We start from the raw sequence: 72,089 nt of genomic DNA on the forward strand, positions 1-72,089 counted from the left end.
CCAAGACAATAGAGGGGCAAATTAAAGGGATTATACGTCAGTTATATGCCCGGTTTTATTTCAGGATGCAGTGATAACTTGTTGTCTGTGAATTCAATTCAGACATGTAAGCCAGATGTTGAATGAAGACATGTAGTTGTTTAGTGACCTACCTTTACCTTAAAAACATTTAATACAGTTAAGGGAAACCCAAGGTGGTGGCCCACAGGGGATTGGCTTAGGACATATGGCCTGTATTGATCAGCTAGAATCAATAGTATTGTTTCTATATTCTATAGAATCAATTGATCAATAGTATAACAAGACAAGATACTCAGACACACAATTCTATGCATTCACATGGACCTATATCACTCCAGAGAGGAGTACTGGAGACTTAGGATGCCATGGAATGACCACTGAGGACACAGATTAGCACTTTTGCATATATCTGTCACCTCTCAGAAATTCTTTCTCCCTGGGCAACAATCTAACTCTGCCTTTTGTTATTAAATCTAATAGTTGTGTTCAAGCTATTAGTTCTGCACATTTTTGCAGAATGAAAGTTTGAGAAGGCTTGTCTATATTATTGGGGGAAATGACCTTCATTGTTTATTGAAAATAAAAATGATGTAAATGAAAAGTTGTAGAAATGAACATCCCTGAGGAAAAGGAGAAGAAGGTCAAATGAGGATGAACTGGCCTTACCTGTGTATACAGTGGAAGGGCCTTCATGGATGACCTCTAGGAAATAAGAACAGATTAAGTGAAAAGTTAGTCACCAATCTCAGGAGTCACCCATGTCCTCCTGGGAAAGGTGACTTCCAACCACAACCTGGACATGCTCTAAGAGAATTCAGCCACACTCTGTGATGCTGATGAAAAAGAGGAAGATGTGAGAGAAAGGCCTGATGGTGCTGGTGAGTAGTCTCACTATTTTGTGAATATATGAAAATCATTTCAGTCTTAACTAGCATTAATAAAGTGTTATGACAGTCTTAACTAGCATTAATAAAATGTTATGATTAATATTTGATAAGTGTTCTGGGTATTTCAATATCGCACTTGAGTATTTACTTTTTTTTTTACCCTCTCTCTTTCTTAAAACCTTTGCCCCTACTCACATTTTTTTGAAAGCATGGGAACCAGAACATTTAGATTTATTGATACAACTAGTTCACACAGCTCATTGAAGTACTGCTGTAGGTCAGAGATAAATGAGAAATTGGGCCCTGATATTTTTATCTCACATAGCAGAGAACGTGCAGTTTAGTCTCTAGATCTTTGTCTCTGACATAGCTCTGGTGTGTGGATTTCCCCTTCCTATGTGCTGCATCTGCTGTACAACCATGAACCTTGCAGCCTGTTTGCTTCAAATACAATAGTGTCTCCATAGAATGTTTCCCTATGTCAGTCTCCCACCTTCCTTGCATCTGTGACAATGTGGAGAGATCTTTCCTCAAATGTGAAATTTACCTTGTCATGTTTCTGGTTGAAATTTTTTAGAAGATGTTTCAATTATCCTGAAATTCTAATGCCCTGAAAAGAAACAGTGCCATAAGTAGTCTTGCAGTTTTTATAAAGTTCTGCTGCCCTGTATTAATATTCTTCCCTCCCTCCTCTTACCTCTCTGCAGTATGGATAGTGTTCTATACCACAGGAGTGACTACAATCCCCATTTGCTTTTACCTTCATTTGCACTCTTTCCTGGGTTTATGGTCAGCAATGCCACTGTGAGCAGTATCACCAGGGAGGAGGTCGGTAATTCCTCCCCAGTCTGTGCTGGGGGATATAGGGATACTTCCTTTTTAAGGAGGAGCAAAACAGTGGTGCCTTTGGGCTCCATGCTGGGTGACCTCACAGCTGATGCACTAGGATGTCTTGAACCCCTGCTTTCTCTTTGGGACCTCAGCCTAGCAGAATGTGGTGTGAAGGCGGTTGTCAGTGTGTCTTTTCTAGGGGGTTCATCAAGTGAGTTGGGCAACAGTGTTGAAACAAACTGTGCTTGCAGTCAGCAGAGATATTAGAACTGAAGTTTCATAATTATGTGAATTTGTCTGTTAATTGAGTCTATGAATCTGGTCTTCTATTGTGACTGTGTTTGTAGGCAGTAGTAGTGCACACATATGTTATTTGTAGCAGCAATGACCTTAACTACAAAAAATGAGATGGCCATGAGGTTGTTATCACAGCCTAAATTCAGTCAATAAAGATATATGTGTCCCCATGTATATTTGATGTGGTGAAGTTGTGTTGAGGTAGTGCTTTTTCTCCTCAGACCTCTGATAGCTTAGAGAAGACGCATGGATAAGGGTAACTAAACATTGACCTTTAGCCTGCTAGACCTGAAAAGATTGCCCGGAAATTACTGGAAGTAGCTGTAATCACAGAAGCGTTGGTATTTTTGTAAGAAACAAGCTTAAATAATTCTGTGTTCATTAATATACTTGCATATTTTAAAAGCAAAATTGGCAGAAGACATCCTGTGAAATTTACATAGCACAGCAAGAGAGAGACACAGTTTCTAGATAAGTAGTGCTATTCTACCTTTCCCCAGCATGTTCTATACATTTGATTGTGGGCCTCATATCTTCTATGGAATATTATTTATCACTTCCAGTGAAAATTGGTTGATCATAACTATGCATTTTATTAGTGCAGACTAATGGCCCGCTTAAAGTCTTAATTTCACCGCATTCCCATTCTGTGCTACAGTCAGATTCTATCCTGTTGTCTGAGATTGGTCATCAGAGCAGACAATATTCCCTGAAGAAACCTGAGAGGCAATCTTCTCTACTCTCCTTTGACTCTGACAGTTGATTTATTGTGTTCTGAAATAATCCTCCCAGTGTTTATCATTTATATCTGTTTTCTCCTTATATTTTAAGAGAGTTCCTTTATTTAAACATAGAAATTAACTTCTATCCTATTTTTCACTAGCTTTGCATCATTTTTTATTCCAGAATTCTGGAGCAAGGTATCACGTTTCTGACAGGGCTTCCGTGGTTCCCTGCATGGCTTGCTGTACCATCTGCTATTCATTGAGCTGTCTAGTAGTTACCTGCTCACCCTTATCGGGGACAACCTAAAATCTTCTGTATTACCAGCTGCATCTCATCATCTCAGACCTTCTCCAGGTGTGTGCAAGTGTTCAGTCAGGCAGGTCTGGTGGTAAGTTGAGGGGCTTGGTTGGAGGTATGGCAGTGAGAGCCATGTGACTTGAAATGGTAAAGATAGGTCTCTTGTCAAGTGAGGAAACTGGGTCCTTTGCTGTGTATGAGAGTGTCCTTTTTGCCCTTTGTTCCAGAGCATACTAAAGGAGGGATTCCTAATTAAGGGGGTGTTTGTAGATATTATTGGCTCTTGCAAGGTGACCAGGCTGATGGAATTCCCTGGTATAATCATGGCTAGATTCCAAATGGAGGATATATTACCAGTGGGCAATCATTTGCACGCTATGTTAAATATAGAGAAATTGTCTCTGGATGATAGGGTTTATTAGGAGATAGAGCAGAGCTGCTTTGGCCTGGCACATTCCTGTATTTACTGCCATGGCAGTCTGATTTCTGCAGACAGGACATGAGAAGGGAAGCAGGTGATGAGTGGTCCTCACCAAATGGCACATGATTGACCTTCCTGTAGGAAAGGAACTACAGAGAGAAAGAGCAGAGCCACAGCCAGGCAGAGGTGCTTGCCTGTGTGGGCAACTGTGGAAGCTGCAGTCCTAATGACAGTCATCCTTGTCCTTTGCCTGGTGGGTTGTGGCAGATAGCAGGTGATTCTTCCAAATAGCACTCACCCTGGGCCCTTTTCCTGACCTTTGCTTATATCAGCAATGAGATAAAGAGACTAGTGTATCCTGAAAGAAGACTGTGACTTGTGAACTCACCAGACACTACCACACTGAGGCAACAGCAGCACTGATTGAAGATCTATCAGTCAAGAAGTGTGTGTTTAAAACTCTAAGCAAGAGCTGGAAAAGTGTAGGTGAGTGAATGCCTCAACCCAAGTTCTTGTCTGAAATACGTACCCTGTCTTGAGGTAGAATAAACCCACTTAATCTGGGTGCTGCAGAGAAGGATCACAGGTTAGAGGCCACAGTGGGCACCTTAGCAAGTCTCTTACTCAAAATAAAATAAAAAGAGCTGGGGATGTAACTCAGCAATAGAGTGCACCTGTGTGTGGGAGGCCATTCTCACACGTGATTTGAGTTATCTCCCTGGCTGGATGAGAGGCGCCTAAACATAGCTGTGTTAAAAGCCTTCCCCACCCTTTTCCAGGTCTAAGGGTTTGTCTGTGCAGAGACATACCTGGCCACTGGGCTGAAGACCCAATCGTCGCCCCTGACCTTGGGATGCTGCCCCCATTAACCTTCATTGGATGCGATTTTCCCCGGAAGTTTTTGTTCCCCAATAAAAGCTCACTGCCTGGCGTGCTCTCCCTCTGTCGCTAGTCTCTTCTGACAACTCTGCCACTGCATTAGGTGGCTGGAGGCGGGAGCTAGGAGAAGCAATCCCGGAGCTGGTATTAAAGGTAATGAGAGTCTTGTCTCTTTAATTTAAAACTCCCTAGCAATTACTTATGAATCGAACCTTCTTTCACCAAGCCAGCACTGGTGGCGTGGCAGACCTGTTTTCAGTGCCCAGTACACAAAGAATAAAATGAAAAATAACAATAAATGAAATATGTAGGTACACTTACCATGACAGAAAGAATTCTCATTTTTCATGTCTGAATTCCCCTCCTTTGCCATTTTACTTTGTGATGTCTGCTAAGAATAAGCATGCACTCTATCAAATTAATAAGAGGATTTGTTTTTTCACTCATATTTCAATGTTTAGGTCAAGAAAAGCTGGTACCAGTTCCTGTTATTAATTTTTTTTTTAAATATTGACACTGGAACCCAGGTGTTTTAGTCAGCTTTTTACTGCTATGACCCAAAGACCTGAGATGAACAATTTTAAGAGGAATAGTTTCTTTTGGCACTCACAGTTTCAGAGGACTCAATCTATACATGGCAAACTCCATTCCTTGGGGCCTGAGGTGAGATAGAACATCACCTTGAAAAAGTATGGTAGAGGAAATTAGCTTAGTATATAACAATATCTGAAAGAGGAGTGGGGAGAGAAAGAGGGAGGGAGGAGAGAGAGAGAGAGAGAGAGAGAGAGAGAGAGAGAGAGAGAGAGAGAGACTCCTGTCACCACAGAGAAAATATATGCCCCAAAGGCAAGCCCAAAGGGTTGACCTCTTTCTGCACACATTACCTAGCTATTATTACCACGTAGTTATTCCCATCATAGGATTGATGCAGTGTTTGGGTTAAGGTTCTCATAACCCAATCATTTCACTTCCAATCTTTCTTGCCCTGCCTTACATACACAGTTTTGGGAAACAGCTAATATCTAAACCATAGCAAAGGAGTGCTTTGCCACTGAGTTACCTTTATTATTATTTTGAGACTGAGTGTTACTAGGTAGCTAACGGTCTCACGAAGATGCTGAAGGTGGTATCAAACTTGCAATCTTCCTGCCTGTGCTTCCCAAGTCACTGGATTGCAGGTGTGCTCCACCATGTCTGATTTGAGGCTAGATGTCTTCAGTAGCTTCTTCTGGTCTCCCAGAGGGACACTTCCATGCTGTATCTCAGGGGGGCTTTGTATGTGCACATGCAATGCTGCTGTCTCTATGTGTCTGAAGGTCTTTTTCATAAAGGATACAATGATTCCTAGGCAGTTTTGATTGTGTGCCATCCTAACAACTTCATTATAACTTAACTCCTGTTTTAAAGTTCATTCTTCAAATACAATCTGAGGTATTAGGGGAGGATTTAACACGGAACCTTTCGAAAATCAGCCCTCAATGACTATTAATCAGTTCCCAGAAATAAGGGTTGTCTTATTTCATTATTCAAAACATGAGTTACTATTGTGCTTTCATTCCCCCAAGCAGTGTCTAGTAACAAATTTATTTTCATATGTTTTCTAAATTTATCCCAACTATGACTACTTGCTTAATCTCTACCTCAAATCCCTGGAGTTAAGTCACACATGGCCTTCTCCCCTTGCTTTTTTAATATTGTGCCAACAGAGCCCAGTATCTACATAACAGGTCACATTTGTTACTCACTGGCTACATGCCATTTCTTTTCAGAAACATCTTACTCTGTAGTATAATAATGATCATTATCAGTATTGTAGATGAGATGACGTGGAATTAAAAGAATAATAGGAAATATTAGTACCAGAGTAGGTCATACAAAAGAGAGAATAAGGATCTTCAATGGGGCCTTTGAAATTGCAAAGTTAGTGGAGAGAGAAGGAAGAGTAATAAAGCAGAAGGAAGAAATGTTGTGGGAATTGTGGAACAGAATTAAAAGCAAATATTATAGCTATTGAGGTTCGAGAGGGACTTGAAATACTCAAGTTGTGAAACATGCATCAAAAGAGATCATAGCAGAGTTGGTCTCCTGGTAGGGAGGGTGAGTCACAGATACCCGAGTCTCTCTCGCTTTGTCGTCGAGTCAGAGGGGAGGAGAGGGGCCGCCGCCTGCGCCCGCAAGGTAGGCAGACCTGCGACCAACCTGCATATCAGGCCCAGAGGTCTGCGGGCGTGGTAGGAGGGGCAGGGTAGAGCCGCCGCCCACGCCAGCAAGGTAAGCAGACCTGCAACAGACCGGCAGATCAGGCCCAGCGGCCTGCCAGCGTGGTACACACTTCACCCCAACTGGAGTAGGGGCAGAAAAGAGCCTTCGCCCGCGCCCAGATCAGGCCCAGTGGCCCGCCTGTGTGGTGGTCAAGTGACCCCAATTGGAGTGGGGGCGGAGCGGAACTGCCACCCGTGCCCGCAAGGTGGGCAGACCGGTGACCAACCTGCAGATCAGGCCTAGCGGTCCCCGGGCGTGGTAGGAGGGGCAGGGCAGAGCCTTCGCCCCCACCTGCAAGGTAGGCAGACCTGCGACAGAACGGCGGATCAGGCCCAGGGGTCCGCGGGCGAGGTAGACACCTCACACCAATTGGAGGAGGGGCAGAGCAGAGCCCCCGCCCGCACCTGCAAGGGAGACTTTTCAACTATACAAGAGCAATATAAATATATAGGGGGGGAAAAATTTTCAAAAACACAACAGTTTCACCAAGAAGAAAGAAACGCAAGCAGTATGAAAAGACAAGGAAAGAAAGGACTACAAGCAATGCAGGTCAGCTCAACTTTAGAAGAGGTAACAGCTGCAGCAGATGGAATGTCAGATAAAGAATTCAGGATATATATGCTTCAGATGATCTGGAGTATCAAGGAAGACATTAGACAGCAAAATCAGACAATGAAAGATCACTTCGACAATGAATTACACAAACAAATCCAGGAAGCAAAGGATCAACTATACAGGGAGATAGAGGTTATAAAAAACAAACAATCAGAAATCCTAGAAATGCAGGAAGCAATAAACCAACTTAAAAACTCAATGGAGAATACTACCAGCAGAGTAGAACACTTAGAAGATAGAACATCAGACAATGAAGACAAAGTATTTCAACTGGAAAAGAACATAGACAGCTCAGCAAGACTGTTAAGAAACCATGAGCAGAACATCCAAGAAATATGGGATAACATTAAGAGACCAAACTTAAGAGTCATTGGGATACAGGAAGGTACAGAGCTCCAAACCAAAGGAATGAGCAGTCTATTCAATGAAATAATACGAGAAAACTTCCCAGACTTGAAGAATGAGACAGAATCCCAAATCCTAGAAGCCTACAGGACGCCGAATGTGCAAAATCATAAGAGATCCACACCTAGACACATTATAATGAAGATGCCCAACATACAGAATAAGGAGAGAATTTTAAAAGCTACAAGAGAAAGGAAGCAGATTACATTTAGGGGTAAGCCAATCAGGATAACAGCTGATCTTTCAACACAGACTCTGAAAGCTAGAAGATCCTGGAATAACATATTTCAAACACTGAAAGAAAATGGGTTCCAACCAAGAATTGTGTATCCAGCGAAATTAAGCTTCAGGATGGAAGATGAAATTAAAACCTTCCACGATAAACAAAAGTTTAAAGAATTCGCAGCTAGAAAACCATCTCTTCAAAACATCCTCGCCAAAGCATTACAGGAAGAGGAAATGGAAAATAACAATGAAAACCAACAGTGGGAGGTAGGACAGTAAAGGGGGGGGAAATAATCAAAGAGGAAAACAAACCATGTTTAGTAACAGAAATAAACAAATATGGCTGGAAGAACAACCCATATCTCAATAATAACCCTAAATGTTAATGGCTTAAACTCACCAATTAAGAGACACAGGCTAGTAGAATGGATCACAAAACAAGACCCAACAATATGCTGCCTACAGGAGACGCATTTGATAGGAAAAGACATACATAGGCTGAAGGTGAAAGGTTGGGAAAAATCATATCACTCATATGGACTTCGGAAACAAGCAGGAGTGTCCATACTCATATCAAATAAAATAGATTTCAAGCCAAAGTTAATCAAAAGGGATAAAGAGGGACACTACATACTGCTTAAGGGAACCATACACCAACAAGACATAACAATCATAAATATTTATGCCCCAAACAATGGTGCAGCTATGTTCGTCAAACAAACTCTTCTCAAGTTCAAGAGTCTAATAGACCACCATACCATAATCATGGGAGACTTCAACACACCTCTCTCGCCACTGGACAGATCTTCCAAACAAAAGTTGAATAAGGAAACTATAGAACTCAATAACACTATTAATAACCTAGACCTAATTGACATATATAGAGTATACCACCCAACATCAAGCAGTTACACTTTTTTCTCAGCAGCACATGGATCCTTCTCAAAAATAGATCATATATTATGTCACAGGGCAACTCTTAGACAATATAAAGGAGTAGAGATAATACCATGCATCTTATCTGATCATAATGGAATGAAACTGAAAATCAACGATAAAAGAAGGAAGGAAAAAGCATACATCACTTGGAGAATGAACAATAGGTTACTGAATGATCAATGGGTTATAGAAGACATCAAGGAGGAAATTAAAAAATTCTTAGAGATAAATGAAAACACAGACACAACATATCGGAATCTATGGGACACATTGAAAGCAGTTCTAAGAGGAAAATTCATTGCTTGGAGTTCATTCCTTAAAAAAAGAAAAAACCAACAAATAAATGATCTCATACTTCATCTCAAAATCCTTGAAAAAGAAGAGCAAAACAACAGCAAAAGAAGTAGAAGGCAAGAAATAATTAAAATCAGAGCTGAAATTAATGAAATCGAAACAAAAGAAACAATTGAAAAAATTGACAAAACTAAAAGTTGGTTCTTTGAAAAAATAAACAAAATCGACAGACCCTTAGCGATGCTAGCGAAGAGAAGAAGAGAGAGAACTCAAATTACTAGCATACGGGATGAAAAAGGCAATATCACAACAGACACTTCAGAAATACAGAAGATAATCAAAAACTATTTTGAATCCTTATACTCCAATAAATTAGAAGATAGTGAAGGCATAGATAAATTTCTTAAGTCATATGATCTGCCCAGATTGAGTCAGGAGGATATAGACAACCTAAACAGACCAATATCAATTGAGGAAATAGAAGAAACCATCAAAAGACTACCAACTAAGAAAAGCCCAGGACCGGATGGGTATACAGCAGAGTTTTACAAAACCTTTAAAGAGGAACTAATACCAATACTTTTCAAGCTACTTCAGGAAATAGAAAAAGAGGGAGAACTTCCAAATTCATTCTACGAGGCCAACATCACCCTGATACCTAAACCAGACAAAGACACTTCAAAGAAAGAAAACTACAGACCAATATCTCTAATGAACCTAGATGCAAAAATCCTCAATAAAATTCTGGCGAATCGGATACAAAAACATATCAAAAAAATTGTACACCATGATCAAGTAGGATTCATCCCTGGGATGCAAGGCTGGTTCAATATACGGAAATCAATAAATGTTATTCACCACATCAATAGACTTAAAAATAAGAACCATATGATCATCTCGATAGATGCGGAAAAAGCATTCGACAAAGTACAGCATCCCTTTATGTTCAAAACTCTAGAAAAACTAGGGATAACAGGAACATACCTCAATATTGTAAAAGCAATCTATGCTAAGCCTCAGGCTAGCATCATTCTGAATGGAGAAAAACTGAAGGCATTCCCTCTAAAATCTGGAACAAGACAGGGATGCCCTCTCTCTCCACTTCTGTTCAACATAGTTCTCGAAACACTGGCCAGAGCAATTAGACAGACGAAAGAAATTAAAGGCATCAAAATAGGAAAAGAAGAACTTAAATTATCACTATTTGCAGATGATATGATTCTATACCTAGCAGACCCAAAAGGCTCTACAAAGAAACTATTAGAGCTAATAAATGAATTCAGCAAAGTGGCAGGATATAAAATCAACACGCATAAATCAAAGGCATTCCTGTATATCAGCGACAAATCCTCTGAAATGGAAATGAGGACAACCACTCCATTCACAATATCTTCAAAAAAAATAAAATACTTGGGAATCAACCTAACAAAAGAGGTGAAAGACTTATACAATGAAAACTACAGAACCCTAAAGAGAGAAATAGAAGAAGATCTTAGAAGATGGAAAAATATACCCTGTTCATGGATAGGCAGAACTAACATCATCAAAATGGCGATATTACCAAAAGTTCTCTATAGGTTTAATGCAATGCCAATCAAAATCCCAACGGCATTTCTTGTAGAAATAGAGAAAGCAATCATGAAATTCATATGGAAAAATAAAAGACCCAGAATAGCAAAAACAATGCTAAGCAGGAAGTGTGAATCAGGCGGTATAGCGATACCAGACTTCAAACTATACTACAGAGCAATAGTAACAAAAACAGCATGGTACTGGTACCAAAACAGGCGGGTGGACCAATGGTACAGAATAGAGGACACAGAAACCAATCCACAAAACTACAACTATCTTATATTTGATAAAGGGGCTAAAAGCATGCAATGGAGGAAGGATAGCATCTTCAACAAATGGTGCTGGGAAAACTGGAAATCCATATGCAACAAAATGAAACTGAATCCCTTTCTCTCGCCATGCACAAAAGTTAATTCAAAATGGATCAAGGAGCTTGATATCAAATCAGAGACACGCCGTCTGATAGAAGAAAAAGTTGGCTACGATCTACATACTGTGGGGTCGGGCTCCAAATTCCTCAATAGGACACCCATAGCACAAAAGTTAATAACTAGAATCAACAAATGGGACTTACTCAAACTAAAAAGTTTTTTCTCAGCAAAAGAAACAATAAGAGAGGTAAATAGGGAGCCTACACCCTGGGAACAAATCTTTACTCCTCACACTTCAGATAGAGCCCTAATATCCAGAGTATACAAAGAACTCAAAAAATTAGACAATAAGAGAACAAACAACCCAATCAACAAATGGGCCAAGGACCTGAACAGACACTTCTCAGAGGAGGACATACAGTCAATCAACAAGTACATGAAAAAATGCTCACCATCTCTAGCTGTCAGAGAAATGCAAATCAAAACCACCCTAAGATACCATCTCACTCCAGTAAGATTGGCAGCCATTATGAAGTCAAACAACAACAAGTGCTGGCGAGGATGTGGGGAAAAGGGTACACTTGTACATTGCTGGTGGGACTGCAAATTGGTGCAGCCAATTTGGAAAGCAGTATGGAGATTTCTTGGAAAGCTGGGAATGGAGCCACCATTTGACCCAGCTATTCCCCTTCTTGGTCTATTCCCTAAAGACCTAAAAAGAGCATGCTACAGGGACACTGCTACATCGATGTTCATAGCAGCACAGTTCACAATAGCAAGACTGTGGAACCAACCTAGATGCCCTTCAATAGACGAATGGATAAAAAAAATGTGGCATTTATACACAATGGAGTATTACTCTGCATTAAAAAATGACAAAATCATAGAATTTACAGGGAAATGGATGGCATTAGAGCAGATTATGCTAAGTGAAGCTAGCCAATCCCTAAAAAACAAATGCCAAATGTCTTCTTTGATATAAGGAGAGTAACTAAGAACAGAGTAGGGACGAAGAGCAGGAGAAGAAGATTAACATTTAACAGGGATGAGAGGTGGGAGGGAAAGGGAGAGAGAAGGGAAATTGCATGGTAATAGAAGGAGACCCTCAGGGTTATACAGTGGAGGAGGTAGAGAGAGAGGAGGGGAGGGGAGGGGAGAGGTGGGGAGGGGGGAGGGTGGAGGATGGGAAAGGCAGCGGAGCACAACAGACACTAGGATGGCAATTTGTAAATCAATGGATGTGTAACTGATGTGATTCTGCAATCTGTGTATGGGGTGAAGGTGGGAGTTCATAACCCACTTGAATCAAAGTGTCAAATATGATATGCCAAGAAATTTGTAACGTTTTGAACAACCCACAATAAAAAATTTAAAAAAAAAAAAAAAAGATGGATAGTCCCAGCACTGGGGAAAAATATGGATAATGATGTATTGTGATGTGTTTCTCTCACCAATGTTAACAAAATGATAAAACATGAAAATATATACCTGCCTTTGCTTTATCATGTTTGCATATAGAAGAAATGAAAAGGTAGTAGAATAAAGAGTTATTCAGGAGGAAAGAAATTCGGTGAATGGAAACAGGGAGGGGAATAAGAGTCCTTTATATTTCTTTTCAAATTGCTTTGTTTATTTTACTGGTTTAACTAAGAAAATATATTCCTGATTCAAGAATATTGAAATATGGGCTGGGGTTGTGACTCAGCTGTAGAGCGCTCGCCTGGCACAGGCGGGACCCGGGTTCGATCCTCAGCACCACATAAAAATAAAAGGCATTGTGTTGTGTCCATCTACACCTAAAAAATAAATATTAAAAAAAGAAAAGAATATTGAAAAAAAAAAAAGAAAAGAAAATCTAGCCAGAGCAATTAGAAAAAAGAATTTAAAGGGGCATGAATATGAATAAAAGAACTCAAGTGATCTCTATTTGCCAATGGCCTAACTCTGTATTTAGAAGATCCAAAAATTTCCACCGGAAAATTTCTAGAACTAATAAATAAACTCAGTAAAATAGATGAATACAAAAGCAACACCCACAAATCAAATGTATTTTTTATACATCAGTGATGAATCCACTGAAAGAGAAATTAGGAAAACTACCCCATTCACAATAGCCTTAAAACAAATAAACAAGACAAAAAACACCTTGGGAATCATTCAAGCAAAAGTGGTGACAGACCTGTAAAATAAAAACTAGACAAGACTAAAGAAAACAAATGAACAAGATCTTAGAAGATGGAAACATCTCCCATGCTCCTGAATAGACAGAATTAATATTATCAATATGGTCATGTTACTGAAGCATTATACACATTTACTGAATTTATTATTAAAATTCAATGATGTATCTTACTGATGTATAATTTTCTTAAGCAGTATGAAATATCTCTCTCTGTAGAAGTAGAAAAAGCAATCACAAAATTTATTTGGAAAAATAAGAGAGCCCAAATAACCAAAGCAATTCTTGGCAAGAAGCATGAAGCAGGAGGCATCACAATACCAGACCTGAAACTATACTATAGAGACATAGTAACAAAAATGGCATGGTATTGGCACCAAAACAAACACATAGACCAATGGTAGAGAATAGAATACACAGAGACAACCCATATAAATATAGTTATCTCACTCAAGACAAATAGCCAAACACATTCACTGGAGAAAAGATAGCCTATTGAACAAATGGTGCTGGGAAAATTGGAAAGCCACATGTAGCAAAGTAAAATTAAACCCCTCTTTCTCACCCTGCATTGTTGAGGGCCACAGCTGAGTTGGGATGACGCATGGCATTTTTGCCAGAATAGTGGTTGAGAGGTGACACCAGTGAGCCATTAAGATGATGACTTTTGAGTTCTCGCGGAGTTCCCGTTGGGTTCCTATTGAGCTCTTGCGGGGATTCCTGAAGAGTTCGCATTGGTTGGGGAGGTGCCGGAGGAGGGATTTCCGGTTGGTGGTTCCTAGAGGAGCAGCGTGGGTGGCATTCTGGAGAGTTCCCGGGGAGCATGTGTGGAGTGTGCTGGTGGAGTTCAGTGGCTCGTGATTTGTGCCCAGCCAGACTGCAGCACTGTGTGAAACTCCACTCAATGTGGATCAAAGACTTAGGCACTAGAACAGAGACCCAGTGCCGAATAGAACAAAAAGTAGCCCTGAATCTTCTACATGTTGGCCTAGCATCTGACTTCCTTAACAAGATTCCTAAAGCCCAAGTAGTAAAATCAAGAATCAATAAATAGGATGAATTCAAACCAAAAAGCTCTTCTAAGCAAAGAAAACAATCAACACCATGAATAGAGAGCCTAGAGAATGGAAGAAAAATTTTACCCCATGAACCTCAGATAGAGCATTAATCTCCAGGATACATAAAGAACTCAAAAAACTTAACACACACACAAAAATAAACAAACAAACAAACAATAGATGGCTAAGGAACAGAACAGAAACTTCACAAAAGAAGAAATACAATTGATCAACACATATATGAAAAAATGGTGAACATCCATAGTAATTAGAGAAATGCAAATCACTCCAGTCAGAATGGCAATTATCAGGAATGCAAGCAGAATCCAAGGTGGTAGAATAGAAGAGGTCTCGTTTTTATCTGTTCTGTGGCTTGAAACCAAGAAAACACACAGGCAGCTTCTCCACAAGGTCTAACCTAGACGAAATACAACATCCCAGAGGGCGTGAGAAGACCCCTATACAGCGGATTTTTTCAGAAATCACCAGTGCTTTGACCACCCATGCAGAAATCAGAACCTCTGTGCTTGAGCAAGTCTTCAGACTCCAGACACAAAGCCTGCAGGCCTAGCTCACACACGGCTAACAAGCGGCATAGCAGAATAGCCTGTCAGCACCTCTGCAAAACTCCAGACTGTGCTTCGCTCCCATGCAGGTCTCACAGCTGCTACCTATCCACAGAACAAGGCCATCACCCAGCTCCCCACACCTTACCAGACAACCCAGCGCTGGAAGCCGACCAACTCCATCTTGGAAAACCTTCCTCGCCATTTTTGGTGGGCGTGGCTATCAGATCAGTTTGCCATCTGATATCTTGGAACCCTACAAAAGCACTACAAATCTACAGGGTAAAAACAATAATACACCAGATCCACAGAGCTGGAAAGGAAGACACGTGAGCAACATGAAAAGACAAGGGAAGAAAGTACCACAAACAAATCAAGATGAAATAACATTATAAGCATTGGCAGCTACAAGCAGAAAAATGACAGACAAAGATTTCAGGATATACATGGTTAAAATGTGTTGGGATCTCAAAGAAGATATAAGAGAACAAATATCAGCAGTGAAAGATCACTTCAACAATGAGCTACAAAAACAAATCCAAGAAGCAAAAGATCATCTCAACAGGGAGATAGAGGTTTTACCAAAAGAAAAAGAAAAAAACAAACAGAAATCCTTGAAATGAAAGAAATAATAAATCAAATTAAAAATTCAAATGAAATCATCAACAACAGAGTAGACCACTTAGAAGATAGGACATCAGACAACAAAGATCAAATAAATCATCTTGAAAAGAACATAGACCACGCAGCAGAAATGATAAGAAACCACAAGCAGAACATTCAAGAAATATAAGATAGCATAAAAAGGCCAAATTTAAGAGTTATTGGGATAGAGGAAGGCATAGAGGTCCAAACCAAAGGAATGAACAATCTATTTAATGATATAATATCAGAAAACTTTCCAAACATGAAGAATGAATTGGAAATCCAAATTCAAGAAGCCTACAGGATGCTGAATATACAAAATCATAACAGACCCACACCAAGGCACATTATAATGAAACTGCCCAACATACAGAATAAGGAGAGAATTTTAAAAGCCACAAGAGAAAGGAATCAGATTACATATAAGGGAAAACCAATTAGGATAATGGCAGATTTTTCAACACAGACCCTGAAAGCTAGAAGATCCTGGAACAACATATTTCAAACTCTGAAAGATAATGGGTGCCAACAAAGAATCTTGTTTACAACAAAATTAAGCTTTAGATATGAAGATGAAGTAAAAATCTTCCATGATAAACAAAAGTTAAAAGAATTTATAGCTTGAAAACCAGCACTACAAAACATTCTTGGCAAAATATTTCATGAAGAGGAAATGAAAAACAGCAATGAAAATCAGCAGAGGGAGGTAGTACACTAAAGGAAAAACTAATCAAAGAGGAAAACCAATTCAAGTAAAATAACAAAAATAAACAAATGTGGCTGGAAATACAAACCATGTCCCAATAGTAACCCTAAATGTTAATGGCTTAAACTCACCAATCAAAAGACATAGACTAGCAGATTGGATTAAAAAAAGACCCAACAATATGCTGCCTCAAGGAGACTCATCTGATAGGAAAAGACATATACAGACTGAAGGTGAAAGGTTGGGGAAAATCATACCACTCACATGGACTACAGAAGCAAGCAGGGGTTTCCATACTCATATCAAATAAAGTAGACTTCAAGCCAAGATTAATCAAAAGGGATAAAGATGGACATTACATGCTGCTCAAGGGAACCATACACCAACAAGACATAACAATCATAAATATATATGCCCCAAACAGTGGTGCAGCTATATGTTCATCAAAAAAATTCTTCTCAAGTTCAAGAGTCAAATTGACTACAACACAATAATCATAGGTGACTTTAACACACCTCTCTCACTACTGGATACATCTTCCAAACAAAAGTTGAATGAAGAAACTATAGAACTCAATAACACAATCAATAACATAGACTTAACTGGCAGATATAAAATATTTCACCTGCATCAAGCGGATACACCTTCTTCTCACCAGCACATGGTTCCTTCTCTAAAATAGACCATATACTATTCCACAAAGCAACTCTTAGCAAATACAAAAAAGTAGAGAGACTACCATGAATTTTATCAGATCATAATGGAATGAAATGGACATCAATGACAAAATAAAAATAAAAATTTCTGCATCACCTGGAGACTAAACAATATGCTACTGAATAAACAATGGGTCACAGAAGACATCAAGGAGGAGATTAAAAAATTCTTAGAGGAAAAGGAGAACATAGACACAACATATCGAAATCTCTGGGACACTATGAAAGCAGTACTAAGAGGAAAAATCATTGCATGGATTTCATTCCTTAAAAGAAGAAAAAGTCAACATATAAATGACCTCACACTACATCTCAAAGCCCTAGGGAAAAATAAAAGAACAAACCAGCAGCAAAAGTGGTAGAAGGCAAGAAATAATTAAAATTAGAGCCAAAATCAATGAAATCAAAACAAATGAAAAAAATGACAAAACAAAAAGTAGGATCTTTAAAAAAAATAAGTAAAATTGACAGACCCTTAGCCAGGCTAATGAAGAGAAGGAGAGAGAGAACTCAAGTTACCAGCATATGTGATAAAAGAGGAAATATCACAACAGACACTATAGAAATACAGAGGATAATTAGAAATTATTTTGAAACCTTATACTCCAATAAAATAGAAGACATTGAAGGCATCAAGAAATTTCTTAAGTCATATGATCTGCCCAGGTTGAGTCAGGGAAGATATACACAACTTAAACAGACCAATATCAAGTGAGGAAATAGAAGAAGCCATCAAAGGATTACCAATCAAGAAAAGCCCAGGATCAGATGGATACACAACCGAGTTCTACAAGACATTTAAAGAAGAACTAATACCAATACTCTTCAATTTATTTCAGGAAACAGAAAATGAGGCAGCACTTCCAAACTCATTCTATGAGGCCAATATCACCCTGATTCCAAAATCAAAGACACATCAAAGAAAGAAAACTTCAGATCAATATCTCTAATGAACATAAATGCAAAAATTCTCAATAAAATTCTGGCAAATTGAATACAAAAACATAACAAAAAGATTGTGCACCAGGATCAAGTGGGATTCATCCCAGGGATGCAAGGTTGGCTCAACAAACGTAAATCAATAAATATAATTCATCACATCAATAGACTTAAAGATAAGAATTATGATCATCTCAATAGATGCAGAAAAAGCATTTGACAAAATACAACACCCTTTTATGTTCAAAACACTAGGAAAACTAGGGATAACAGGAATATATTTCAACATCGTAAAGGCTATCTACACTAATCCTCAGACTAACATCGTTCTAAATAGAAAAAAAAAATTGAAGGCATTCCCTCTAAAATCTGGAACAAGACAGGGATACCCTCTTTCACCACTTCTATTCAACATACTTTGAAACGCTGGCCAGAGCAATTAGACAGATGAAAGAAATTAAACGGATACATATAGGAAAAGAAGAACTTAAATTAGCTGTATTTGCTGACAACATGATTCTATACCTAGAAGACCCAGAAAATTCAACCAGAAAACTTCTACAACTAGTAAATGAATTCAGCAAAGTAGCAGGATATAAAGTCAACATCCATAAATCAAAGGTATTTCTGTATATCAGTGACAAAGCCTTTGAGAAGGAAATGAGGAAAACTACCCTATTCACAATATCCTCAAAAAAATAAGAGACTTGGAAATCAACTTAATTTGTCGAAGATGCTATCTTTTCTTCAGTGCATGTTTTTGGCACCTTTGTCTAATATAAAATAATTGTAATTTTTGGGTTAGTCTCTGTGTCCTCTATTTTGCACCATTGGCCTACCAGCCTGTTTTGGTGCCAAAAGAGGCAAAAGATCTATACAATGAAAACTATAGAACCCTAAAGAAAAAAATCAAAGAAGACCTTAGAAGATAGAAGGTCTACCTTGATCTTGGATAGGCAGAATTAATATTATCAAAATGGCCATACTACCAAAAGCACTATACAGATTTAATGCAATTCCCATCAAAATCCCAATGGCATTCCTCATAGAAATAGAAAAAGTAATCATGAAATTTGTCTGGAAAAATAAGAGACCCAGAATAGCTAAAGCAATCCTAAGCAGGAAGAGTGAAGAAGGTGGTATCACTATACTAGACCTCAAACTATACTACAGAGCAATAGTAACAAAATCAGCATAGTACTGGCACCAAAACAGGCTGGTAGGCCAATGGTACAAAATAGAGGACACAGAGACCAACCCCAAAATTACAATTACCTTATATTAGACTAAGGTGGCAAAAACATGCACTGGGGAAAAGATAGCATCTTCAACAAATGTGCTGTGAAAACTGGAAATCCACATGCAACAAAATGAAATTAAACCCATATCTCTCAGCATGCACAAACTTATTTAAAAATGGATCAAGGACCTAGGAATTAAACCAGAGACTCTGCATCTAATAGAAGAAAAAGAAGGCCCTAATCATCATCATATGAGATTAGGCCCCAACTTCCTTAATAAGACTCCTATAGCACAAGAATTAAAACCAAGAATCAATAAATGAGATGCACTCAAACTAAAAAGTTTATTCTCAGCAAAAGAAACAATCTGTGAAGTGAATAGATAGCCTACATCCTGGGAGCAAATTTTTACCCCTCACACATCAGATACAGCACTAATCTCTAGGGTATATATAGAACTTAAAAAGCTAAGCACCAAAAAAAAAATAACCCAATCAACAAATGAGGTAAGACCTGAACAGACACTTCTAAGAAGAGGATATACAATCAATCAACAAATATATGAAAAAATGCTCATCATCTCCAGCAACCAGAGAAATACAAATCAAAACCATTCTAAGATATCATCTCACTCCAGTCAGAATGGCAGCTATTATGAAGACAAACAACAATAAGTGTAGTTGAGAATGTGGGGGAAAAGGTATTCTCATACAATGTTGGTGGGACTTCAAATTGGTGCAGCCAATATGGAAAGCAGTATGGAAATTCTTTGGAAATGTGGGAATGGAACCACCATTTGACCTAGCTATTCTTCTCCTAGGTCTACACCTAAAGGACTTAAAAACAGCATACTACAGAGACACAGCCATATCAATGTTTATAGCAGCACAATTCACAATAGCTAAACTGTGGAGCCAACCTAGATGTTCTTCAGTGGATGAATGGATTTAAAAAAATGTGGCATATATACACAATGGGATTTTACTCAGCATTAAAAAAGAACAAAATCATGGCATTTGCAGGTAAATGGATGGTGTTGTAGAAGATAATGCTAAGTGAAGTCAGCCAATCCCCCCAAAAAACAAATGCCAAGTGTTTTCTCTGATATAGGGAGGTTGACTCATAATAGGGTAGGGAGAGAGAGCATGGGAGGAATAGATGAATTCTAGATAGGGAAGAGGAGTGGGAGGGAAAGGGAGCGAGTAGGGGACTAGCAAGGATGGTGGAATGTAATGAACATCATATAATGTACATATATGAAGACTTGAATTGGGTGCCAACATATTTATATACAGAGATACAAAAATTGTGGTATATATGTGTATCAACAATAGTAATGCAAAAAAGTACATGTATAAAGGCATAAATTGGCATGAACATACTTTATATAGAGAGATATGAAAAATTTTGCCCTGTATGTGTAATAAGAATTGTAGTGCTTTCCACTGCTGTTGTGTAGTTAAAAAAATAAATAAAAATTTTTAAAAATAAAGATTATGCTAAGTGAAGCTAGCCAATCCCTAANGAGGGGAGGGGAGGGGGGATAGCAGAGGATAGGAAAGGCAGCAGAATACAACAGACACTAGTATGGCAATACGTAAATCAATGGATGTGTAACTGATGTGATTCTGCAATCTGTATACAGGGTAAAAAATGGGAGTTCATAACCCACTTGAATCAAAGTGTGAAATATGATATATCAAGAACTATGTAATGTTTTGAACAACCAACAATAAAAATTTAAAAATAAATAAATTAATTAAAAAAAATACAGTCAAAAGATTGTCTCAGGAGCCAACACTTGAGACATTTCCTATCATCAGTGTACAGCTTGAGAGAAACCCTTCATTAGGAATCAGTGCCCTGAGAGGGATGCTCCCAGTCAACAGGCAGGTTATGGGAGAAAAGAACTATGTGATAAGGTTGAGATGTTAAAATGAAAGAGAGACTTATAGCACTAAAATCTATCCTTGGGATGTACCAAGCCAAAGCCCAAATCAGGTACCTGAGGAACTATCAACTAGACCCCCTGCTGATGATGCAGATGAAAATGAAGGTGATAATTCAGAGCAGGCACCACCACCATAGGGAGGAAATCAGTAGTATCCCCCAGGGAGGAAATCAGCAGCATCCTCCCCCCCTCCCCGGCTCCTCCTGGACACCCACAAAGACCATCACAAGGAGGTTTTTGGCTAAATGCTTACCCTGCTCCTCCTGGAAGGCCCCAGAGACCACCACCACCTTTCCAAGGTGGCTGACCACAAAGACCTCCCCAAAGACAACCATCCCAGTAGTCTAGAGTTCAATAACAGATGTGATGCAAGTCGCTCCCCAGCAAGGGCCTCAATCCTATACTTCTCAAACTTAAAGAAGCCAACAGATCCACTGTAGAAATTTTGAAATTTCAGGTCATGAAACCCATTTCTTAATGTTTCTGTTCAGTTCCTCTGGAATAGATTAGCAAAACCCATTATTTTTAAGATTCTCTCCAAAGAAATTCTTATTTTGAGGGGCATTGTTCCCCAAATGGTTTTCTTCTTTTCTTTTTTTTTCCTTTCTTTATTTTTTTCCCCTGAATGACATCCTGGGTTAAGCTGTTTCACTTTTGGAAGTGGAGCAGTGTTCTTCCTTGGCCCTCTCCCTCTTCCATCATGCTCCATGTCTATTCTCTCAAAATTCCATCAGACCATTCTTTTCTCAGTGCAGTGTGTACCAGAGCTCTTGGGTTAACAGTGCCTGTAAATGGCACTTTATGGTACCAACTATAATGTATATCTTTAAATTCTTACTTTATATTAGTCCACACTCTCACTAATAAATAGATGTGTGTTTGTGCGCGCGCGTGTGTGTGTATGTGTGTGTGTGCGTCTGAAGAGAAAGGTGTGAAGCTAAATCTGAAAGGTATTTCTCATCCTACCTCCCACACCCACAGCCCCACCTAAAATCATCATCATCATCAATTCTTTTGAATATTGCCTTGGAAAGGTTACCTGTGCATAAGCATAGTATGCTTTTTGTCCCACAAATGCTAGTATAATCTATACACATCCACTATTCTGTATACAAATCCATTGCTTATTTCGCATAACATTTCTTAGAAAACTTTCACATCATTTCCTAAACATAAATAGAACTACATTTTTTCTTTTATATTTTTCCCTTTAGTTCTCTCTCTTTTTAATCTTCCTTCATTTTCTCAATAATTCTTCTACTTCTTCATCTTCACCTTCTTCTGTATCTATTATTTTTATAACTGTATACTATTATATTATGTAACTATAATGTACAATAATTTCCATGATCAAAGTCTTTATTGATGCTTAAGCTGGTTTCAGTGTTCACTTTTATAAGTATACGTGGCAGTGATCATCTTTATAAATATATACTTAATCATTTCTTATAACAATTAAAAGATAAAGAAAGAATGATCTCTGTTTCTTTTTTCTTAAGGTATGTTTTTCTATTTTATTTTTTTATGTGGTACTGAGGATCGAACCCAGGGTTTCGCACGTGCTAGGCAAGCGCTCTACCACTGAGCCACAACCCCAGCCCTGATCTTGGTTTCTTATAAGCAATCATTTAGAGCACATTATGTACTAAGTGCCTAACAAGGGTGAACAAAAAGAAATTAGTAAAGGAAGGAAGGCAAGGGGAGGGAAAGAGAGAAGTCATGGTACCTTACTACTTGGCTTCACAATCCTATCAAGGGATCAGAAATCTTCTGCAAGTCACATATTCTCTATTCGTTCTTCATTTGTTTGTTTCAGAAAATGAATGAGAAGATAATGTCCTTCAAAAACTTAGACCATTGGAAAAAATGCAGTAATAAAAATATCAATATTTCAATAAAATAGTGAGCATGAAATTTCTGATTGTCATATTCCCTTCTGGATATGGGTGAATTCAAAATTTGATAGACATAAACACAACAAAAGATCATTCCAGAACCCCTACTTCTAGATGCTTCCAGTGAGGTTCCCTCCTCCTTTATCCACAAGCCAGTTGTGGCTCAGCTGTAGAGCGTTCCCCTAGCACGTGCTAGGCACTGGATTCGATCCTACACACCACATAAAAATAAATGAGAAAAAAAGTATTGTGTCCATCTACAACTAAAACTAGAATTTAAACTTTGAGAGTAAAACTTAAATTGTATTCAAATGGTACAGGAAAGGCAAGGACACATACTAGAAAATAAATCCCTTTCTAGGAGATGGTAATAGCCAACACAGGATTTCTTTTGGTTAAAAGTCACTGTAAAAAAAAAAGAATATTCTAAAGGAAAAATAAATCAAGAACAAGCACCTAGATTACAGAATTAAATCTAATAAGAATTATTCCTTTTAAAAAATAAAATTAGGGGCTGGGGACATAGTTTAATGGTAGAAGTGCTTGCCCAGCATGTGTGAGTGAGGTCCTGGGTTCCATCTCTCATGGTGCAAAAAACAAAGCAAAACAAAACAACCAATTTTGGAAACCTGAAAAAAGTTACAGACCAAAGAAAAAGTATAAAATAGTAATTGTAAGAGAAACATTATGTCAGACTTCAGGGGATAATGAAAGGATTCAGCTACTTGAGTGAGATGCAAAGACTTTGGAAGATTTTAAGCAGAAAAGTGACATAATTTAACTTATATTTGGAAAAAAATACTCTTGTTGAGAATAAAATCTAATTCTGAGAATATGAAAACAAAAATAAATTAGATGGCTTTTGGTGATTGAACCAGAAAAAAAGGCGATATTAGACCTAGGACATGGTTTAAATAAGGGTTAAATTCTGGTGCTGGTGGTGTGAACATGGAAAAACTGTGATTGAATGAAGTGTTGAATGGTTGGATTGTGGATATATGTTAACACAGTGTTCTGAGACAGATTTGGTGGATTTGAGACAGAGTATGAAAAAAAGAGAGGTGACAAAGATGACTCTAAGGTTAGGTTTCTGTGTATCTGGAAGTATAAAGATGCTTTTAACTGAGATAAAAATGACTATATCAGAAGCAGTATTGGATGTGGGCATAGATCATAATGTATTTCTTAAAGCTATGTCAGGTTTGAAATGTGACTTCCACATCCAGCTAGAGACTTTGAGTAGGAAGATTGTATATAAATCAAGTTCAGAGATGAGATCTGGATTAGATATAAATGTATGAGATATAAAATAAAGGCATTTTATAGCAATTAATTTAAATAATACATCAAGTGTTAGCTGAATTGGAGAAAAGAAGGGCTATAAAGAAGTTCTTTAGAATTCTTGGAATTTAAAGATTGTCATCAGTCTTTCTTCAAAGACAAATTTACTGCACCTGTTACAAGAAGAAATATAAATCTTAATAACCTTGTTTATCTGTTGTTAAAAATTAAACTCCTAATTTAAAACCTTCTCATAAAACAAGGAATTGCCTGAATGGTGATTTAAATCAAATATTTTTGAAAAAAATACTAATCTTACATAAATCTGTCAGAAAATAGTGGAGGAGAGGAAACTTTACCACCAACTTATTTTATGAAGTTGGGGATATCCTATACCAAAATGAGAAAATATATTACAAGGAAATAAAAGTATGGATCAAATAAAATTTATCCTAGCAATAAAAGTCCAGCTTAACATTTAAAAGTGAATAAAAATAATTCACCTTATCCACAAAATGAGGTAGTAAAGTCATATCAATAAAATCATTGCAATAGATGCATAAAATCATTTGATTAAATTTAGCACCCATTCATCATAAAAGCTCTCAGCAAATAAGGAATAAATGGAAACCCTAAGACTGATTAGGATTTAATAATGAAAAAATTATAGGTGGCATTATATTAATGGATTAAAAATGGACACTTTATCCTAACATTAGGAAAAGTCAGACATATGTTCCCAGCATTGATAGTTAATATTGCCTCAGAAAGGTTAGTCAGTGAAACAATACAAGAAAATTAAATAAAAGCTATAAAGTTTGCAAATGGGGAAAACAAAATTTGTTTATCTACAGACAGCAAAATCATATACATAAAAATCCCAAGAAATTGCCAAAAGATATTATTAGAACTAACAAGAGAATTTTACAAGTTCACAGAACATAAAGTCAGTATTATACACAAGACCATTACATTTCTGTACACTATTAACAAGCCATTAGAAATTGAAATTTTTAAATCAGCATTGTTGGTAGGCACAGAAACATGAAAATGTATAGGCAAATTTAACAAACTGTGTCTAAAAACTGTACACTGGAAACTACAATGGACCAGGTAAAGAACAAGATATATTGTTAAGGTGTCAGTTATTCCAAGTACATATCTATACCTTCAATACAAGTCAAACAAATATTCAAGAAAACTTTATTAAAAAATTGATAAACAAAATCTAAAATGTATATGCAAAAGCAAAGAAAACCAGAGAAAAACTGACAAATTTTGTAAAAGAAGAATGTCAGAACATTTGCTATTGCACTCCAAGATGTAGTATTAAACTGGAGTAATCAAGAAAGTATTTTAGTATTTTAGTGACGTAAAGACAGACATAGAAATCAAAGGAACAGAATAAATAATCCAGAAATAGGCCCACACATGCATGATCAACTGGTTTTTAACAAAGTGCCAAGTTGAAACAATGAGAAAAAAAATAGACTTTTAAACAAATGGTACTGGTAAAATGTATATCTGTATTTTAAAAATGAATCTGTCCTCACTTTATATTGCAAATAGAATTTATTTGAAATGAATCACATAAAACCTGAAACTATAAAGCTTCTAAAATAAATCATAGAAGATAACCTGCATAATCTCAGAGTATGCAAAGTTCTTAAACAGAATGGAAAAAGTACTAGCATTGAAAATTGATTAATAGATTTCATTAAAATTTTTTTGAATGTGTTCTCTTTGAAAGACACGATGAAGAAAATGAAATGGCAAGCCACTGTCTCAGAGAAAATATTTACAAAACATGTATTTGATAAAAGATGAATATTCAGACTATGTAAAGAACAGTGAAAACTTGACAATAAAAAGAGAAAACAAGAACCAAATTAAATAATAAGCAAAAGATTTGAACTCATTTCCTAAAAGAAGTTACATGAAGGCAAATTTACTTGAAAAAAATGTTCAGCATCATTGGCCAACAGGAAAATGTGGAATAAACTACATGCCATTACACATTGATTAGAGCAACTAAAATAAAAATTTTAAAAAAAAGAGCATCAGCTGAAACCCTCACACATTCCTAGTGGGAATTTAAAATGAAACCACCACTTTAGAGGGCTCTTTGGCCAGTATTTTTTCCTTGACAGTTTTTTAATAAAGTTCAATATAACACATATGATTTGACACTTCTAGCTATTTACCCGATAGCAATAAAATCATATATCCAAAAAAAAGACACATACATTAGTACTGATAGCAGTTTTGTTTATAGTGGCCAATAATTAGGAACCATTCAAACATTCATCAATAGGTAAAAGAATTTTTAAAGGTGGTATATTTTTTTATTGGTTATTCAAAACACGGTGGTATGTTTAATAATACTCAAGCATACCACTCAGAAACAAACTATTGAGCTATACAACAAAACAGATGAACCTCCAAAGCATTATGCTGAATTTAAGAAATCCTGTTTCTAATAGTAAATATTCTAAGGCTATATATAAATGAAATTATAGAAAGCAAAGAACTCTCTCTAGTTACTGAATCAGATAAGTAGCTGCCTGGGTAGAAGTGTTGACAAGGAGCAAGATGAACTGTAAAAAGCTTTAATGCTGTAATTACTACATGTGTGTGTCGTCAAACTCTAACTGCAATGTACACTGAAGTTTGTGCATTTTATTATACATAAATTATACCTTGATAATGTTTATGTAAAAGGCATAGTAAAATATGCATGTACACGTAGGTACAGCATAATAACTAGAAAAGAAAGGTCATTATTTCATATGGCAGTTATTCATTTTAAACTTTTTAAAAATTTGTTCTAGATATTTATATATGACAGTAGTTAAACCTTTTAATGCTCTCAATGTTCCCATTCTATCAGTACTAGTAAAAAAATACAAATTTTTCATATTTCTATGCCAAATAACTTCAAGTTGTCCTTGAGTCACCAAATAATAGGTGTACATGAGATAATAATACCCATCTCCAATGAATAATTTAGAATTTAAGGGTCATTACCAGCCAAAATAATGAAGATTCACAGGTTCATAATTAATATCTAAGTGACCTTAGATGCTTCTTTCCTCTAATCTGCCATCCTGGTACATATTTTTAAATTTTAAGGGAATCTACAATTTCTTCAAATCATTTCAAATTATCAATATTACAGAAATGCACATCATAAATATGTAATGTTCTTAGGTACAATGTTATTATAGACCTTCATTTGAAAAAAATTTACATTGACCTTTACATTGGAAAACCTGAGAGGAAGAAATAAATATCTTTGATCTCTTCATAGATTCCTTTTATTATCTAGGACATGCAATAGCATCTAGTTTTTGTTTGTTATTGTTATTGTTGTTATTGTTATTGTTGCTGCTGTTGTTGTTTTCCAGTGCTGAGGATTAACCCAGTGTCTTGTACATGCCAGGCAAGTGCTCTACCACTAAACCACATCCCCAGCCTCATACTTCATGGTTAAACAACTCACAGAGTAGTGAGTTTCTCATCTTTTAGCCCACACCGTAGCTGCTTCAGCACCAAAAGAAATGCCTCCCTTAACTTGGAGCTTCCCAAAATCAAAATAAATGAGTGGCTTGAAGGATAGATGAGTCCAAAATTCAGGGAAAGAATCTGAACCAGCTTGCTTTGATGCATCTTCAAAAGACACGATATGAAAAAAGACAGAAAGTAAGTGGCATAGAGCAGAAGAAAGGAGATCATAATTTTCAAGGCAGTTATGTGGGCATTGGTCCTGGGGTCTCTGGGTCCTTTGAAATTGTGCTGCATATTCTGGAGATGTTGCCACAAGGAGAAGATTAGCAGGAGAAAAGTGATCAAAGCTACGGTAAATGGAGTTATGGAGAACATAGTCATATTGAATATGATCAGGTCTAAAAATGTTGCAAAGTCACTCATTCTGGAATTCCAAGTTGTGTTTCTTTCACTTCCATGAATCCAGTCTTCAATATATATGTTGATTTGTATCCGATTTAAAATCAAGATGATCAGGTTTCCTAGCAGTATCATTAGAGAAAAATAGGCCTTGAGAAGCTGGCTATTTTGAGCAAATAAAAGATGGTGAGTATTGTGGCAAACCAGAGATTGAAGTGATTGGCAAATATCCAGGAAGAAATAGCAATTCTTACTTCTATTTCAGGCATGAGTAAAAGTGGATGATACAGAGAACTAAACCAACTTACTAATACTTTCCAAAGCAGAAAAATTCTAGAAATTGCCAAGACAATTAGGATTTGATCAAGTAAAGAGAGTTTTCTTTTATTGACCCCCTCTATGCAGTTTATCAGTACTGTGAATCCGTTGCTCAAACTCCCAAATATGAACTGTACAATCATTATGAGGATGAGGATGTTCTGCAAGCCATTTTCCATGTTCAAACAGAAAATTTAAGGTCTAATGTCACTGATATAAAATGTCACACATATCCTTGAATGTACAGCTAAGCTCTTCCTCTTTCTCCTCCTCCTGCTTCTTCTTTAACAATTGATCCAGTACAAAGTCAAAAATATCTAAGGTTTGCTAATTAATCTGCACATGTTCCTGTGAAATCTTTATTTTTCTTCAGTTTCTCTGCTGAGCCCTAGCTAAGATATTTGTGTCCTCACCAGAGGCTACAATATGTTTCATAGATGTTTATGAAGCAAAGTAAAACTCACATTTGCTAACATGCAAATAAAGACATATTCTCTTTCACTGTTTTGTACTTTTTGCCTAGTCTCAGCTGCAGAAAATTTGGTTCCACCAGCTTGAGTTCTTAGGTACAAAGATTATAAATATCTCTTTCATCAAATATGTAATTAAATGAAGTTTTCTGTGTCTCACAGCATGGCCACAGAGGACTTAAAAAACATACAAAGAGAAGTTGATGTTATTTCAAGAATCCTCAGTTTCCTGTAGAGCTGAGACCCCATCTGGTTAATGTCAGGAATGTAGAGAAGCCCATTCACCAGGCCTGAGTCTTCCTCATTCCCTGCTTCTTCGAAATTCAGTAGTACTCACCCCTGTGCCGAGGTGCCAAGATTCAGATATTATCCACTTTTCCTTTCATGTTTCTTTTTGAAACATAAAAGGGAACAAAAATTAATTTAAAAAAAAAGCAACAATTGCCAAAAAGCACAGAACTATGATATATCATCAATTTCAAAACCAAGATCAAAGCAAAGAAAGAGTTACTCATTACCAAGAGTTGTATTTCCTCAGCCTGCCTGAGGAAAGAAAGTGAATCAGCAAAATTCTGAAATGAAGGGACTCAAGAAAGATGATCTACTTTGATATTTAAGTAAATAAAATACTTTTTATCTTGGCTATAATATAATAAATAGCTATTTCGCTCGATAAAGAAAAAAGTTATTTTACTTAATAAATATATAACTTGTGAATTACGTACGTCTGTATTTTATTAATCACACAAACTTTGCTGGGTGGATCTACAGAACAGTCAGATATTCTACATTATAAAAAATCAATGAAATAACAACATTCCCAAAGGCTTTTCTCTCACAGACAGGAAGACTCTCTTATTTGCTTTTAAAATTAAAAAAAAAAAAGTATAAGGAATTTCTTCAAGCTTGTGTCAAGAGTGCAAATGGAAACACATACGTATGTGTTCTTCAACATTTCTTTGCCGTCAGGATTTAGTTGCGTGTCTTGCAAATAGCATAGAGTTAGTGAAAAAGGAACTATGACTGTAAAATTATAAGAAATGCATTTTTGTAGGGTCCCCTTTTCCCCCTTGAAGTCATAAATCGTCATATGAACTTTTTAGTCAATAAAAATTGTGGAAATGTTGTGTTGCAGTTATCTTCTTACCTTGACACTCAAACGAGGGTTAAGAAAGAGCATGTGTCGGCCTGAATCCCTGTGCAACCACTGTGTGTACTGGACACATAATAGAAACTAAAAGCAGAGACAAACACACACTTTTCCTCTGTGAAGTCCCCGAGATTTGAGGGACTTCTTAGTGAAGCCTGGTTTATGGGATAGGCCTTTTGAAGTAAAGTTATGCTGAAACCAAATATCTAACATACACCATCAGTTTCTTATCAATTTATTCTCAATGAGCAAAAAGATATGTATTGGTTGCTGGCAAGCAAATTAAGAATTGGCAAAACATTTGGTAAGTGGCTACCTATGATTACAAGGAAAGTCAATCACATATCTGAGGATTTTCTCATTCCTGGGAGAGATTATAATTGAATATTGTGGTGCAGTTGACTACATTATTTTTTTTAAATTGAGCTAGGAAAATATCTGTGAGTATGAACAAAAATTGCCATGTTTCTCGAGAAACTTTGAATCTTCCAGTGTTGGAAGATGTAATTGCTTCTCAGAACCAAACAGTATTTGAGTTTTGAAGTCTAGTTGAAGCTCAGCCCTCAGGCTAAGCTCATCTCAAGGATATGGCTGTCCAGAGCCATGTTAAAATTTCTGAATGGAGTATATTTACAGACACAGGTCCAATTGATAGCTATTGCACCCAATAAATCCTTTCAGTTTACCCAAGGCAGGCAGGATAAATATGTGGTTTTCCTGGTAAAGCCTCATGTATTCAATGTATCTGCCGTTAAGTACAGAAATAAAGGCACACAGTGCAAGAGCAAAGAAATTCAGCAAAGATAGGAGGGTGTTTGAAAAGAACTATGATTGTCTCTGGCACATGAAAGTGAACAAAACCAAATAGATTACACAGTGCATTCTTGTACTTGTGGAAAAATAGATAACACAGTGCATTCTCGTACTGGCGGAGACTAGTTGTCTGTGTTGAATTAAAATGGAGAGCAGGTCTGAAGAGTCCCTGAGCAGACTCAGCCAGGGAGGCCTCAGGAGTGACCTCCACTGTGTTTGATTCTCAAACATAAATGAAACTTCACTTGAGCTATTTCCTGTAAATGCCTACGTTAAAGAAAAACTGAACTTAAGCTCAGCTAACCAGAAGCAGCCAACAAGCTTGGCTTTCCAGCAGGATAGACCACAGGAGGCAACTGTCTAACTCTTACCAGATATTTTCCTTCCTATTCTCCCACCTGTCTTACTTAAGTCCCCTCTTGTGTTCCTTCAGGGGAGCTCCTGAACCACTTCTGGTTTTCAGCTTCCCAATTTATGAAGCTTTCTTTGCTCAAATAAATTTATAAAATGTTATTGTGCCTCTCAGTTTACCTTTTCAAAAAACAGTCGAGCTGAAACCCTATTCCAGAGACATAAAGTACTATAAAGACCAACTGGAGACCACAAGAGATGGAGAATCTCTTAAAGATTATACTTTATTTCTAAAGATCTATCTCAATGTATGTGAGATTTATTCTTCTTCCCTCTTGGGACATCTTCAACTGTCTCTGGTCCAAAGGGAGCAAATGATGTTTAGTATTTATTGTTTCAGCATTTCTCTGTTATTATTTCATCAAAACACTATTTTTAAAAAATCAACTTTATTGTAGAATAAGGCCAGACCAGTCTTTGTGAAGTCATAACTATCATTTTTCAAATGACTCAGCCAGCAATTTCCATTATAGCAATGTTTTATTTCCTTTATAAGAGATAGGGGTGATAATTTTCCGTATTCAAAATGAATGAAGTGTAGTGTTCTCAGATGCAAATAAGGGCAGATTTCCTTTCACTGTTTTCTCTTTCTGGATCATGCTAAAATGCAGTTTATGAACACATTAAAAGTCATCAGGTAGAAAACTAACAGAAAATTGAAGAATGGAACTGGCAAAAAATTCTGGATTTAGAGATGGCAAGCTATCAGTTCTATCACCATCAGCTACATTATTTATTAGATTTAGATTAAATTTATTTTTTAACTACCATAGAGGGTCTGTATTTAACTAAAGGAAATTATTTATTTTGATAAGCCAAAAGATGAAAGTAAAAATTATGAACATTTATCTATTGTTATTTATTTCAATTATTCCACCTAAACAAAACTTGAAGACATATTGTGCACCCACAAATATGCTATAAAACTGTAATTCCTTATCAACAAATCATAAACTTTAGCCATTCAAGTTGCTTTATGGACAGGGGAAATTTTATGTGCTCAAAGAAGTTTGAAAACACCACATAATAACATCACTCTTCTCCTGAATGTTAACAAAATACCTGAGCTTATCACAGAGGTTTTGCAGTACAGAACGTTGTTTCACTTTCTTAACCTCCTTTGGAAAGAATCATCTCCATGAAACATTCATTTACATCATGCTGACATAGTAATCCTTACTCAGTACTGCTTTTCAACCTCCTCTTAACATTTGTATGGAATGGCAAATGCCCATGTGTTATTTACTTATGTTGAAATATTCTTTTTAAAAAATGTTTTGGTTGCTTCACAATATTTTATGCAATAAACTTTATAATGAAATCTTCATTTGTGGAATGAAGCTCCAAAAGTGGGTCAAGTCCTAGGGTCCAAATCAACATAAATATTTAATCTGTTAAAATTGACAAACATTTTGTTCAAATATGAGGATAAATTTCATATGTGCAATAATCAGGTTTTTTATTATTTCAGAAATTGTGTTTGTAGATACAAACACATATATGTATATATGTATTTTAATAGTATATCCAAGACATAGTGCATTGGTTAATATAATATCTCATAATATATATATTAAAAAAAGAAAGGCACTTCAGGAAACCAGTAATGAAATATCATTGTCATTGTTTATAAGTAATGAAATATCATTGTCATTGTGCCTTTCTTTTTTAATAAAATGATAATGGTATTAAATATTCTAGTAGCATATACATTGCAAATATTTTTGCAAAGTCTAGTATTTACCTTTTATTATATTTATTGCCTTAGATATTCAGAAGCTACTATAATTATATTGTTAAATACATCGATTTTTAATGGACTCTGCCTTTAATATCAAAACTTAAAAAATTTCAAGATGATCAACCTATTTATGACATTTCCTCTGTCTTTAATTATGTATGTACTTCTTACATTGGATATTTGATCCACTTACTATTGGTTTTGGAGAAAGACGTGTACTGCAGATTTGTTTAATTCCAATTACAATATCAGTGTCAATGATAGTATGATTGCATATTTTTTCTTCACTTGCTTAAGGCAGCATATTAATACATTTGTACAAAAGCAAGAAAATTTTTCTGAACTTTTCTTTCCTATTCCACTGATGTGGCCTCACACATTCTTTTATGATGGCATGTTATGCTGTTGCCTAAAGAGGAGTTTTACTAGCCAGGAGATGTGAGAGTTTAGACATAGTTATCAGATGATTTTTTTGGACAGTTGGCTTAGGATGGACCAATCACATTATTTTTGTTGGCAAACATTCTTTCAGTAACCCTTTTCTTTATGGCTTGTTCTTCCCTAAATTGAAGATATAAAAGTATTATTTTTATTTTCTTATAAGATTTGTAAAGAATTGTTTGCACACATAATAATACACTTATGCATTTTTATTATGTTGTAAGTTAGAAATATATTTTAGTCCCTATAGTAAATGCCAGTCTCAATATCATTACTTGAATAGTCTTTTCCCCCACTCATTTCCAGTGCCTGCTCTATCACATAGGAGAGTTCTTAGAGGTAAAAGCCTGGCCTCATGTCTTTATTTTGATACCCTGAACTATTTGTTACATAGATGAATTTCATTTCCATTTCCTTCTATTTCTGTGCTCAAACTGTCATTATTTTAATTATTCAAATAAATAATTAATAAATCTTGACATGTTCTAGGACATCCACTAGCATCTTCACTTTTTTCAAGAATTGTCTATTTTTGAATCTTTAATTTTTCATATGTAATTAAAAATTATGCTGTCAAATTTGATAAGCAATACCTTTGAGATTCTGGTTATGATTACATTAAATATGTGAACTAGTTTGGGCATAATCTATATTTTAAGAAATTAATCAGTGCAAAGCTGTTTAGATCTTTTAAGTCCTTCACTAAAATTGTATACTTATATAATATAATATCTCATAATGCTTTTATGAGACTCCATGATTTATGGTTCTTGTTACCAATGTGAGAGCAATTATATTTAAATTACTCATTTTAATGGACTAATACTGGCAAATAACACTACTTTGGATTTATATACATTGATATTATATTCCATAAATCTGTCTGATTTTTTATTTTAAGTTTTCTTATTGATTCCTTTGAACTATATAGGTAGACATTTCTGCCATCAGTATATAAAACAAAGATTTATTTCCACCCAAATTTTTATTTAACAGTAATATTTTTTGGTCACAGTGCATTGGTTAAGTTCTCCAGTGACATAGTCATCAAGCAAGTATCTTTGTCTAAATTTTAACTAAATGAAAATATTTATATGTTACACTATTAACTGTAATACTTCCATATTTATTTATCAGGTACCTTCTGAAGTTATTGAAATCTACTTCTGTATAACTTGATTTAGGTATTTATCTTGATTAGAAGTTGAACCAGGTAAATTTTGCAGCATCTAAAGAAATTATTTAAATTAAAATTACCCATTTTGTAGACTTTTTTCTATTTTCTAGTTTTAAATGAATCTTTTCATTTATAGTTTCATTTATAATTTTTAAGCCTTTTGCACCTACACTTATGATACTTTATAAATTTGCTCTCCTGTACTGTTTTTGCTTATGGTGAGTATAATTTCTCCTCTTAAAAAAAGCAGGTGTAGAACTTGTAGGTTCACTACAGTAGTATGGGAAGATAAGGATAAGGACTTATTTTTAAACTTAGTAAATCTTTTTCATGTATCCCCATGAGTTTGATTTCTTGAATATATGTATTTTAATAGTATATCCAAGACCTTTGAAAATATTGATCTATTAGTGTTTTCTACTATTACTATAAATTTGATGGCCTATGCTTCTTTAAAATATGGCTGAGTTTTTCATTTTTGTAATAAAAATATTCATAACATTGATTGCATAAAATTGTATTCTCTGATATTTTCAAATTTTTTCCTGCCTCCTTTATATCTTGATTAGTATTATCTGACTTTGAGTTAATTGATCTTTAAAAGATTTTGAATATGCTACCAGTCTATAGTATTTGAGCTTTGGATTTAAGTTTTGCTTTCATTTTTGTTGATATCCAAAAGCATAATTAGTGTTGCTTCAGTCTGATTAGGTCTAAGTTTCTAGCTTTTCCATTTTCTGTGTGACATAGGGAAGTTAACCTTTCTTTGCCTCAGATTCTTCACTAACCAAAGAAAGTATGATTAAATATAACAACTTGTGCACAGAACCTAGGACAGTACAAAATAAGCACAAAGAAAACATAAGTTCCTTCTTAGCTCCCATACTCTTCCTTTGGCTTTGACTGTTGCTCATTTTCTTCTTTCTCAAGTTGAATACATGAAGCATATTTTCTTTCTTTTTTGTGGGGAAAGCATTGAAAAATTATTTTTCAACAGATAGGCATGTGCAACATATTTTCTAGTACATGTAATAATTGATATGGATTTTTAGCTTTAAATTATTTTCTCAAGTTTTATTATGAAGAGCTTTTTTGGTGTTGAATTCTGAATGTTTGTCTTTTAATTAGAAACTATTAGACAGTGGTTTGATAACAAACATTTTTAAATTGATTTAATGTTGTATTATTTTATATTGTGTATAAGAGCTGCTCTATAAAAACTGTTGACACATTTTTATTTCCTAGAGTGTGCATTGTCTGGATATTGTAAATGTTTCTTATAGATGTGAAATGCTTGTGTACAGATTTCTGTCAACTACAGATTTCTACCTGAGAGTATTATATTGATTTTGCTAATTTTCTTCATATCTTCCATATCATTAATTCTGCTTGATATGACACATCTCTTAAGCTCCTACTATTTGTGGAATCATTAGTTTCTTTTTGTGATAGCCTTTGTTTTACTTTATCTAGTCAGGTAAAGCATTATTGGGTGTGCTCAAATTCATAATTATATCTTTTCCTTGAACTACTGCTCTATAATAACTCTCTATATTCAAATTAGCTTCTCTGATATTTTTGTTTAAGTAGCATATTAGTTGTAATTCAGCTAAATACAGCAAATATAAACAAATAAACAATTAAATGCTAGCAAATTAACCATGTGGAAGAACATCTATCATGTAATTGAAACATACCTAAATAAATATGTTTGGCACAAATCTGTGCAAAAGAAGAGTACAGGATAATAGACATTGGGAAGCAAGTAACAGACAATGTGATCATTAGTATGTGGTACGTTTCTATCCATTTATTTTTTATCATTGTGGTTATCTGCTTCAGTTATGCCTTTCGTTCAGTAGAATACTGTTATTTTTGTTTTCTTACATATTCTGCATCTTTTTATTATAGAGGAGTAAATTTATTTAAATTCACGGTGATTTCTGATAACATTTGGATTTGTTTCTATAATGATGTAAAAGTTTTCCTAGTTATCACTTATTTTCCTTTTGTCCTCTTCTCTTACTTTGGGATTGAATTGATGGAATTCCTTTTGTTCCTTTCTCCATCTATTCTAAGTTTTTTTTTATTTCTGTATTTCATTCCACTCTAAAAACTAGTTACTTAAAACAACAGTTTTTTTATTTTTTTCTCATTCTTCTGCTAATTGCTTGGGCCTGATTAGGCAGTTCTTAATTGTGGGTTTTCATGTAGTTGTTGTCAGATAATGGCTGGCACCTGAGTTCTTAGAAGGTTCAAAGGGCTGGACATCTGAAAGTGCTCAATGGAACGTCTGGCAGTTGATCAAGTTGTCAGTGAGGAGCTCAACAGAACCTATCAATCAGAGTGCCTTCAGTGGCCTTTCCCTGGGACTTGTGCTTCTCCCAGTGTGGTGGCTGGGTCCCAGGAGTGAGTGTACCAAAGACAGGAAATGAATGCTTGCTGGTGTCCTTAAGTGGGCCTGGAAACTGTCAGAGTGCCCCTTATGCCATCTTCTGTTGATCAAAGTAAATATAACACCTTCCCAGACTCAAAGAGAAGGGAAGTAAACTCCCTTTATGATAGAAGTATCAAAGAAAGTGTGGCCATTTTTAACTCACCATACAATCTCTAATGTTCAGAATTACACTTTAGTAATCAGACCTGTTGAAATACTGTTTAAAAGAGCAAAATTTTCATGTCTTCCTTCTCTTTTCTTCCAGTCATAATTTATTTCTTCATATCATTTGTAATTGATAATTCCTACATAATTTTAAATATTCTACTAACATAATAGATTCTACAATGTTCCAATATTTATAAAGCTTGTTCCTGTAGAACTACATGTCAAGTAAAATAAGTCTGGAGAAAAATATTTAACAAAAAGTATTGAAAATTATAGAAGATCATGAATAGACCACATTTGTATCAATGGTTCAAAGACATTTTTCCTTGACAAATGAAAGATGAAAACCAACGGTTGGAATAATATACAGTAAATATTCTTAAAATTATAAATATACTTATGTCAAAATTAAAACAAAACAAGAAGCATATGCTTTCCTAATATAATTTATTTAAAGCAGCAAAGAAAATAAAATACAATTATGCAGTGTACTTTTATCAATCCAATTATCAGAACCCTAGAAAATAATCAAAATATAGAAATAAGTATAAATCAACCCACTTAAATTCTTTAAATACTTATATTATATAAATATCTGAACAGAAAACTTAAATTTGCTAACAATTTTGAAAATAGAAATTATAAACAGTGAAAATTGATGATTTGACATAATAATCAGAGAAAATTTTAGAAATTGAGTGATTTCATAATGTAACAAGGAGCACTAAAAGTAAATTAAGTAAGCAATAATTCAAATACTTATAAAGGAGATGAAATATAGCTAAGAGAGAAGAAATGAGAATTAATAAAAAAATTTAAAAGTAATATTTAATAGATGAAATGAATATTCATAAAATCACCACTAGCAGCACTAATTTCTTGAAAATGCAATAAAAATAAAGGAAATATTAAAACTATTGAGACAACAAGGAAGCCATCTTTGGTGAGATAAGTAAAGACTAAGGAAAGTTTAAAAAATGAGACATTTCATTCTACATTCTGAAAATTAAACTTGTAAAGAAAAAATAGTTTCTACAGATACAAAATGTAAAATGACTCACAATGCAAAAAGTAACATGAAAAATACATTAAACATGCTAAAATACTTGATAACTAAATATTACATGAATTTCAACTGAGTTGGTTCCTCCTCCAAATTGCTGGGTATGAGTAGTACCATGAGAGATTTTTCTCAAGGACTAGGCAGTACTTTAGTACAATATTTAGATAAAACATTGAAGAAAAATATCCCAAGTTTTTTAATAAAAAGAAGTAATCTTGCTATGACTGCTCTGATACAGGTAATAACCAATAAGTGTCAATTTTAAAACTAAATAAAATATTTTCAAACAAATTGAAGCAATATATAAGATGATGGCCAAGAGGACTGCATGAATTCCAAGAAGGCAAAGGAATGTTCATTAGTTGTTTTAATAAGTCAGAAGAGGAAAAAGTATAGATCATTACTAAGGACACCAATGTTGTCTTTGATAATATTTAATGTATACTTTTTAAATGATTGTTGAAGCTGGAGGTATAGCTCAGTGGAGAGTTCTTGCTTAGCATACACAAGGTTCTGTGTTCAATCCCCAGACCTGCAAAAAATAATAAATAAAAATAATTCTTGTAAAATAGGTATGAGAACTTTCTGATCATGATAAAAATTATGTACCTTAAAATAACTGATATATATATATATATATATATCACATCACACTGGAAAATTTTCCAATACAAAAAGAACAAGATAAGAAACTTACCAATGTCATGAACACTTAATGCAAAGTGGATGTTCTTATTTAGTCTTAGACAAATAAGCACGTGGAAAAGATACAGGTACTCAAATGGAAGAAGTAAAATTATCACTGCATGAAGACATGTTTTTCTATCCAGAAAAGAAGAATCAAAATGAAAAACAAAAGAAAGAAAAACATCATAACATAAAAAATTAATACAGTAGCTGATTATTAATTCAATTTTTTAAAATCTTTGTGGTCATACAATAAGCAGCTAACAAATACTATAAGAAAATAACCATTCATAAAGTATCCAAAAGACACATTCTTCCATTTGATTTTCCATGCTATTGTGATAACAAACATTTGATTTTTTTTAATTGTCATTTATTTCTTCATCCTGTTATAAGACTGGCTTTTTTCTTGGTGATGTGTTCCCGGGGTGACATAGTCTGTCCTACAGGATTCTAGAGTTTTGGCTGCTGGAAATGCTTGAAATTGTGTACTATAAATACAAATTTGGCTAGAGATCTATAATATATAGGCTTCGTGTTTGAGAGGACTAAGCTTACACTTCCAGTCCTGGTACATGTACTTCATACAATCATTCACTCAATTATTTTTTTCTTTTTGTTTTTGATATTGTTTATTAGCACAGTAACAAATGCAGACATAAGAAGTCTGCAACATATAGCCAATCCACTGAGTGACTCCTATTCCACACCTTAACAGCTTAAGGTATTTCACTACAGTTTTTCACAAGTCCTGATTTAAACCTTTAAAGTAGATTTGCATGTAAAATAAAATACACTAACTACAGATTTCCTACATGGTATCATATATATATATATATATATATATATATATATATATATATTGACTGTCTAAAAACTGTTAAATAGCAATGTTACCTTTCAAGAAGGAAAAAAACATTCCAAGCTTTTTTAAAACAAAAAGTATGTAGTCTTAGGACTTTTACTTAAATGGCCATATGTGTAACTTGTACAAAATTAAGCTGTTTTAAAATTAGACTGTAAGCAATTGAACCCAATCTAAATGCACATTCTTTTTTGTACTACATTTCAGCTAATATTGCAGAACTACTGCAGTTTTAAAAGTTGACATTAACAACTTTGTCTACTGTAGCAAGATACCTTAAGTTACAACAAAATCTTAGAAAATAAGAATGAATAATATATGCTATAAAAACATCCTACTCTTTTCCAGGGTCCCTCTCAGACCCCTTCAAAATCATAAACAGCTCTCTTCTGTGATAGACAAATTATGTAAAAATTGTGAAAACCCAATTTATGTAGCATATCTCTTGGTCCACTGTCTGGTCATTCTGTCATGTTCTGCCCTGTTGGTCATATACTGAGTGGCAATACTTCCCACTAAAAGGGTGGCAAGATTACAGTCTGTAAGAAGTGAGCAGATAGAAAGGAGAACTTTAGAAATGGTTAGTGCTAGACTCCAGTTATCTTTCAGTATGTCCAAGCAAATAACTCCTTGACAATTAATATTACAGTGATAGATTTATTGTTCCAAATGTAAACTTTGGAGGCTTGAGGGGATATTCTGGTAAAGCCAGACACAAAGAGAGAGGATGTTTGCAGGGTGTGGTGGGTGATTCACTATGTCAGATGATGATTCAAGGGCTGGCACCAGCTCCTCCTCACCTTTGTCCTCCAACCAGCTATCCGAGAAAGAAACAAACACCCCCAAGCAGAAGGAGAGTAAAGTCAGCATGAGCAAAAACTTCAAGCTCCTCTCTACCAGCGTCAAGAAGATTCAGAAAGAACTGGTAGACATCACTTTAAACTTTCCACCTAACTGCAGCGCTCCTCCCAAAGGCGATAACATCTATGAAAGGAGATCAACCATTGAGGGCCTGGATCTGTGTACGAAGGTAGTGTATTTTTCCTCTATATCACTTTTACACAAGAATATCCCTTCAAGCCTCAATTATTAATTGACCAAATATTTATTGAGCTACTCTGTGTACCAGGATCTTTGTACATCATCAGGCTACAAATAATGAACAAGACTAACAAGGTTGCCATTCTTATGGATCATGCATTCTACTCTAGAGACAGAGAATAATAGACAGCATTTCACTGAATTCAAAATTTAATAACATTCACCCCTGAGCAAGATTCTCACTTGAACTTAAATGTAAATAAACTTCGAGATACTTGGATTAAGTTTATTCTTCTTTCTACTATAGAATTAATAATTTAAGAGTCACATGTATCTGACATGCCTGTTTTTCTCATAAATTTTCCTCTTTAGTTTTTTTTCTTAATGATCATTCTGTTTTCCATCCACCAGTGACTCAGGATGCATGATCCAATAAAAAATACATTTTAAAAATAACCCCCCCAAAATAAAAAGAACCATACATATGTAAAGTAAGATTTCAAATTCAACAATCATTGCAAGCTTCTTGCAAGGTTGGAGATTTATGCACTGAAATCTAAATTGTTGAGATATATATATATATATATATATATATATATATNATATATATATATATATATATATATATATATATATATATATATATATAATCATTATATATATATATTATAATGGGAAATATTGATGAATTTCCAAGGAAGTTTTCAGTTTCATGATAATGTATAAATATTATTGAGTGAAAAGATAACAAAATAAAAAGAGAGAAATGTAAGAAAGTTGCTTTTTTGATTCAGAAAAATATCTAAAAATATTTGTAAATAAAAACTGATATGCATAAAAATTATAACCTTCATATTTCAGTAAATGTATGTTTGCTGTGTATATTTTTGACTTTTTTATTATAATGTTCCAAACAGGTAAAAACTTGAACACTATTTATATTATTTGTTGCTGGCAAACTCTTATTAGGTAATGTGTTTAAATTTTTCATTTGTCTTAATATAGTAAGTATATATACACACATAACATTTAAAGCACAGATAAGTGTCTATTTCAAAGAGATATTTGAAAAATGGTGTCATACATTACAGAAGAACTTCAAAGAAGGATGAAATATCATAAAAGAATTTCTTAACATTTTTCTTGTAAGTTATTTAAGATGCTCACCAGAATGATCTCTGAATGCCAGGGCTTCCCAGCTTTCAAGTGCATCTCAACTTCCAGAGCAACAAAATAGAAGCCTTTCTTAGCTTACCATTTCCCAAAATCAAGATAAACGAGTGGACTGCAGGATAAACACATCCTATGATCTGAGTAAGAAAAAGTATCAGTTTGTTCTGTATCTCCACAGAATATAAAGTTGCCATAATGACAGTGAGGAAATATATAGCAAATAGTAAGAGGAATGATACCACAGATTTTATGGCTCTTATGTGAGCCTTGACCCTAGGATCCCTAAATCCTGTTGCATTGAGCTTCATATTCTTGAGATGCTTCCTTAGAGAGAATATTAACAGGAAAAAAAAAACTCAAGGATGCCAAAAATGGTATGAAGCCTCCTATAATAAATATAATTATTTTTGAAAAGTCTTCAAAATCACTCCTTTTGGAAATCAAAGTCATATTTATTTCACATGGATACATTTCATTTTTCTTCCATCTTATCACAGCAAGAGTAAAAGGCAAAAAGACTAATGTTCCCAGCAACATCATAAGAACAACCATTTCAACTCTGTGCTTTAGGTGAAGAAAAACAGGATTTGGAAAATTGGCTATCTTGAGAAAGTAAAACAGGCTGAGGCTTGTTGTGAGCCATGTGCTATAATGGTTGGCCAAGATCCCAGCAATACCAATAAGTATACATTTGTTTGAACTCAAAAATGAAGATGGATAAAATGCCCTTGGTAAACGATGCATTATTAATGCCCAAATCAGCCAAATTCTGGAGATCGCTAAAGCAGTGAGGATTTGATCGGCTAAGCAGATCTTTCGTATCTTGACCCAGTCAATGAAGTTCACCAGTATTATGAATCCATTTCCTAAAATCCCAGTAATGAATTCTGTACTTATTATAATGGTGAAGATGATATGCAAGGCACTTATCATGTCTTCAAAGAAAGAGGGCAATATGTAATTGCAAGATTGATGATTTCTTGATTTATCACATGTAAATGGTATGTGTATTTCTTTCCTGGATGTCTTCTTTTAAAAAAAATTATTACAAGCTCAATATCAAAGTAGGAAGCACTAACGTGTACTAATGGATGGATATGTAGCTTTCTTCATTAAAATATCATTTTCCTCCAGACAGTTGCATTCTGATCCAGACACTGTGGGCTCTCAACATAAACTGAAATTTCTCATACTTGACTGTAAAAGAAAAAAAACTGAACTCTCATTTGCTAGCATGCAAATTGACATATTACCTTTCAGTATTATGCAATGTATGCTGTGCATCTGTACAATTTGCTCATGATTTGAGTTGTTATAAATAGCATTTCAAAACTCAATGCATTGGTAGATGGAGTTTGGTAAGCATTAAAATCATTTCCACTGAGAAGCTATGAAAGAATGCTGAAGGGATATTTCCATAATTGATGCAAAACTTTTTCTCTCCAAAGCATTCAAGTTCCCTGAGTGAACCCAAAGAAGGCCTAACTCCACAATCTGGGTGCTGATACTTTCCTTTTATTTATAGTTTGTGCACTTGCAAACAATCCACAAATAAACATGTACATTGGAGAACCACCTTGTGGATTATTGTTCAAAAATGACAGGTTTCTTTTAGGCAGTAGGAAAATGAGGCTCAGAAAAAATATCTGGATGAAAAATCCTTTGCTTTTCTCTCAAATAATTCAGATTTTCTGCCCTCATTAGTGTTTATTAACTTCTTCTGATATTAAAAAATCATATTAGATATTAAAATATTTCAAAACATGATTATTCTTGATGTTATTTAATACTTAAGTGAAAATATTCAGAAAACATGGAATCATTTACAGAGTTTGTGTGAGGTGATGGAACCCTATATTTATCCCACAAAATGTCTTAGCAAAAGCCAATATGATATTGAGAGTGAGAAGAAGTTCATTGGCTGGACATGTCTTGTCCTCATGTGGACCTGTCTACCACTCAGTCAGACCCATCCACACCTGTAGTCATCAAAGTCCTTTGGATTTTACTCAGCTTCCCTTAATAATCCCCAGAAACATCCACCCTGTTAAATTAGACTCCAATGTAAGTATTTATAGGTTTCCTAAACAACATTTTGGAACAAAATCACAATACATTTTTATTTCTTCAGGAACATTTTAAGGCAGGAAATTAAAATTAACAAAGTCCTATAAAATTGTTAATATTAACCACCAATTTGAAAGGATCAAGATTGAGGAACCAACAAGCAAAAACAGAGAATTTTAAGGAAAGCTCTCAAGGGTATAAGGCCCAACACACCAGCCAGGCAGAGGAAGGGTGGGCATCATAGCCTTGGCACCTTCTAGGATAGGAAGATGAATTTGAGGACACTACCAGTTCTTAGAGGAGTGCAAAAAAGATGGCATCATCTAGTGGGCTCTGAAACTGACCTTGCACTGAGCTTCAGATGACGAACCAGGACCTGCATTTTAAGAGACTGAATTCATCGCATAAGAGTTCTGTGTTCTTACTCTCCTATCCCTCCACCACACACACACACACACACAACACACACACCATTAGCTTTCTGCATTCAAACAATGGCCCTTAAAGAAAGGGAAAGCAGTCTCACCGAAGGCATATAAGGCAACAAGGAGAATTCCCACACAATATATCCTATAACATTTCTGAACTAAAAACAAAAATGAATGAGAATTGCAAATAAAGATATTGGATTCTTCTAAAATTGCAAAGAGGTTTCTAAATGCATGTTTGTGTGCAATGTTCTTCTGAGCTGTTTTTGACATCTATACTAAACCCATGCATTGCTTAGTGATGGTATATGTTCTGAGAAATGAATTGCCAGACAATTTCATCATTGTGCAAATACCAAAGAGTGTACTTACAAACAACTACTACATACCCAGGCTATATGGTATATACAGCCTATTGCTCCTAGGCTATAAACCTGTACAACATGTTGCTATACTGAGTAACGTAAATGATTCTAACACAAAGGTATTTATATACCCCAACATATTTAAACATAGAAAAGTACAGTAAAAATAAAGTATAAAATATTTGCTAAAAAGGTATACTTGTATAGCGCACTTACCACAATCAGCGCTTACAGGATGGAAGTTTCTCTAGGTGCAGTGAGTCACTGGGGTGTGAACCTGAAGACTTAGGACATTGCTATACATGACTTTATAAACACTGTGCACTTAGGCTAAATTACATTTTCAAAAAGTATTTTTCTTTCCTCAATAATAAAACAAATTTAGCTTACTGTAACTTCTTTCTTTTGTAAACTTTTTAAGTCTTTTTTTTGGCTTTTAAAAAAAATGTCTCTTTACTCAAAACTGTATCACAGTGCCCTTGATTATCTGACAGATAAAAGGGATTTGAATTTCCTCTATTAGAACATTAACAGTGGACATATGGTGTGCTTTGTCTTTTCTCTCATCTATATCTTCACAGTATACCATTTTGAGACCAACACAGTCAAGCATCTACCGCACTCTAGTCCACATGAACAGAGGATTTCTGATTTTGTCCAGGGTGTAGTGTACCACCTTGCATATTCACTACATGAAATAAACATAATATACAAATATTGCTGCTGTAAAAAGTATATATTTCCCTCTTCCCCTTACAAAAGAATCTGTGGAAAAGTATTAAATCCCCTTAACCTTCATAAACATACAAAGCTGTTCACACCTTTCAGTCTGTAACAGTCCATTTGAAACACAGTTTGGAAATCACTGCAAATTGGCTATGTCATTGCATTTTCTGTCCAATGTTGCCATCTAGAGTAGAAATGTGAAACTGAATATTTTTGAGCTACTAAAGCCTTTTACAACTAAATCACAAAGGCTGCTTGGTGATGAAACAGCCACTTATCCATAAGCTTTCTCCAAAAACTAGATGGAATGGAAGGAACTCTTCACAGGAAGGTGTCCACAGTGCTGAGGTGACAATATGGCTGCTCATAGATACTGGCTATTGGAATGTAAGTACTTTTTCACGGCTGGTAATTTCCATACTGTCCCTGGTCATATCTATAAGGCCTCTGCTGGGATGGCTGGGATGCTCCAAGTTGTGTTGGTCTATATCCCCCATACTGCTGACCTTGTCTTTGTGGATAGTTAGGATACTAGAGACCTGGACCACCCTGTGAAGGACCATAGCCCTGCTGCTGTCCTGGGTAGCCCTGCTGCCCTGGGTACTGCTACTGCTGGGGTGGATATCCTTGTTGTGGAGGGAGTCCCTGGTAAGCATCCTGTTGTTGGCCATATTGTGAGTTTCCCTGTTGAGGTGGTCTATAGGGAGGAATCTGTCTCTGACCCATCATATGATTGCCTTGGTTAACTTGACCCATCATTCCCATGGGTGGCTGCTGTCCTTGGTAATGATGCCCATCTCCTTGTGGCATATTGTATTGCTGAGAAGGGGGCTACTGATGCATCATTGGACCTTGGTTTGGTTGCATATTCATATTTGGTCGTGGGCCATAGTTTCCCATTGGCTGCCCTTGACTCATTGTCATCTGATTCTGTACTGGCATGCTCTGTGATGATGGCACAGAATGGTTGTAACCTCCCATGGATCCATGGCTACTTGAAGGCATATTCATGGAACTGTTTGTCATATTGAGTTGATTGGGTTAAGGTCCCTGCATAGGCATATGGTTAGGCCCAGGCAACTGGCTGTTCACCCGGTTCTTCATGTGTGGTGCAGGAGGACCCCCACCTACCATTCCATCTGAAGGCATGTTGTGAGAGCGTGGAGGTGGGGGAGGGCTGCTCTGATTCATCACTCCAGGACCCATAGGCATATTCTGAGTGGGTGGTGCTGGTAAAAGAGACTGCATATTTTGATTAGAATCTGCTATTGTAGCAAGGTATACCACATTTGTATGCAACATCTGCTGATACTGAGAACTCTCTGAAGTCTTTCCTTTATTCTGATAGTCCATTATACACTGAATAAGATAGTTATTTTCATCCAACAACTTCTGGATCGTGGCAGGTGTGATCTCCCCCTTGCCTTGATGACACGGACTGCGAACGCCACAGACATGTTGCTGCCATGACCACAATTGGCAAGTCCCCTAAACTTTTTAAGTTTTAACTACTTGAATCTTTTGTAATAACCTTAAATTAGAACACATACACACTGTAGAGTTGTACAAAATTATTTCATTTCTTTATACACTTATTCTACAATTTTTTATTTTATTTTTTTTTACTTTGTAAACATTTTTGTTAAAACCCAGACATTAGCAAAAACACATTAGTATACGTTTGTTTATACCAGCATCATCACACACATGTGAGTAGTACATGGCACTGTGACATTATGACAGCTAAAACAACCCAAGATGATGGGAATTTTTCAGGTCCATCATAATCTTAAAGGACCACAAGCATATATATCTTCTGTTATTGATGAAATGTCATTATATAGCACTCGACTGTATTGGAAATATAATTGACATACACTAAGTTGTACGTATTTAAAATACATAATTTGATGAGTATCACATTTTTATGTGTCAGTGAAACCATAACTTTAATCTAAGTAAAAAATATGTATATACCCTGAAAAATGTCCTTTATTGTCCCTACATAACTCCTCCATTCTATACCTCTCCATTCTTCATTATATTCTCAATTCTCAATCAACTACTGATATGCTTTGTTTCTACAGATTAGTTTCCATATTCAAGAATATTATGTAATTGAAATCATACATCATATATTCTTTCTTGTATGGCTTCTTTCACTTAGCATAATTACTGAAAAGATTCATCTATGTTGCTGTATATTAATATATACATTCTTTTTTTATATTGAATAGTACCCCACTACATGGAAAACACCATATTTTTTATCCAGTAACTTATTGATGGATATGTAGATTGGCAGGGATATAAAATGGCACAACTATTTTGTAACAGATGCATAATTTCTTAGAAAGCATGCCTGCAATACCAGCAACTCAGGAGGCTGAAGTGGAAGGGTTGCAAATTCAAGGCCAGCCACAGGAATTTAGTGAGACACTATCTCAAAAAATAAAAAGGTCAGGGAATATCAGTGGGTAAGCACTTCTAGGTTAATCCACCATACCAAAAACAAATAAACAAAAAGTTAAACACATCTTGCATATGATCTAAACATTATGTACCTTGATTTTCCAAAATAAATTAAAATCTACTCCCAGGCAAAAACATAGAATGCACATTCACAGTAGCTTTAATTTTAATATCACTGAATTTTAATGGAAAGAAAAAATCATAAAAATTTTGGCCATAAGGAAGTATTGTATGATAAAATGACTACTAAATAATCGATAAAAGTGAAGTTCATTTAGCTTTAAATGATTTTTCTTTAAAAATAAAAAAATGAATAAACAAACTTAAAATGAGCCAAAGAAGTTTGCTTAGGAACTTTCCCTTTTGAAATTTAAAACTCAGATACAATATTTGAAAAAAAAAAGATTTTAAAACATCCAGATTTCAAGACACTAGGCAATGAAGACAGTAAGATCTTCTTCATTTTTTAATTGGCACATTAAAATCATACAAAATAGTGAGATTTGCTGTTACATATTCATACAAGCACACAATATAACAATATAATTTGGTCAATATTGTTCTCCAGTATTTCCCCTCTGTCACTTATCTGCCCTCGCCCTCATCTCTTTTCTTAATTTTATTAGATCTCTTTACTTTTCATAGGATCTCTGCTCCACCTTTCTATCCCTTTACCTCTCTAGCCACCACATATGAGAGAAAACACATGACTTTTAACTCCATGAGTTTGTCTTATTTTTCTTAATATAATGTTCTCAAGTTCCATCTACTTTTCTGCAAATGACATAATTTCATTCTTCTCTATGACTGAAATAAATCTCCATTTTGTATGTATACCACATTTTCTTTTTCAATTCATACATTGACACACACCTGGCATAGTCCCATAGTTTGGTTGTTGTCAGTTGTGCTTCTATAAACATGGGTATGCATGTATCATTGTAGTATGTTGACTTTAATTCTTTAGGATAAATACTGAGGAGTAGTAGCTGGGTCATATGGGGTTTCCATTCTTCATCTTTAAAGAACTTCCAGACTGATTTCCATAATGGTTGTACTAATTTACAATCCAACCAACAGTGTAAATGTATTCATTTTCCCCTACATTATCTCTAGCATTTATTTTTATTTGTATTTTGGATGGTTGCTATTCTAATTGGAGTGAGATAAAATCTCTGTGTAGTTTTAGTTTGCATTTTTCTAATTGCTAAAGATTTCTAAGATTTTTTCATGTGTGCTGGCCATTTGTATTTTTTCTTTTGAGAAGTGTCTGTTTAGTTCATTTTCCCACTTATTAATTGGGTTATTTGGGGGGTTTTGGTGGTGAATTCATTGAATCTTTTACATATTCTGAATATTAATCATCTGTTAGAAGAGTAGTTAGCAAAGATTTCCTCACATATTCTAGATTCTCTTTTCACATCCTTAATTGTTGGGGAGGCTCATTTATAAGGAAAACACAAGTGCAGAAGTCTTGTAATTTGATGTCATTCCACTTATTTTTTTAATATTTTTTAGTTGTCAATGGACTTTTATTTTATTCATTTACATGCGGTTCTGAGAATCGAACCCAGTGTTTCACACATGCTAGGAAAGCGTTCTACCGCTGAGCTACAACCCCAGCCAATGTCATTCTACTTATTAATCTTGGAATTATTCTCTGCGCTTGAGAAGTTCTATTTAAAAAGTTTTTACCTGTGCCTATTTGTTGGAGTATGAACCCTAGATTTTCTTCTAGAGATGCCTAGTTTCTGATCTAATTGTTAGGCTTTCGATTCATGTTGAGTTTACTTTTATGCAGGGTGAGATATAAAGATTTAGTCTTATTCTTCTATATACTGACAACCAATTTTCCCAGCACTGTTTGTTAAATAGTCTGGTTTTTTCCTACATATGTTTTTGGCACCTTTGTCAAGTATCAGATGACTCTAGATCTGTGGGGTTTCTATCTCATTACAAGTTATTGGTTATTCTTCTTCTATCTCATTACAAGTTATTGGTTATTTAAGTTTTCTACATCTTCTTAACTCAATTTTGGCAGTTAATTTGTGTCTAGACCTGAGTCCATTTCTTCTAGGTTTTCCAATTGTTTAGAGTATAACTTTTTTAAATAGTCCCTAATGACACTCTGGATTTCCGTAAAGTCTGTGTTGATTTCTCCTTCTCCATCTATAATTTTATTAATTTGGGTCTACTCTGTTTATTTTGGTTAATATGGCTAAGGGTTTATCTACTTTGTTTATTTTTTCAAAGGCCAACTTTCTGTTTCATTGATCCTTTGTATTGTTTGTTTATTCTCTATTTCATTGATCTTGGCACTGATCTTAATTATTTCCTTTCCTTAAATTTTTGAACAGGTTTGTTCTTGTTTTTCTAAGACTTTAAGATGCATCAGTTGGTAGTTTATTGGGAATCTTTCTGGTTTTCTTCTCTAGGCAATCACAGCTATGAATTTTTCTCTTACAACTGCCTTCACAGTGTCTTAGAAGGACACTGTGTTATTATTCTCATATTATTCAACAAATTTTAAATTTCTCCCTGATATATTCTATTACCCATTCATCATTCAAAAGTGTATTGCTCAATCTCCATGTGTTAATACAGTTTTGTAGTGCTTTTTTGTATTAATTTCTAATTTCATTCCTTTATGATCAGATAAATTTCAAGGAATTTTATCGATCTTTTTTATTTGCTAAAAGTTGGGGGTTTTTTAGATATGAGATATTTCTCAAAAGCTCATATGTGAAATAATGCAAAAAAAATTTAGAGGTTAAATAATTGAGTTATGAGAGCTTTAATATAATCAGTGCATTGATTTGCAAATAGGGATTAAGTGGGTAGCAAGCATAGGTAGATGGGGTGTGGCTGGAGGAGTGGGTCCCTGTGGTGTGCCTTTGGAGCTTATATTTTGTCTGTGGTGAAGGGAGCCACCCTCCTTCCTGGTGCCATGTCTCCAGCTACTTTTCTCTGTCACACACTTCTTCCATAATGTTCTTCCTCACTTCAAGCCCTGAAGAATAGAGTCGGCCATCTATGGACTGAGACCTCTGAACTCGTGAAACCCCAAATAAACTTTTCTTCTAAAACTGTTCTTCTTGTGGCTTTTTGTCACAGCAGTAAAAATATTGACTAAAACAGTAGCCTAAAATATGGTCTATTTGGGCTGGGGTTGTGGCTCAGCAGTAGAGTGCTCTCCTCGCACGTGCGAGACCGTGGGTTAGATCCTCAGCACCACATAAAAATAAATGAATAAAATAAAAGTATTGTGTCCAACTACAACTAAAAAATAAATACTTTTAAAAAATATGGTCTATTTTGCAGAAGTTTTCATGAGCAGCTGAGAAGTAAGTGAATTTGAGTATTGGATGAAATATTCTATATATGTATGTTAAGTCCACTTGATTTATATTTTTTAGGTCTGATGAGTATTTACTGAGTTTATGTCTGGATAACCCATTTATTGGTGAGAAGAGGTATGCTAAAATCACTCATTATTAAAGATTATTTGAGTCTTTAAGTCAAGTAGTATCTTATTATATACTTAGGTGCACCAAGGTTTGGAACGTAAATATTTACGATCATTATACTTCTTATTGGATTTTTCCCTTTACCAGTATGAAGTTAAAGTCAGATTTAAAGATAGATAGTTAGTGTAGCTAAATAAATCAGGCCTGATGGAGAAAGTGATGTCTGATTTGAGTTTGGGAAATTGGAAACAGCCCCTGGGAGAATAAAAATGTTCATGTCTCCAAAGCCCTTTGATACTACCCCTCCTATAAAGATTATTAATGAAGCAACTCCTGAGCAGACAGGGAGCTGCTAATCAATGCCCCCTAGGCTACCCACTCCCTTGCTGCCTAGCACTCCATCTAGGCCTTTCCAGCGCACCTGCTCAGACCCTGCCCATTCCAACAACATCCCCCAGTCATTGTGCAGGATGAGGGGAAATGAACAAGATAAGGGAGAAGAATGCAGAACAAGGGAAACTGTAGACATACAAAAGGGACAGGACTTTCTCATCCCACGGATTCTGCCTTTGGATCCCCTTCTTCCATCCAGGAGAAGTCTGTTTTACTATCCTTTAATAAAGCTTCTTACTTTCTACTCTACACTTGCCTGGGTGTGCTTCTCTGGTCACCATTTTACTTCAATATTTGAGTAAGCAGGACTCATCTAGGTAACTAGTAACTGGCAGTATCAAAATGACCTTTTGTGTCTCTTAATTTTGGTCTGAAATCTGCTTTGTTGGTTATGAGAGTAGCTTCTCCTGCTTGATTTGGGGCTTTGTTTGCACAGCATATTAATTTCCATCCTTTCACTTTCAATCTATAGCTATCTTGGCCTGTAAATGTGAGTCTTTTACAAATTGAGTCTTGCATTTTAATCCATTCTTCCAGTCTATATCATTTAATTGAATAATTAATACCATTTATATTGATCATTTTAGGAAGATGTCTATTAATTCCTGACATTTTGATATATTTCTAACATTTAATTTGGTCCTGTTTCACATTTGCTTAGCTAGTCTTCAAATGAGATTTGCCCTTTAATAAGCTCCAGAGTTTGCTTTTGATGTCTTCTGGATATAGTATTTCTTTCAGTATTGTCGTTAGTGGCAGTTTAGTAGTCATGGATGATTTTAATTTCTGCTCTCCTTGGAAATTTTTTATTTTTCCTTAGAATGTGATGTAAAGTATTTTTATAGTTTCTAGATTAATCTTGGTTGAAAATTATTTTACTTTAGGATTTGGAACATATCATTCCAAGCCTTCCTGAGTTTTAGAGTTTGTGCTTGCTGAGAAATCAGAAGTAATTTCAATTGGTTTGCCTCTAAGTGTGACCTGTTTTTTTTTTTCTTTAGGCTTTTAAAATTCTATATGTGCTTTATATGTTGTGGGGACAAGTGCATGGTGTACTGCATACATGGCATACATTAAGGGTGTCTGAGTGGCAAACCACTCTCCCGTGCTAGGCATGCTTATCCCATAGGCACAGTCTGGGTGTGAGGCCATCTGTTGCAGTTCCTTTGCTTGCTCTACAGCCTGCTCCTCAATTGGTTGCTACAAGGACAGTTGGCCAGAAACTGCCTAGCTTCTGCCTGAGTATATATACATGGTAACTGGGCAATAAAATCAGACCTGCTTTCTGCTTGGTCTCCAGAGGTTTTGATTAGCAACTCCACAGCCACACTCTCCTCTACCCTGTTCCATGGACCTTCTCGCTGGACGAGAGAGAGCCCATGCAATATATTAGTCATTGTACTTATAATGTGTCATGGAGAGGTTCTTTTTTATCTTGTCTACTTGGAGTTATGAAGGTGTCTTATATCTGGATGTCCATTTCATTCCCAAGATTTAAGATGTTTCCATTAATATTTCTCTGAAGAGGTTATCCATACCATTATTCCATATCTGACAACCCTCTCATATTCCATGGATTCTTAAATGTACATTTTTAATGTTGTCCCAGAATTCACTTATATTATGGTTATGGTTACTTATTTTCTTTTCTTTAATATTCTCTGAATGTTCATAGCTGGCCACTTTGTCTTCCATCTCTGAGATTCTTATTCTGTCTGATATATTGTGTTAAAGAGAATTTCCACTGAATGTTTTATTTGATTTATTGTGTCTTTAATTTCCAAGATTTTTGGTTTTGGTTTCTTGTTTTTTTTATTTTTGTTTTTAATAACTCTATCTCTTTGTTGAACTTCTCATTCAGACTTTTACAGACATTTTTAATTCATCCAACTGTTTTTCTGTGTTCTCTTGGAATTCACTGATCATTTCTATAACTATTTATTTGTTATCTCAAACACTTCAGTATCTTTGGAGTCTGTGGCCAGTGAATTATGAACTTTAGGAAGTATAATATTACCTTGTTGTCTCATATTTCTTGTATTCCTTGTTGGATTTTGTGCATCTTACTGAGAAGCAGTACTTACATCTTGAGTCCCTAGCAATAAAGAGGCAGGAAATGCAGTCTTTCTCTAATCTGTCATCTTGAATCCCACACTAATAACTTGTTCTCAGACTTTTGGCCTCCATAACTGTGAGAAAATAAATTCCTGATGTTTAAACACAGATATATTTTATTTTCTTTGCTCTTGGAAACATGTAGAAAACTCACATTGTACTGGACTCACTGTCCTGGAGCAGAGCCAAGATGGTGTCTGCAATCAGCCACTTGATAGAGGAATCAGGACAGTGATTTCTGAGCAATGGAAAATAAATTATGTGAGCTCTATAATGGCTCAAATTTATGGCCTTGAGGAAGTTTAAAGGCCATGATACAGGGAGCATAGCCCAGTAGATTCCCTAAGCTGAGCAAAGTTGAGAATCAAGGAGACCAAGCCTGCTAGAATCCGCAGCAACGAATATCAGAAAGGAGAGATAACTGCAGAGGTAAGTAGAAGTTCCCCCAAAACTGTTCAGCAAATAACTAGATACAGGCCTATGAGGAAACTTCCTAAGGCTGGGAAAAAAACAACAAGAGGATTGGAGGAAGGAGTATTCAGCAAACATTAGGGAAGGGTAAAAGGTGTTGTCTAACAACAGTATACAAAAAAAAAAAAACATGTTTTTCACAGGAGACTGGTCAGAATACACAAAAAGGTTTTGCCTTACTGGTTGAGAGTTAACATTGTTCTGTGCCTGCCTAACAAATCAAACTATTTCAAGTAATTTAACTATATTCCACTACATATCTCATGAATAGCTATAATACAAAGCTGTAATTTAAAAAAAAAAGTTGTAGTTGGACACAATACCTTTATTTTATTTATTTTTATGTGGTACTGAGGATCGAACCCAGGGCTTCATATGTGCTAGGCAAGCACTCTACTGCTGAGCCACAACCCCAGTCTCAAAGCTGTACTTTGAAATTGAATATCCTTGCCATTCAAAAAACTGGAGGTTCAAATAATGATATGTAAACACACTGTGGGACACTGCATGTGTGGTTCAAATTATAATAAAAAATAATGATTTCCAAAAATAAGCTGTGTGAATCAATATCAATCATGAATTCTTCAAGTTGAGGATAACCAAGAATGTCTGTAAAACAGGCATGTTTTATAGTTCTGAAAATTTTCCTACCACATTTTACATAACTACATTATTGTCATCTTTGTAATGTTACACATGTGTGTGCACACACACACGCAAACATTTTCTTTCATATATCCTTTTGTTTAATTAACAGGTCAGCAATTTTCTGGGCATATATTAGAAATTACTCAATACATACTCTCTGAAAAAAGTATTAGAACACATAAAATATTGCAGACTCCATCAGCCATGATTTCTGCTAGAAGTCATGCCATGGCCCTGTTATTGATCTATGGACTTGCAGGTTTCCATTTTTTCAGCCAGCACCTTGCTTGCCCCAAAACTCACAAAAAGGGCTACTACTGCTTCTTATTTCCCCAAATTACGAAAAATGAATGAAGGATAAACGATGGCAGTTGCCAAAGCAAGAGGACCAGTTCATTTATTGAATGGTCCTATTAGAATTAAAACCTGTCATGCTTGAAAAGAGACAACACCCAGCAAATAACAAGAAAAAGGAGACCAAAGTTTGAAAGGTCTTCACCTTGGTGCTAAGACCATGGGATTCTTTTCCATAGAGTTACATAGTGTTACATCCTCCTCACTTGTTTACAGAAGGAGCAGACTAATAGCAGAAAACAAATCAGGTGTGTAATAAAGGGTGAGAAGTTCACTAGAGTGAATATAGTCATAGTTGAAAGGTTTACAGTGCCCTCAATTTAATCTTCAAAATAATGTTTCCTTTATGTTTATTCACTATGTGGTCTTTTCTATGTTTACCACCAAATGATCAAAAACCCAACAACATTCAAACCATATCACTAGAATGATACTCCTCTTTAGGTGAAGAAAAATAAGGCTGAAGAAATTGAGCATATTGAACAAATAGAATGTGCTGAGGCTAGTAGCAAATGAGAGGATAAAATGGTTGGTTACTGCCCAGGAAATAAGAACAATTATTCTTATTTTCCCCTGTGTGAAGCTGGGTGAATCACAGCTTTATATTGGTATTAACTTTCCCAAATCTAGCAACTCTAGAGATGACCAAAGCAGAGACCACTCAATCAGTCCAGGAGATATTTCATCTCTTTTCCAGTTCACTAAACTATGGAGGAAGGGCAAAATTTCCAAAACAAATTCTGCCTTTACTTGGATGGAAATTATACTCAGTAGTAAATTTATCAAATCTGGGGTATGACAGGAGGAAGCTATTCCTAATATTTTGGTTGTGATTTATAATTTCTTGACCTGAAGTTCCATCAGCAGCTATTTTCTGGAATGCACAATGAAGTTCTTATTATTTCTAACATTCTGTGACCAAGCAGAAAATGATTACAGTCTGATAAAGAATGAATATAGTATCTTATGGAAAACAATGTTATTCCCAAAACAGCTCAAAATAACTCCTATCCATTTAATTTATGTTCTTACCATAGCCTGAAATCTTTCATAACTGATGTTGAATGAAAACTGAGTTCTCATTTGCTAGCATGTAAATGAAGACATATTCTCTTTCATGCTTTTGCAGATTTTGGCCTTGTCTAACCTCTACATAATATAGGTCCATCCAGTTTGACTGTCAGCCAGCAAAATTTTAAAAGCTAATACATAGAATATGCCAAAAATGTCTAAATTGATAAATGAAGTTATTACATGGATATGACCTGAGTAGTTCATTATCACTAGGATTCATTCATTCAAATGTAAAAGAATTTGAAGAAAACAATCTCTACATTTGCCAAATTTTTCTTCACAATTCCTTCCAGTTCCTAGGAACTCCCTAGAAAGCTTAGCCCTCCCTTCATTTGGTTGCTCATAAGTAGAACACACATACAACCTTTGTTCACAATTCACAAACACTGACAAACACATGACACCATCACCGTCCATATGTTTCATTTTTTGTCTGAAAAAATTCTAAGGAACAAAAAGACATGACTCATTATTCTTTATCTTCAAGATAAAAAATGAATCTTGGAGAACTTGAAGAGATTTAAATACCCTTCTTTTACACTCAGGTTTCTTAACACATAATAATCCTCAAGCATGCCTCTCATACTGAGATCTTTTACAAAGCCTTACTCCTGACTCTAATATTTAATTGTTAACTGTTTAATTCAAATATTGGGGAATTGTATAGACATTCCTGAAATCCACTGTGATTTTCATTGGAATTGTATTATGCATAAGGATTTAGACACAATAAGAATCTTATGAAATTCTTTCTGCTCAAAAACAGTCTTTCTGCTTTAATATAATTTACTAAATATCTCAATAAAATATGGCATGTGAGGCTTTTTTCCAAGCGCCTTCTAGTTTTTGTTGCTAACAAGAAACAGTCCAGTTTCAAGTTATATTCTAATTATATTCTACTGGTGAATAGTTATACCTTAGTATTATATTTGATAATTTTCCTAAACTCACTTATTCTACCTCATAAGATTACCACTTATTTCCTCATAGATTACATTGAATTATCCATAGATATAACACTACATGTTGGAAAATAAATCTGTCTTATAATTTGCATTCAAATTTTCATGAGTTTGTTTTTTGTCTTTCTCATTTCATTGGCTAATAACTCTTCTACAAAGCATCTACTAATCCAGGCAGCAGTGTAAAAGACTCCATTTTTCATTTAAAGTATGCTTCTGTATTTGTTTACAGAAGTAGATTATTATCCTTTATTAGGACATTATGCTTTCTTTCTTTATATATTGGTTAAGTGAAAAATTGATCATAGAATATTTCAACATACATTAATTGTTTGTATTCAAGAAGGAGAGAAACCCACACCAAAAGTTGACCAAGAAATGCTTTATATAGTTTAACTATCATGGGGTGGGAAGATAATGAGGGATTGAATAGAAAGAAGTAAAGATAGTTCTACAGAATATAAAAATTATGGATATAAATAATAGCCATTATCCCTAGAGCTAACACACAGCAAGCAACAAGGACACCCCCAATGCACACACACACACACACATACACACACACACACACACACACCAATCCAACATTAAGAGCAAGACCTGATTGAAGAAAATAAACCATGGTTCACTGAATGGAGCCTCTGGAACTTGCTGAAAATCCACTTAGGTGCAGGGAATGTTTCTCACAGACAGGGGTTTTGGCAGAGGTGTTCTATGTAAAATTATTAGAGGTACTGCTGGAAAAAATTCCTGATGGCAAGGTGCTTTGGTTCATCACACATACAGGGGGCGTGGTATGAAGAATTTGCCTGTGCTACCCATCCAAGAACTAAAAATGTCCAATTTATTAGATTTTTCACTTTTTGATGTAAATGTATGCACATATGCTTCTATTGGTTATGGTTACATTTCTAATGTTATCCATATTTGCAACTTTTCTGTTTATTTATTTTTACCAAGAGATATTTTCTTTTACCTATGATAAAATGTAAGTGTTCTCTCATCAACATTTTGTTATAGTTTTCTATATGATTAATTTCTTCTTTCATTATTATACTCAGTCATCCATATCCACAGATCCAAAATCTGTAAATTCAACCAACAAGAATTTGAAAATAATTGGAAAGAGAATTTTGTTCGTACTGAATTTTTTCATGTTTTCTTAAATAGTAAAGTACAACAGTTACGTATGTAGCATTAAAATATTAATTACTATAAGTAATTTAGAAGTGATTTAAAGTATAGTTCATCCAATTACTACATCATTTTACATAAGGAAATTATGTATCCATATATTTTGTTGTGAACAAAGAGGCCAGGAACCAATCCCACAGACAGCAAAGGTTGCCCATACATAAAGAATATGAAGTTTGAGAGTCAGATTTCTTGTGCTAACATTTTGATTATTTTCCATTGATACATTTCACCATAATAAGTATTTCATTTGATATTTGTATTTCTCCACCAGCTTTTATTTGGTTGGCACATTAGTACAAATTTCAGCTTCATGTTACAAAGTTAAATGAATTAGCAAAAAGTTTCTGCTTTAGTTAGATAAAGCTTATTTATCTCTCATCTAACAAAGGTATCTAAATCTTGGTAGCTTGGAAAACAACATCCATGCCCTAAGATTGGGGTTCTATCGATAACCAAGAAGAGAAGAAAGCATACTGGGAACATCTAGCAGCCCTTAATATTTATATTCCCATATCTTTATTCACATATTTCAACCACTTTTTATTTATTTCTTTTAGGGATTATTCTTATATATAATAAATAATACCTGAAATAAAATATATATAAAATTTATATTATAGAATATATGAATATGTTACTTAAAATATATGATATATAATATTGTATGTAAGTATGTATAATAAATATGTGCTGATCTAAAATCTGAGTATCTCTACTTTTTTAGTAACTAAAGTAATTCCTTAATGAATTCCTGATAACTTGGACTCTGACTAGCCATGGTTTCTCTTTTCTTCACTAATTTTCTTTTTCTGTTTTGTCTTAGACAGAATTGCTATTATTCTTTTTTCAAAACTATATACTTAGCAGTTTACTTTCAATTTTTTTACTTTTTATTAGGTAATACACAGATGTTAATATTGGTAAAACTTTTTCTTATAATGTCTGAATTACATCACTGCTTCCTTTCAATCCAAGTAGAGGACTTGACCTGCTTTTAAATCCCCTGGTGCTAGTCACACCTTCCAATATGTAAATGTAAATACTTTAATAAAGAACTTTATTAGGGAAGAATTTATGCAGAATAAAATTGAATAGGCTTGAATGTGCAGTTCATTTCATGTAGAATCTTAACAATAACTTGCTTTAAACAAAAAATTTCAACTTTATCATAACATATACAAACTCACTGCTTATTTCTCAGCATACTTGACATTTCATTCCTGAACATCTCACCTTCCTTCTTAAATTTTTTTCCTTGAATTACTTTGCCTATGTTTCCGTGACAATATACTGCAGAAGTCTGCTTAAACAATGGAAATTTATTTCCACATAGGTCTGAAGCCTGGAAGTCCAAGATCAAGGGGCCAGCAGGGCTAAATTCTGGTGAGGCCTCTTTTGCTGGCTTAAGGCAAGCCACCTTCTCACAGTGACCTTTATTCTGTGACCTCTCTTCTGTGACCTCACTGGTCTTCCTCTGTGCACAGAGACTCCTGATATCTCCCCTCTTCTCATAAGGGCACCAGCCTTATTGGATTAGGGCCTCACCCTCATTAATGACCTCATTTAACTTTAATGAGATCTATAAATTCCCTATCTCCAAACATAGGCAAATTGGGGATCTGGGTTTCAACATTTGGATTTTAGAGCCTAATAAATCAGTCCATAAACATCTGTTTCTTGTATGTCCATTTGTAGCATTTATAATGAGGTATGTGTAGAAAATAGTCCCAGACTTTTCATATGAAATAATATTAATTACTTAAATCTCTTAGGACAGACTTTATGCCAGGATTTGCAATTATAGTTGCACTCCTCAGTATTGTGAAATATGAATCAATTGTCTTTTAGCATATGATTTTTTGGAAAGATTTCTCATGTAATTCAAATAAGTTACTTCCCCCTTGGGATATTATCTGTCATTACTTTGTAGATAATTTCTGAAATTCAATTTAACTCTGATGGTTAAAAATCACTTACAATGCATGCAAAAGTGAACATTTATGTGATGTTTCATAAACATAACACACACTATAAAGTTAACCATTGTTTTGACACAACAATTAACATTCATCATTATTTTAATTGGTCACAGAAAAGAGAAACATAATCATCTTCATAATTAACACAGCCAATTTAGCACCTCTTAACACAGGTTATATCAAAAAAGATAAAAAGAGAATGATTCTTTCTGAAGACAAGGAAAAAAATATTAATTCAGAGTAAAAGGATTATGCTTACTGGCAAAACAGTAGGAAATTGTCCATTTACAAAGAAATGTGCCAGCCATAACAATTACTTAATGTTTTAAATGTTGAAACCATTTCATTATATAACAAACACACATACAAATCAGGATGACAAATAACTAGAAGGAAGAATTAAAATTATCATTATAAATAATTATATGCAGTTCATGTGATTTTTCTATCTGCAAAAGACAAGAGAACGAGCTTAAAACACAAAGCACATATGACAGCTCAGTAAGGCAGCTGACTTTGATAAGCAAACAAACAAACAAACCAAAAAAAAAAAACTCTACTTTTGTGTGTACACATTATCCAGGTGCTAAATTTCTGTTCCTATGAAAATATTATTGGTTTCCACCTAAGTGGAACATAATAACATAATAGGTACATAATAGCATAAAGTATAACATAAACAATAATGTCCATTAAAAGACCATCGTGGTTGTGATTTGCTACTCTGTTGCACTAAAATAAAAATGGGGCTGGGGTTGTGGCACAGTGGTGAGCACTTGCCTAGCACGTGTGAGGCACTGGGTTCAATCCCCAGGGCAACATTAAAAAAAAAAAAAAAAACTTTATAAACAAAACAAAGATTTTGTGTTCGTCTACAACTAAAAATATTTTTTTTAAAAAAATGGACTGTGGGGCATACTTTAAAACTATTTGGAAGAATACAATATACTTCAAAATGAGAATTTTACATTCTTAATAATGATAAAATGTACAAAGAATTCTTAAATTTAAAAATAATAAAACAGATAGGAAATGAGGGTTAAGACAGACCAAAAAATTTGAGGAATTTTTTATTTAATTCACAAATTGGATCTTATACTTTAAAGGATGAATTAAGCCTATTTGGTTTCCAACCATCTGTATTTTATTCTTCACTTCTTGCTTGATATGCAAACTTGTTTATGTACTCCTAATGTAGTAAAATGTTTGGGTAGTACTTATTCAAAATTTAATTGTGTAAAATTCACAAAGATGAAAACCAAAAAAAAGTAACATTAACGAAGTATCAATTTATAATATACAAAAATGTCTTGTGAGCTGATTTTCCTGTGGAACATGCAAGATGATCCCAAAATGGCCTATGGACCTGATTCAGGTCTGACATCTTTGGACCTGCACCTCAGCCAACACAGCACTGAAAGAAAGGCCTGTCTCAGTTTACAATTGCCAAGAATCAGAATATAGGAGTGGCCTACAGGAAAAGAAATTTTAGTTGCCCAGAAAAACAAGATGATTGGACTTTTCTCCATCAATTCAGTAGTCCAAACTTGTAGAAGAAATGAAAGACAGAAAGTGGCATACAGTAGCAGGAAGGCGATCACAGATTGCAAGGCTTTCACGTGGGCTGTGGTACTGGCATCTCTGGACCCTTTGGCATTGTGCTGCATCTTCTTCAGATGTTTCCTCAAGGAGATGATTAGCAGAATAAATGTTGCCAGGGACACAGAGAAGGGTACAAACATGAACATAGAATTGGTGAATAAAACAACTTTGTAAAATGATACATAATTCCTTGAACTGGAGTTATAAGACGTGTTTCTTTCAGATCCATCAATCCAGACATCAATATATGTGTTCATCAGTGCCAAATTTATAAGCAAGAGGACCAGGGACACCAGCAATGTTACTGAAACTACCTTTTTAACTCTCCACTTTAGGTAAAGAAAAACAGAGTTAGAAAAATTGGCTATCTTCAAAAAGTAAAAGATACCTAGGCATGTAGCAAACCAGGCACCAAAATGATTGCATACTCTCAAGAATATATAAACCATTCTAAATATTTTCCCAGGCACTGATAAAGCTGGGTAAAGCACAAATATCCACCAACTTAGCAATGCAAACCAGAGCACACCAATTCTCGAAATTGCCAGAGCAATGAGGATTTGCTCAACTGAAGAGATCTTTCTTCTCCTGATCCAGTCCATGCAGTTCACCACTACTATGAATCCATTTCCTAAATTTCCAATTATTAATTCCACACTTAAAATTACTGCAGGCATACTCTGTATGACAAAACCCATTGTAAGAGAATGTCCCAACTTCTAATATTACTGCTGAAGATTTCTTCATGCATTCATCAAAAATGTTATGTATATCTGACTCTCAAAAGAGTAATGATATTGTCCATGTTAACTCACCTATATGCCAAACCAGCAAACACAAATATTTATTAATGGCTCAGTTCAGAGCTTTCTTCATGAAAATCCTGAATTGTCCAGTAGCCCGACTGAGCTTCATCTAGATACTGTGTAAGTTTGCACATGGAAGATTTTGCAGATGATGAAGAAAACACTGAATTCTCATTTGCTAACATGCAAATAAACACTTATTTGCATTGTTTTGCTTTATCCAAAGAATTTAATCTGGCTATTTGTGTTCTGGCAAGAATCATTACAAAATACATATATACCAGGTAGCAAGAATCCAATCTGGTTTATGGCATTTCCTAAGCACTGAGGTTTTATAAACACTTGAAAATTAGGTCTAAATAATGACCTATACATATGCTATTCAAAGCTCTTCCTATGGACTCTAAGTTATATCCTAATTGTGCATTATTTCTTAAAAGTTCAGTACTAAGGCTGAGCATGGTGGCACACACCTGTAATCCCAGCAGCTCAGAAGACTGAGGCTGAGGTTTAAAGCCAAATTCAGAAATTTAGCAAGGCTATAACAAATCTAGTGTTATTCTGTCTAAAAATAAAAAGGGCTGGGGATGTTGCTTAGTAGTAAAGCACTCTTGGGTTCAATCCCTGGCACCAAAAAAAAAAAAAAAAGTTTAATACTAATAATACTTATTTGTCATTTAAATTTTTTTTTGGTACCTGGGATTGAACTCAAGGGCACTCAGCCACTGAGCCACATCCCCAGCCCTGTTTTGTATTTTATTTAGAGACAGGTCTCACTGAGTTGCTTAGCACCTCACTTTGCCTGAGTCTGGTTTTGCACCTGGGATCTTCCTATCTCAACCTCCAGAGTCACTGGGATTACAGGCTTCTCCTTTACTTTTTACAAAAGCACACCTACATACACAGACACAAACACACTCACCCTAAAACACATATTTATTTGGATCACAATTCCCTTTTTTCCTATCTCAATAATTCTGATTATTCACTTAATCAAAATTTATTATGCATTTACCTCATGCTTAGAACTGTGATAGTTGTTAACACATTGTTTAAAAAATGCTTTTGAGTATATATCAAGTATTAAGTGTAAATGTTCAGTAAACTTGAACTATTTCACCAGTGGATGTGAAAACAAGTGGAAATCTTTCTGCTGTCCTATGAAGCAGACACTGAGGTAATGATTTCATCTACACACAGAGAATCCTGTTCATGCTCTGCCTTTCTTTGACCCAGCAGGGTCTATTCCTCCATCAACACCAGAGACCTCCAGATTTTATCCACTTTCCCTCACCTTCTACCAACATCTGCTCGATGAACATCACTACAGACACCCAGGTAGATAATGAAGGATAATGCATTGCCTGTTCAAATGGGAGTAGCAGCATGACAAAATTGATCGTCTTCAATAGCTAATGAAAAAGTAATGGATTTTTGTAACAAATTCAGGAAAAATTACTTAGAAATCAGAAGAAAAAATGCTTTGTGTACTACTGAGATTGCACATAAAAACATGGAATGTATAGGGCTGACCCCCACTCTTGGTCCCCTGAAAAAAATACTGAACAAAAGGAGTGAATTCAATATCTGGAAAATTCTCACAATTGCCCTACCTTTAAAGAAAAGATACATGGAGAAGGAAAAATAGGACAGCATGGGACGATTTTTATGAAAAACTCCTAAGAATAGTAACATAAATATATAACATAAACATAAATATAGCACTTAGTAACATAAATGACAGGAAAGGCACCTCTGGCTTGGCTCCTTCCAGGAAGCAAAGCATATAGGAAAAAAAAGTGCAATGCAGTCAACTCAACAGGTGGGGTTCATTAGAGTGGGTGGTGCTACTGGAACTTCATGGGCTTTTAAAAAGGGGGCAAAACTTGGGTTCCAGTGAGGGCTACACTCACCCTGAGCAGCTCTCCATGAAGCCCCAACTCTGTACGTTTCACCCTGGATGGGAAAGATTTAGGTTTCCACCTAAATAACAGTTCCTAGGGAAGACAGGCTTTCCTAGACAGGGTGAGAATGACATCAAAGATATTTCCCACACATCTCATCCACAAAACAAAATAACGAGTCAGTCCCTCAGAGTAGAGCAGTGTCTTCATCTCAGAGTCAATATTGTATGTGTGTATATTTGGGAGTTAGTACATTTCATTTTAATTTTTTCACTTGCAACAAGTTTTAAATACTGACCATACCAAATGGAAGAAGTCAAACAAGTGTTAATCAACTATAATTTTATCTATGTTTCTACTTAGAGCATTTTATCTATAATGATAATCCCATGGCTATATTTGTACCAATACCTATTCTGCTATTTAATAAACTAAATTTATTCTAGATAAATTTAGTTCTAGATTATCATCATTCTAATTTAGTAGAAATTAAAGTAAAAACATTATTGAATCTCCTTCCTTCCCCTAGATTTTGAGCAATGATACATTTAAAGGTAATTTTGACATTTGTAGAAAATAAAAAATATGTTTTCTAATGTGAGATATATGTTTATCATCAGAAAATTCATACTGAAAAAAATACCTTCTATGTTTAAATGAATGTGCAGAGCCTTTAGGTTTCATTTAAGGCTTAGTAACCTTGAGTTAGTCCATAAAGGAGAAGAATCTTAGCAATATATTGTATGTGATCAGGCTTTAAGGTAAAATTATGACATTAGGTTTTGCCACTAGATTCATGCCACAAAAAAATATCTTACAAATATGCCAAGAATTGCAATCATTTTAGTGTGAACTCAGACCTCACTACACAGCAATCAAGATACCCTGGAGAGAAATATTTCAGAAATTTAATAACTGCAAATCCTATTTGTAAAATTATTTAACCAATTCTCATGCTATTCTCTATAGCATTTATATGAAGAACAAATAAGTCTTTACTTCTCCAAGATTAACTTTTAGTCTTACATACTACATTCAAGCTATGGTCAAATATGTTAAAACTCATGACATATCAAAGGTACTAACACATTTGAAAATTTCCAACTATCTTCAACTTATAAAACTTTTTTGAGATTTCTTGCAAAGTCTACCTCACTATTTTTTGAGTTTTATATCTTCCTTACAAGCCTTTCATAGTGGTGTCCAGAAAGGAAACCATAAGAGAAAAGGCATTACTTCATGAAATGAGAATCAGCACAGTCCATGTTTCTGAACAAGGAAAACACTGTCTTAATATTTAATGTCTATGCCAAAGAGCATATGGAAGAGACTGAGCATGATGTAAAATTACAATGTCAGTCATCCTGCCTACTGTGTTTCACACACTCTGGTCCTCACAGTGGACTACCATGGTATGTAGGTCAGGAATATTATACCGACTGAATGAAGAGCAGGCAAGACCATTAGGACCTGGGGTTTGTATTGGAGGAGAGGAATGTGTTCCTAGAGACTGAATGTATTTTAGGAAGAATGCAGGGGAAAAGGTGGCCACCTGGTGCATTGAATGGCCACAGCTGCTGTGTAGCATGATTGATGATTAGTCTTATTCTTGTAATTAAAGAGGGAAAATTTATCAGAGTGGAGAGATCAACCAAAAGAATCACAATAGCATGCTGTTGATGAGGAATCATATTCTAGAATCTAATGTAAATCACTTAGTGATTTCTGATAATTTGGGACTCATTTTGAATGACTTCTTCATGGTTGTTGTCAATCATATTTTGTTATTTTCTAACTTTCACCATCTGCTTTGTGTTGGGCTAATGAGAATTGTAGCTTCTCAGCTATCTATTTAACAATTTATTATTTTATTGTTCTATAACATAACTGTTAGTATATATAATACTTCTCTTTCTAATAAGGTCTGAATTATATCAGTGTCTCATTTCAATCCAAGCTTTAAATGATTTTTTACATGTCACTTGTTCCAACATGTTATGCAGATATTTTTGTTTATTAATCAACTTTATTTAAGCAAAATTTAGGTGAAATAAAATGAAGGAATTTTGAATTGCAGTTTATTCTACAACATATGGAATCTTTTAACAATCATATGTTTTAAACTGAGAAATATCATTTTGTTACATCTTAGGCACAATTCTTTTTTCTCCATAAATTTAATTTTTCATTTGCTTAACATCACTCTTAAACTTCTGTCTTTGTATTAGTGTGCCTGGCCAGTCACAAAATACCACATGTTCAGTAGCTTAAACATAGAAATTTATTTCCTTACAGTTGTGGAGTTTGGAAGTTGTAGATCAAGTGACCAGCAGAGTTGGCCTCAAATAAGGCTGCAGCCAATTTTGCTGATGTGTAGGCAGGTTACTTCTCACAGGACCTGTCCTTACATGGCCTTCTCCATGCATAAAAATTCCTGGTATCTCTCCTCCTCTTATAAGGACACCAGTCTCACTGGCTTGAGGACCCCTCATGAATTTATCTGATGTTAATTTCTTATTTATTTCCTAAGGCCTTTCATCTAACTCAGTCAGAAAATGGGCTAAAGATTCAATACATGGATTGACAGAGTTTTCGGGGAGCAATTGATATAGTCCATAATGGTTTTTTTGAAGCAAACGCATAAGCAAGATTTTCAGTGAAGAAGTGTATGTTGGAAATAGCACTACTCATTTTTATTTGGAAAGGATAGTAAATAATTTAATACCTAGGACATATTTTTAGCTAAATATTTAGGATTACCATCATGTTTCATAGGACTTTGAAAATACATATCAGTCAGCTTCTGGTATATCGTTTTTTTTTTCAGACTTTGCTCCTGATTAAATTTGGTTTTTCCTCTTTTGAGATTACTGCCCTATACTTTGTAGATACTTTCTGAATTTCTATTTGCCTCTGATGATGCCATTATACAATAATATATACAGGTATGAAAATATCACATATGATATTTCAATAATTATGGAACATATACTGGAAAAGATACATGTACCACTATTAACATGTATTTTAGTTGATTCGAGGAAAAGGAAATTTATTATCACCTTAATAAATAACACTTGAGGCTAGGGTTGTGACTCAGTGGCAGAGCACTTTCCTAGCATGTGTGATGCACTGGGTTCAATTCTTAGCACCACATAAAAATGAACAGACAAAATGAAGGCATTCTGTCCATCTACAATTACAAAAAAAAATTAAAAATAAATAAATAACACTTGGCCCTTTGTTTATAGCAACTTTATTCATTTATATTAGAAACAAACCAAACATACTTCCAGGGGTGAATGCAAATAAACTGTTGTATATACATACATGAATTACCACTCATGTACTAGACATCCATATGGATGAATCTCAAACACCTATGCTGAGTGAAAGAAGGCAACCTCGGATACATCCTTTATGATCTATTTATGTCACCTTCTGAGAAAAGCAAGACTATAGGGAGAGAAAACAGATGAGTATTTGTAGGAATTGGGGTTCAGGGAGGATTTGACCACAAAATGGAAGTACACGAGATTGTTGGGGGTATTGCAACTGTCATACGTCCCATTTCTAGTGGCATATACATGAATTTATTAAAACTCACACAACTGTACAACATTTGATACTTTAAACACAGGCTTTATTTAAGTATCACAGGCAATAAGGAAGAGAAAGATCTCTGTAGGAGGATTTTAAAAAATATTTTATCAAAGGTAAAGTCAATACTAACATTTACTGGTGCGACACTAGCAAATTCTAAATTCACAAGCAGAGATTCCAGTTGTCACCACAAACATTCATTTTGAATATTCAAGAATTTTCATTATGTAGCAAATATATATATATTATTATTACAAGGAAGAAGTAAATAATTATAAATAATTACATGCAAATAATACACTTGTAACTGCAAAGGATAATATTCAGATTAAACCAAAGCACTTGTGACACCTTAGTGGAATAGCTGTCTTCCAATTCAACAAATAAACAAGGAAAAACAATATGCTACCTTTTGTGGACATATTAACCAGGAGCAAATATCATAGAAAAAATTAAGAACATTTCACATAGGCACCAAAATTGCATACTCTTTTACATGTTTTTCCACCACATTTGTGACATGGGGGAGAAGCCTCCTGTGGATGCTTCATAACAACTTGGGGCAGGGATGCAGTTCTGCAGGGGGTTATTATCCTACCTCTCTGCTATACATTCACACAGTACTAGATGAGTATGAATATCTCAGAACCTCAGTTTCTTCGCAGGAAATATAGTACCTCAAATTTATGAATTATACTGATAATTGGCCACATAAAAGTTGCAAGGTCCCCTTTTTAGTGGCTATTTTTGCAGATGCCCGCTTTGTATTTTATAGTATATGTTTCCCATTAAAATGTCTCCAAAAGACACATAGTTGTTCAGCATAGATTTTTTTTCAATTAATATATGAATAAATGACAATAGGAAAATGAGAAAATCCTTTCCAAATACAATCCCTACAATTTGAAGAAATGTGTTTGGGAAAACCAATCATGAATAAAGAATTTATCAACTTAAAAAATATACAGAATTCTGTCACTAAAGATTTGACAACATTGATCACAGGTCACATAACATTGTTTCCCTGTCCTTTAACTACCTGTCAGCCTAATTTGTTATAAAACTTTTACCTGTTTTATTAGCTCACCTTTTGATTTGCTACCTAATAAATATTAATATCATACAAATAACAAAAATTCTTGGTAATGATATGGTTGTAAGTTTTTCTAATTTTCTGTTTCTATGACAAACTGATCTTTTTCCTGTTTGTTAAATACAAGTACATGATGAAATAAAGTTAACATAAGCACTAATTTTTCAGAGTAATACTCATTAAAAGACTATTATCAATCAAGATTCAGTTGTCCTATGCATTAAAATTGAAATGTTTTGTGAGACATATTTGAAAACCATTGAACATTATTTAATATATTGCAAAATGCATTGTAGTCTCCCATGGATTTCCAATGTAAATTGTATATTTCTAATAATGATTAATACCTTCCAAGAATCTGAAACTGATAAAAGAGGATACTCAGAACAAGTCAGCCTCATGATTATGAGGAAATTTTTAAAAACATTTGTAAATTAGGTCTTGTATTTGAAATAATGGATTTAGTGTGTAGATGTCTAATAGTTATATTTCATTTTTCATTTCTTAACTGCTATTTTAGGCACTTATTCTAAATTAAAGAATTAATTTATGAATATAATTATAGTTTTATTTTTAGTGATCATGTTTCATATACAAAGATACATACATAAATATTCTATATTTTACATTCCTCATTTTAAAATCTAAAAAGTTAATGACTGACAGAAAATTCATATTATTTATTACTATAAAGCTTATTATCTTTAATGAGTTGCATTGATATCCTTGCATGTATAAACATGCTAATATACAAATTTGCATATGTACTGCTAAAGTTGCAATATATGTGGTTATAATATATTTCAAACATAATTTTATAAAATTCATAAAGCTATATTTCATATAAGAATATTTGGAAAGTATAAACTTACAAGAATTTTGTGTTAAATTACTTCTTTCTAGAATATGCAAAATGATCCCAAAATGGTCTATGGACCTGATGGCTCAGAATCTTGGGACTTGCATCTCAGCCACCACAGCACTGACTTGAGAGGCCTGTCTCAGCTTCCCATTCCCTAGAATCAGGACAAATGAGTGGCCTGTAGGGAAAGCTGCCCCACCAGCCTTAGTCAAAAACACAATCAGATTACTGTTCAGGAACCCAGAGGTCAAAAACTGAACAAGAAAGGACAGAAAGAAAATGGCATATAGTAGCAGGAAGGCGATCACAGTTTGCAAGGCTTTCACGTGGGCCGTGGTGCTGGTGTCTTTGGACCCTTTAGCACTGTGCTGCATCCTCTTCAGATGTTTCCACAGAGAGAAGATTAGCAGGAGAAAAGTGATCAGGGACACGGTGAAGGGTACGAATGTGAACACAGTAGTGGTGAATGATAAAAGTATGAAAAAATGTACATCTCTACTCAGACCGGAGCTGTCAGTCAGGTTTCCTCTGTATTCATCAACACAGAAATCAATGTATAGATTTATAACCATAATGTTTAAAAACAAGACGACAAGAGACACCATCAGTGTCACTGAAATAACTATTTTAATTCTCCACCTTAAGTACAGAAAAACAGAGTTAGAAAATGTGGCTATCTTGAGAAAGTAAAAGATGCTGAGGCTTGTAGCAAACCAGATGCTGAAATGATTGATTACTGTATAGGTAGAATAAATGATTCTGATAATCATTACAGTTGCCCATAAATTTGAATACAGCACAGGTACCCACCAATCTAGAAAAAAAATCCAAACCATACCAATTCTGGAGAGTGCCAAAGCAGTGAGGATTTGATCAACTGAAGAGATCTTTCTTCTTTTGACCCAGTCCACGCAGTTCACCAGTGCTATGAATCCATTTCCTAAATTTCCCATTATGAATTCCACACTTAAGATAATTGAAAACATGCTCTGTTCAACACCAACCATTGTCTGTTAGAAAAACTCCAATGACTAAAATCACTGAAGATTTGCTAATGCATCCATCTAAAAGGCTATGTATAATTAATTCATGATAAAACTCCCATCTTCAAGGTCAAACCAGCAAACATCAAGATTTGCTCATGAGTTGGTTCACAGCTTTCTTCATGAAAATCTTGTGATTTCCCAGACAGCACAGCTAAGCATCATCCTGATATTGTGCTCTTACACACAGTTGCTTTTTGTAGTTGATGCTGAAGGAAATGCTGAAATCTCAGGTACTCAAATGCAAATAAAGATTCATTTATTTGCATTGATTTGCTATTTTTCCCTTAACTACATATTTTAGTCAGACTACTTAAGTCATGGGCAAGTAACCTTACAAAATACTAACACATATAGCATATAATTAGATTCTAAACT

General features: G+C 34.9%; 2 protein-coding genes and 1 pseudogene across 2 annotated transcripts; all 3 read right to left on the reverse strand.

Annotated features, from left to right (window-relative positions):
• Nucleotides 1–27,736: 27,736 nt before the first annotated feature.
• LOC107152788 (taste receptor type 2 member 13-like) lies at nucleotides 27,737–28,622 on the reverse strand. The gene is given in 3 exon segments (XM_015498290.1): nucleotides 27,737–27,763; nucleotides 27,766–28,265; nucleotides 28,268–28,622. Coding segments are annotated over 3 exon segments (882 nt in total).
• Nucleotides 28,623–45,978: 17,356 nt separating this feature from the next.
• On the reverse strand, nucleotides 45,979–47,123 carry LOC107152789 (annotated as a pseudogene).
• A 23,612-nt stretch (nucleotides 47,124–70,735) lies between these two features.
• On the reverse strand, nucleotides 70,736–71,675 carry LOC107152745 (taste receptor type 2 member 14-like). The gene is given in 2 exon segments (XM_015498263.1): nucleotides 70,736–70,795; nucleotides 70,797–71,675. Coding segments are annotated over 2 exon segments (939 nt in total).
• Nucleotides 71,676–72,089: the final 414 nt, after the last annotated feature.

This window comes from Marmota marmota, unplaced genomic scaffold (assembly GCF_001458135.2).
Source record: "Marmota marmota marmota unplaced genomic scaffold, marMar, whole genome shotgun sequence".
Taxonomy (NCBI): domain Eukaryota; kingdom Metazoa; phylum Chordata; class Mammalia; order Rodentia; family Sciuridae; genus Marmota; species Marmota marmota.